This window comes from Eptatretus burgeri, chromosome 2, assembly GCF_056783735.1.
Source record: "Eptatretus burgeri isolate ZD-2024b chromosome 2, Ebu_testis_v1, whole genome shotgun sequence".
Taxonomy (NCBI): domain Eukaryota; kingdom Metazoa; phylum Chordata; class Myxini; order Myxiniformes; family Myxinidae; genus Eptatretus; species Eptatretus burgeri.
This window is the reverse complement of record NC_140962.1, coordinates 63,701,640-63,769,139: the sequence shown is the minus strand read 5'-3', so window position 1 is coordinate 63,769,139 and position 67,500 is coordinate 63,701,640. Positions and strand designations below refer to the sequence as shown.

General features: G+C 43.0%; 1 protein-coding gene, 1 long non-coding RNA gene and 1 pseudogene across 3 annotated transcripts in view; all 3 read right to left on the bottom strand.

Moving 5' to 3' along the window:
• LOC147032177 (uncharacterized) overlaps window positions 1–17,500 on the bottom strand; it is a 151,951-nt gene extending 134,451 nt beyond the window's left edge. The window contains exons 1-2 of one of the 2 annotated variants that reach the window (XM_085869543.1): window positions 17,174–17,500; window positions 16,737–17,045 (exon numbers count right to left, since the gene is read on the bottom strand). In XM_085869543.1, coding sequence (XP_085725669.1) covers window positions 16,737–17,045; window positions 17,174–17,215 — 351 coding nt within the window. In that variant the 5' untranslated portion in view covers window positions 17,216–17,500. The remainder of the gene's footprint in view (window positions 1–16,736; window positions 17,046–17,173) is intronic. The other variant, XM_085869542.1, reaches the window with a different exon arrangement.
• A 20,442-nt stretch (window positions 17,501–37,942) lies between these two features.
• Window positions 37,943–64,990, bottom strand: LOC147032175 (uncharacterized). The gene is made up of 4 exons (XR_015051978.1): window positions 64,553–64,990; window positions 42,877–42,955; window positions 41,372–41,480; window positions 37,943–38,536 (listed from the first exon to the last, which is right to left on the bottom strand). It is a non-coding gene; the product is annotated as an uncharacterized LOC147032175 (long non-coding RNA).
• Window positions 45,829–51,575, bottom strand: LOC147032176 (uncharacterized; annotated as a pseudogene).
• Window positions 64,991–67,500: the final 2,510 nt, after the last annotated feature.

Sequence of the window (67,500 nt, the reverse complement as noted above, 5' to 3'; positions counted from 1 at the left end):
ATTGGAGACAATTCACATCATTTGTTAAAAACCAAAGATTTTCATCAACTCAAAGCTTGACCAACAAAAGGACTTCACTTCAATTGGTCAGAACAAGTGAAACAAGCCAAAAATTCACTTTCAACATAATATTAGTGTTATTATTATTAGAATGCATGCAGTGACAAACACATCCTCACCAAAGAGTCAATTCCCCAGGATTCATGCATTTTATTTTCTTTGCCACTGAAGGTCAATGGAGGTTATGCTTTCACCCCTGTTTGTTTGCCTGCCTGCATCTCAAGACCTTGTTGACGGATGAGTTCCAAGTGCAATTGATAAGAAGGCAATTCGATTTTTGGTTCAAGTTTGAATGAGTGGGATACAAAACAAACTGGTCAGCCTGGTGGAGATGTTCACTCCTCCTAGTGCCATAATACCCCCTGCCACCAGGAGCAGCATTATGCCCTACATATTTATATAGAGAAGTAGTCCTCTCCCACACCCTGAAATAAACTACCTTAAACACCGAACATCCACCAATGTCCCCACACTCCCATCAAAAGTACAACCACTAGTTTTAAACTCATTCCATCCAGCAGTTAAAAAGTGCATAAAAAAAACAGACACAGAGGCAGACTACCAGCATTATCATGTTCATATTACAGCACTGCTATTTAATCAAAGAACCTCTTGTTCATGCAAGAGCTGATACACAAATAGTGGAAGGCAGTCTTTTGAAGTAACTTTTTTAAAAAGGTTACATATCACCGATTACATAGTCTCAAAAGGTACTTCAACACCACGTTTTCAAGGCCACTTCGGACGTCAAGCTTGTGATCACACCCACTTGTCTCAGCCGTATGCTTGCAGGCCTCGGCTGAGTCTTAAAGGGGAACCAAACGCTCAGACCACATCGACACCAATCTATCCCTTGGCGTCAAATGGAAGTAGACCACCAGATCCATTGTGTAAGGGTTACGTATGTTTTAACTCAAAAGGCGAATAATTTTCAATTTTCCACAAATATGCCGAGTCGATGCATCCTTGGTGCTTGTACAGTAAGAGAAACCGAGATGGCATCATGCTATACTAACGGCTGAATATCATCTACTCCTCTGAAAGGATTTTACCGAGGATGAGAAAACTTTCAGGGTTCTATTATTTAGTTATTTAAATTTCAGGGATGCTAAAACTTCTCCATCATCCCCCCCCCAACAATACCCACCATGACCGCACACCCCCTTCCCACTGGGGTGGGAGGGACAACGACATCTCACGGACACAAATGGCATCCTGGGAAAGTATGAAACGGGACAGTTCTGTAATATACAAGATACCTGGTCAGCCTGTGATGGTGGGACAAAGCATTCGTTGTCCATTTTGTCCGCAGTATCAGTGTGCTGGGCGATGACAGGTATGTCTGCTCGAGTAATACAACCGATTTATCAATACAAAATCCTTCCTCTATAAACCATCAACTTAACGAAAAGCAAAACCTACCGAGCTGCAGTGAACATGCGACCAGCATTTTGATTTTATTTATTTATTTATTTTAAACACCTCCATCTTCACTTCCACCTTCTTCCCCTGAATCACTCGCACAAGGCTCCAAATGATACAGCTACACAATTCCCCCAAAAAAGCATTTCCATCATGAATTCTCTCAAACAATTTCTTCAAACTCCCACTGATCAGTTTCAACATGCTGAGAACCTACAGAGTTACTCATGATGGTGGAATCAGTATCTGAATCCGAGCTCGACATGCACGGTTTCTCCATGTAAAGCTGCCCTTTGGATCAAGGAGGATTCAATGTGTGAAGCCACAGGAAAATAGAAAAATACACACCTCAAGGATTTTTGACACCGATTGGCAATATATATATATATATATATATATATATATATATATATATATATATATATATATATATATATATATATATATATATATATATATATATATATATATATATATATATATATATTTTAATTATCTTCCTTTCAAATGAGACTGATTAATGATTCTGAATGGTTTTCAGAAAGAAAGAAAAATATTCGTTTGGGTTCCCCTTAACAAGTTTCCTCCAAGCTCATCTCCCTGCTTATTTCCCCACTGTGGAAGCAATGCTCTGCTCTCCACCTCTTTTTCCTTGCTCTTCCATGAGGCTTGATTACGTCCAAAAATATTGTAAAATACATTTAATTAAATGAACACACTCAGAAGAATGCAGCAGACTACTTTTTCTCATTTAATCAACTTTACAAATCACCATAAAGTCACTCAATTATGACTACTGACCCTCATAATAAACAAATTAGGTCACCCAAATCAAGATTAGATTATTTAGAACCAACAAAAGTACCTGGCTTAGCAACACAGAGTACACCTCCTCCCACCCCTTCCCCTCCCTCCATCCAGGTTCCCAACCCTTCCCCTCCCTCCCTCCCCGAATCCAGGCTCCCACCCCTTCCCCTCCCTCCTTCCGGCTTCCCACCCCTTCCAGTCCCTCCCTCTCGGTTCCCACCCCTCCCTCCAGGTTCCCACCCCTTCCAGTCCCTCCATCCAGGTTCCCACCCCTTCCAGTCCCTCCATCCAGGTTCCCACCCCTTCCAGTCCCTCCATCCAGGTTCCCACCCCTTCCAGTCCCTCCATCCAGGTTCCCCCCCCTTCCAGTCCCTCCATCCAGGTTCCCACCCCTTCCAGTCCCTCCATCCAGGTTCCTACCCCTTCCCATCCCTCCTTCCAGGTTCCCACCCCTTCCCTCCAGGTTCCCACCCATTCCCATCCCAACCTCCCTCTGTCCATCCATCCAGGTTCCCATCCCTTCCCTCCAGGTTCCCACCCCTTCCCATCCATCCAGGTTCCCACCCCTTCCAGTCCCTCCCTCCATTCAGGTTCCCAACCATTCCCCCCCTCCCTCCATCCATGTTTCCACCCCTTCCAGTCCCTCCCTCCATCCAGGTTCCCACCCCTTCCAGTCCCTCCCTCCATTCAGGTTCCCAACACTTCCCCCCCCCTCCCTCCCTCCATTAGTCTGTGTGTACAGCATATCATATTTCCAAGGCAAGGCACTTTTAGCAGGCTGAATCAAAATGGCGGCTATGACCTCTGCGAGGCGATGTTCAGCTGACCAAGGATAAGTCTTTCATGAAGGTAAGCCATTAATTATAATCTTCAAAAGGGGTGTTTAAATGTACCCAAGTACACCGTTTTCATTCATGCGCTCCCTAAGAGTTCCTTAATATGCATGAAAAGATTCAGGCCACTCAGTTTCATGGTTTTGGAGCAATGTAGGACGTGCATATACACACACAGATACAGACTACACAGCGTTGGCCATGAAGTTTTTCCGGTGGTGGTTTTGGGATGTGTTTGACATTGAAAAGCTGTGGCATTATTGCCTCATTGTGGTTACCATTTGCTTGCCTGTGGCAGCACTGCCCGACCCCAAATCCCAATATATACTTTATAGAAGCCTTTGGTGGCCTTAAAATGGAGGTCAAGGCCAACGTGAGGGAGATGATAACTTTGTCCAGATTTTGAAGTGCCCACACCCAAAATTTGGGGCAAGGTGCGACAGTTCAGCCGTGAAAGAATAACTTAAAAGTGCAAGAACAAACACAAACACAAACACAAAACTAGAGGGGGAGCACTCAGGAGAGTGCAAAACCTCCGCTGCCAATACTGCTGGGTCACTCAAGTGAACCTTATATCTTATTCATTAAATATGTCAACAGTGCTGACAGTTATAGTTCTTTTCTCCAACATTTTTTTCGAAACATGTAGAAATGGAAATCACTCAAAACATGTAGAAATGCAAAAAAAAAAAAAATTCTCTACATTTTTTTTGGGGGGTAACAAATTTTTTTTGGGGGGGGGTTGGAAATCACTTAAAACATGTAGAAATGCAAAAAAATTTCTCTAAATTTTTTTTGGGGGAGGTAATTTTTTTTTTGGGGGGGGGGTTGGAAATCACTTAAAACATGTAGAAATGCAAAAAAAAAAAATTATTTCTCTAACAATTTTTGGGGGAGGTTGGAAATCACTCAAAACAAGTAGAAATGCAAAAAAAAAAATTCTCTACATTTTTTTTGGGGTAAATTTTTTTGGGGGGGGGGGTTGGAAATCACTTAAAACATGTAGAAATGCAAAAAAAAATTCTCAATTTTTTTTTGGGGGGGGTTGGAAATCACTTAAAACATGTAGAAATGCAAAAAAAAATTTCTCTAACAATTTTTGGGGGGTTGGAAATCACTCAAAAGATGTAGAAATGCAAAAAAAAAAAAAATTCTCTACATTTTTTTTGGGGGGTAACAATTTTTTTTGGGGGGGGGTTGGAAATCACTTAAAACATGTAGAAATGCAAAAAAAATTTTTTTCTCTAACAATTTTTTGGGGGGTTGGAAATCACTCAAAACATGTAGAAATGCAAAAAAAAAAAAAATTCTATAAATTTTTTTTTGGAGGGGGTTGGAAATCACTTAAAACATGTAGAAATGCAAATATATATATATATATATATATATATATATATATATATATATATATATATATATATATATATATATCAAAATTTTGTTGAAAAAAAGTTGCAAATTTTTTTTCTCTAACAATTATTTTTTGGGTGGGGGAGGGTGTTGGAAATCACTTAAAACATGTAGCAATGCAAAAAAAAAATTCTAAATTTTTTTCTCTAAATTTTTTTTTTGGGGGGGTAACAATTTTTTTGGGGGGGGGGTTGGAAATCACTTAAAACATGTAGAAATGCAAAAAAAAAAATTCTCTAAATTTCTTTTTGGGGGGTTGGAAATCACTTAAAACATGTAGAAATGCAAAAAAAAATTCTCTACATTTTTTTTGGGGGGTAACAATTTTTTTTGGGGGGATAACATTTTTTTTTGGGGGGGGGGGTTGGAAATCACTTAAAACATGTAGAAATGCAAAAAATTCTCTAAATTTTTTTGGGGGGGGTAATTTTTTTGGGGGGGGGGATGGAAATCACTTAAAACATGTAGAAATGCAAAAAAAAAAATTTTCTCTAACAATTTTTGGGGGGGTTGGAAATCACTCAAAACAAGTAGAAATGCAAAAAAAAAAAAAAACTCTACATTTTTTTGGGGGGGGTAACTTTTTTTGGGGGGGGGTTGGAAATCACTTAAAACATGTAGAAATGCAAAAAAAAAAAAAAAATTCTCTAAATTTTTTTGGTGGGTTGGAAATCACTTAAAACATGTAGAAATGCAAAAAAAAATTCTAACAATTTTTGGGGGGGGTTGGAAATCACTCAAAACATGTAGAAATGCAAAAAAAAAAATAATTCTCTACATTTTTTTTGGGGGGGTAACAATTTTTTTGGAGGGGGTTGGAAATCACTTAAAACATGTAGAAATGCAAAAAAAACCTCTAAATTTTTTTTGGGGAGGTAATTTTTTTTTGGGGGGGGGGGCGTTGGAAATCACTTAAAACATGTAGAAATGCAAAAAAAAAAATTCTCTCTAACAATTTTTGGGGGGTTGGAAATCACTCAAAACATGTAGAAATGCAAAAAAAAAAAAAAATTCTCTACATTTTTTTTGGGGGGGGGGTAGCAAAATTTTTTTTGAGGGGGGGTTGGAAATCACTTAAAACATGTAGAAATGCAAAAAATATATATATCAAAATTTTGTTGGAAAAAAAAGTTGCAATTTTTTTTTCTCTAAATTATTTTTTGGGTGGGGAGGGGGTTGGAAATCACTTAAAACATGTATAAATGCAAAAAAAAAATTCTCTAAATTTTTTTTGGGGGGGTTGGAAATCACTCAAAACATGTAGAAATGCAAAAAAATAATTCTCTACATTTTTTTGGGGGGGGTAACAATTTTTTTTTTGGGGGGGGGTTGGAAATCACTTAAAACATGTAGAAATGCAAAAAAAATAAAAAAAATAAAAAAAAAATAAAAATTTTGTTGAAAAAAAAGTTGCAAATTTTTTTTTTCTCTAACAATTATTTTTTGGGTGGGGGAGGGGGTTGGAAATCACTTAAAACATGTAGAAATGCAAAAAAAAAAACTTCTCTAACAATTTTTTTCTCTAAATTTTTTTTTTGGGGGGGGGGTTGGAAATCACTTAAAACATGTAGAAATTCAAAAAAAAAAAATTTCTAAATTGTTTTTGGAAGAGTTGGAAATCACTTAAAACATGTAGAAATGCAAAAAAAAAAAAAAATTTCCTCTAACAATTTTTGGGGGGGTTGGAAATCACTCAAAACATTTAGAAATGCAAAAAAAAAAAAATTCTCTAATTTTTGGGGGGGGGGGGTAACAATTTTTTTTAGGGGGGGTTGGAAATCACTTAAAACATGTAGAAATGCAAAAAAAAAAAATTCTCTAAATTTTTTTTTGGGGGGGGGGCATGATCCTTGGATCCTTGGACCATACCTAACCCCCCCCCACCAAGTTTCGTCGAAGAGTTTTTCCGTAATACTGTTCACAAACAAACAAAGGGGTGAAAACAGTGACCTCCATCCATCTTCGAAGATGGCGGAGGTTAAAAATATTTATATAGATTTCGTAAAACAAAGGAATTCCATTTACAACTGTATAGTAAAAATTAACTTGAGTGAAAGATGGTAATGGGCCAAGTTGGCCTCATTTCGTTGTTTAAGTTCCTCTAGGATTGCAAGACCTTGTTACAAGCAGTGTAGTCCCATGGAGGCTGAAGATCTTTTACCTTTCAATTTCCATTCTAAATACAGAAAATAAATATTTAAATGAAATTTACTGGTTCAATTCCAAACAGAACATCGGTATTCAAATGAGCTGATGAAAGCCAAGCTCCGTCCCTCCTCACATCAAACTCGATCACTCAAAAAAGGGTATCATGTCATCTTTTTCACGTCAATTTGATTAAGAATTGAAAGTTTTTATTGTTATTGCGAAGTTGCTCTTCCATATGAAAACTAGAACAGTACTTGGTAGAGGGCATGCTTCCACCAGGCTGAACAGTTTATGCTTTGTGTCCTACTGATAGGCCGGATCTGGATTTGGACCTGCACTAAAATCGAAATCAGCTTATTTATGTCACGTACCCAACTCATCCAACCAAGTTCCATCATAATCCATCCACAACCCTTTGAGATATCATGCTATACTGTACCAGTCAAAAAAGTTTGGACACACATACTCATTCAATTTTTACGATTTTCTACATTATAGAATAATAGTGAAGACATCAAGACTATGAAAAAAAACACATATGGAATCATGTAGTGACCAAAAAAAAAAAAAAAAAAAAAAAAAAAAATGTAAAACAAATCAAAATATATTATATATTTTAGATTAGCCACCCTTTGCCTCTATGACAGCTTTGCACACTCTTGGCATTCTCTCAACCATATTCAAGAGGTAGTCACCTGGAATGCTTTTCCATTAACAGGTGTGCCTTGTTAAAAGTGAATTTGTGGAATTTCTTTCTTTCCTTAATGCGTTTGAGCGACCAGTTGTGTTGTGCCTAGGTAGGGTTGGTATACAGTAAAGAGCTCTATTTGGTGAAAGACCATTATTGGTTCACGAGAGCCAGCCAGTGACCACTATATTCGTTATGGGTGTGTCTGTCTGTCCCGAGCATAGCTCCGTGGGTTTTGATCCGATCCTGATAAAATTTGGGTGGGAGGTTTGCATCATGATCCAGTTGTACTTTCCTGAGAATGCGCATGCTGCGCCCATTATGGGCGGAGCCACGGCCCAAAAACGCGTTTTTAGCAGGGAGCCGGTTTCCAGTTAAATCTTCTGCGAGGGGGTTTGTCGAATCTGGCAGGGTTTCGGTATTTGGTTAGCCCAATGGCACCTGCATAGCCCCACGGAGCTCAATTTTTCATTTTCGTCCCAAGGTCACGAACTTAGAAAATGTCAAAAAAAAAAAATAAAAATCAATAAATTGGACATCGAGCTCCTTGGATTTTCAACTATTTCGAATGAAGGTTGGGATGCAAATAGTGCTCTTCGAGTACTACAACTTTCATCATTTACGTTTTTACCGATTCCCGCCAGTTTGCCCGTGGCGTCCCCTCGAAGGTCAAAAAAAAAAAAAAAAGGCGAACCGTGTACATTGCTCGTGAACCATCGCCATCTCCAGACTTGTTTGTTTTTAGATCCTTGTGGAGGATCTCCAAGTCTTACTCAAGTTGTTCTTGGACTTTTTTTGTTTCACAGCTACAGTTTTCATTGAAACTTCCTGAAACTTGGCATATATATGTAAAAATACCCTGCGCAGACAGTAACCATCTCCAATTTTGAAAATTCCTCCGAGAAAAAAAAGTTATGACGTCAAAATATCTCCGCTAATGGAAATCGCCTAAAAAATTCTCCGAAACTAGGCAAGCTTTTTGAATTCTGTTTGCGGGAATCGAACAGGGCATGAGCAGAGATGAATTACCGCACATATGATACATCACTATGACGTCATATCAATTTTTACGACGTCATTCCTATTTTTTGTTTCACAACCCAGAGTTTTCATCGGATCTTCGTGAAACTTGCCATGTATATGCAGAAAGACCACGCGCAAGCAGTAACCATCTCCGATTTTGGAAATTCTTCCTTGTAAAAAAGTTGACGTCATAATATCGCCACGAATGGAAATCGCCTATACCATTGTCTTCGAAACTAGGCAAGCTGTTTGAATTTTGTTTGCAGGAATCAAGCCGGGCATTAGCACAGATAATTTATCGCAAACCTGATACATCACAATGACGTCATACTCGTTTTTATGACGTCATCATTAAGAGGACGAGGACCTTGGCTCATTCGAGCTTGTTTTTTAAACCGATTAAACTTCATGATATTTTTGCTGGAATTTTCACAAAAAGCAGAGTGCATTTAAAAGAAAATGGGCAACTTGAAAAGAATAGTCTCTGTTCCTTATAAAGAATGTGTGTGTGTGTGTGTGTGTGTGTGTGTGTGTGTGTGTGTGTGTGTGTGTGTGTGTGTGTGTGTGTGTGTGTGTGTGTGTGTGTGTGTGTGTGTGTGTGTGTGTGTGTGTGTGTGTGTGTGTGCGTGTGCGTGTGCGTGTGCGTGTGCGTGTCATGTGCGAGTTAAACTCGGAAACTCCATGTAATATCTCAACGTAAGCATCTTAGACCTGAGAATGTCAATGTCATGGCAACATTTTCCCAGGGTAAAGGGTGGGGAGGCTTTACTCCTCTCCAAGAGAAAGGGGAAAGAAGGAACCTTTCACAGGTTTCAAGATATTTCCAGGGAGTTTCAAACATGAAATGCCTCCTTTAAAAAAAAAAAAAAAAAGGCATCGACAGGGAGGACATTTTAGAAGGAAACAATTGTGTGTGTGTGTGTGTGTGTGTGTGTGTGTGTGTGTGTGTGTGTGTGTGTGTGTGTGTGTGTGTGTGTGTGTGTGTGTGTGTGTGTGTGTGTGTGTGTGTGTGTGTGTGTGTGTGTGTGTGTGTGTATAGAGGCCAGGGCACTCATTTTGCATTCTCATTACAAGTGGGAATGACAAGACAATACATATTTCTACTTTATGGAGGTGGGAGGCACTTCAATATTGCAGAGTCTATTTGCTAGCATTTCAAATAACACGAGTTATATGGAAAAAAAAAAATTATAATAATAAATAAAAAAAGGCATCATGTTCGCGATTTTTGAAAAAAAAGCACAAGAGTTCAGTTACCATCACATATGACTTCGGAAATAAAGTTTTATGTTTAGTACTTTTCACTTTTATCCATCACTGAAAATTGGGATGAGGGTGTTATTTCGTCTTCTTTACCAATTTCAAGTTTAAAATGCACATCGTTGTGATGTTGCAAAACATGAAAAGATATATGCAGTTCAAATTTCAGTAAAAGGCTCAGCAGTCAGGCAGCAAGGAAGCAGGAGGACAAGAACGCATGGATGCACCACGGTAGGACAATGGTGACATGGGATCAGCAGGTGTAGAAAAGCTCAAAGGTAGAAATGACACACAGAGATCTCAATTCTACCTTTGAGCTTTTCAATACCTCATAACAGGCAGTGGACTTGAAGGTCTGGAGAGAACACAATAAATACAAGGGAAAATTCTCATTACACAAACAAGCTCCTGGATGAACTTTAGACATTGAAAATTAAGCAACCCACAAATCAATGCAGTGCATAAGGATAGACGGGTGACAGGGAACCAACTTTATCAAAACTTATGCATCTACAACAAGCAGCATAAAAACAAACAATTAGGTCCCCATTCAATATGTTCATCACAATACTACTTTAACGATCCCAATTATTTCCACCTTTTTGCAGGGCTGGCTCGGAACATTTTTGACCCATAGTTGGGTCATGCACATTTTTGACCCATGCACATGGTTGGGGGGGGGGGGGAGGGCAAATCATCCTTGAGCAACACCAGCAATAATCTCACTTAAAGCCATTCAATTCCAGCACCGGTTTTGGTTGAATACTGAAATCAACATTACAATTGAAGAACATGTCTTCATGATGAGAACAATCTTCCCTCACAAGGTCAAGAAATCATGAAAATAAAATAAAATAAAATAGACCATGCTTCAAAACAGCAGTCAACAAAAGCATTTTCCCACAAATTTGATCATATACGAGTGACTAGTGAAAACAGAACCTTGATTTAAAGCCACAGAGTACAATTTGACCAATTCAACCACAGATTCTAAAAATGCTTATCTACCCCTCAAAGATGTGCTGCTTTGTTCGTAAGCTTGAACAGCATGGCAATTGATAATCCCCAGCAAGATGAGCCTTGAACACTAATCAGATTAATGAGCCTTTATCTCAGAGAGAAGAAGAGAGAAGAGAGGCATCAATGTTTGCACAACATTCATGTATGCAATGACTTTTGATGCTAGAAAAACAAGCTTTCAAAATAAGTCAACAATAATTATTTGCAAACAGTCTGAAGCCACGACACAAAAGGTGCGATATTAACTTTCATGATCATAGCAGGTACACTGCCTGGCTCGCAAACATGACATACAATGCAAGATTATTTTCAAAGTTTCCCCTGGCACCCACACTTCAGAATTCAACAAGAGTGATAATTGCTTTGCAATACATATTCCCTACCGGCCCCAAAGAAATCCTACACCCCACAGTGTTTGTGTCTATTCGGAAAAATAAAAGGAAAAGCAATTTTCATTCACTGATACCTTTTGTACACCAGAAACCAATAAAGACAACTCGGACAACAAACAGAACATAAAAATTAGTTTGTTTTAACGCACGCTCGAGCCGACACGGGAGGCAAAATGAAGAAGAAGAACCTTTATGACCCACCATGTTTTGTTCGTTCCTTGGCTTTACCGATCTCATATTAAAAATAACAATGCACATCCATGAAGCAAAAACATGCGTACAGCTTATGTGCATACATAATGCATTGTGATTATATACCTGAGATCATTCCAATTGCACTGGGCCATGGACTAACACCCAGGACTAAGGCCTGAGGCTTGCCGATCTGTGCAGTTTCATGCAATGGTGGTGCATGAACCCCCGAGCGATTGTGAGGGCTCCCACCTTGAACTGATGAGTTTAGTTTCAGAACAATCAGCCAGGTGATAAGGGAAGAGTATCAAAAATAGCAAAAAGTAGACAGACAGACACCCATTTTCTAGTTAAGCTCTGAGAAATAAGATGAGATGACCTAAAAAAATACGTTGGAGGCTAAGACAACCTTCAGATGACTCACAAGCTTGGGAAAAGTTGGTGAAATCAAGATTAAAAAATAAATTAACACAATAACTCATACAGCTGTTAAACTCTCACGTGCAGATATTAAAGTTTATTTGCAAGTCAAGGACGTAATCTGTGCCAATTTCTCATCCATTTACTTCTTGTATCTGCAAGTTCTTTTTGAAATTTGTTTCTAAATCTGTGCCAAATCCAACTTGTTTCTAATCCTAACCTTTCTGGTGAAACTACCCACATCTGGAATCACTGGTCACCTCCATTCGTTCCTCTTTTTCCCCCCACCTGTGAAACCAACTTCCACATTCTCTTCCCTCCAGGTTTTCAAGGCAGCTGTTCACCACAATCTCAGATCGTCCACACTCGAAAAACCATGATCTTTTCTACCATTCTTAACCCCTCCCCCACCCCAATCCCTCATCCTTCCAAATTTGCAGTTTTTCCCTCAGAATTTCCTTCTGGATCCATTTTGTCCACCCTGTGCATCCTCTTCTGCCCCCCATTCCTCCCCACACTCATTATTTGTTAAAGTCTGCCTCTATCTTGGCCTTAAACTCTGCTGTTGTCAAGAAGGAAGATTTTAAGAGCTCCAGGGCAAACCATGATCTGAAAACTGGATGTCAAAATAATTTTATATATAAATAAATAAACAAACGTATCCATTTGCTTGACAAGTAAAAACACATCTTGCACTCCCACCCCACACACCCAGAAAACCTGCCACCTTTAGAAGTGCTGAGAAACAGGTTGGCATAACCGTGGGAATTAAAATGGCTCTGAAGCCATTTCTGCCTGCAGTACACCATTCCCTCCCTCCACACATTGAAGTAGTCATGTTGAAGCCACAAGATCATATTTAGTAAGGTTAAAAACCAGTGTACAATACAAGGCTAATAAAGCCAGTAGAGTGAAGAAAGCCACAGAGGTTACAAGTCACCACAACCACCACAAACTTCTTTCCAATCAGCATTTTGGCAGAAAGGTGTTCTCTGGAGAGTCATTAGATTCCATCCACAAGGATGAAGAGTTGATTTTTGTTTGAACAAATTCAACATTTTATAGGAAAGCAATGGGTCGATAAACCACAAAGCAGATTAAGGTTGGACCACAAAATGCACGATGTTGCAAATATTACAAATGTGTTCGAGATCAACAAAACGAGAGCAAAGTCGATGGCACGCCATCGCAAGTTCCCACACATGATCCAATATCAAATTTTGAGTTTATATTAAAAATAAAAATTCTGTTTTGACCCCTGTGACCCTCAGTCCCCATCCCCTGGAGCATGGACCAGGATCAAATCCAAAAAAATCATTGTACATTTCATGCATTCCCCAATGTTGATTGCACATACAAAGTTTCATTAAAAAAAAAAAAGTTTATCCCCATGTTAAAAAACAAACAGGGATGGGGGTTCTGGATATCGTAATGGGCTCCGTCTGTCCATCACGATATCTCCTCCTAAACGGTTGCGCAAAATTCAAACTTGGTTATGATTACCACGTGGAACGAATTTGCAAGAACAGTATCATTTTTGGCTCCACCCCCTGGGGCAGAGTCAAAAGGTCAAATGCCAAAAAAAAAAAAAAAAAAAAATAATAATAATAATAAAATTTATGCAATTGCAGGCACATTTTTAAACATTTTAAAAAATGAAACCTGGGATATGCAATCAACATTGGGGGACACATGCAATATGTATCTCTTTTTTATTGGACCCCCAGTTCACACCCCAAGGGGTGAGGACTTGTGGTCACAGGGGTCAAAACAGGGGGGGACAAAAAATTAATTATTTAAATTCAAAATTTGATATTGGGTCATTCCTGGTGGAACTTTTTGCCATTACACGCCATCGACTTCGCTCTCATGTTTAATATTCAGCATAGTCATGTCATTGTCACATTTGTCAACTCTTGTTATTCTATTCACCAAAATCGTCAGGATGGTAAAACAATCATCTTTATGCCATCAGTGCATTCCGTATGTAGCTATTTCACATTGTATTCAATGCTTGGCCCATTATAATTACTCACATATTACTATCCGTGATCATTATGATCAATATCATTACTATATAGCCTTGGCTTTTCATTTTGTTATACTTCCATTACATAAACGAGATCATGTTGCATTTGCTCATCATTACTAAAACGAACACCTTTTACGCTTAACAGATCAAAATATCTCCATCAATTCACCGTAATACAAATTACAAACACGTAGCAATACTCGAGTGAAAAAAAAAAATACACCTTCAGACAACATGGCCATATTTTCACACAATCCCGATGCTCGATTTATTGGTGTAGGATAAAAGGAGCGCATCAGATAAGTGTGACCCGGGAACCCCACCAAGCTCCCTATTCCACTTCCAGAACCCTAAAGGGGAACATGGCACAAACCATCGTTTGGAGTACGAGCTCTTCAAAGTCAGAATATGGTGAATCAAAATTGATACAACTTTCAATTTGAATAATCATCTTGTGGAGCAAAACAACCTATTCACTGGAAAAGGATCATGAAGAGAATACTGTACGACAGTCAACACGAGAAATTTGAGGGAACACGTTGAGCTTAGAAGGCAGAGGTAGGTAGGTGTGTGTTTATACACACACACACACACACACACACACACACACACACACACACACACACACACACACACACACACACACACACACACACACACACACACACACACACACACACACACACACACACACACACACACACACACACACACACACACACACACACACACACACACACACACACACAGGCCTGAAAGTCACTTTACCCCTTCCCAGTGAAGCATTGTTCTTGAACTCTTAATATACAGATTTCATTTTCCAGTACTTACAATAATTAATTTGTCATTGTATCTGAATGTGATCCATCATTCTTCTGAGTCAGTGTTTCCGCATACCATAGCGGGTGAGGGCGAGGACAGAGGGGAAGGGACGTAGGGAAGTGCGAGAAATTTATCGGGGGTAAAGTAACTTTTGGGCTACCCTGTATAAATATTTTAATTATTTATTTATTCTCAAAGTCAGATGAGCAAGTTATATTTTTGTCACAGAAAGTGAAAACGTATCTTTTGAGAAATGATTGTTCATTTTGATTGCGTAAAGATACAGACTTGGTATTAGGAAATTTAAGGCTTTCATAATAATTTCACAACTTTCAATTTTCCTTGAAGTTACCCCTTCCTGTAGAGCAGGTCGCAGACGTAACTATCACACTAATGTAGCTGCTGCTTGCATTTTCCACAAAGCTCAGCAGTACATCAGACTATATAGGCACACACATTCACCGAATGGGAAATTCACCGTGGGAAACGAATTTGTTTGTACCTTCCACCATGTTCATTGAAAGTGTGAACTTTGTTTTGATAGATCGACAGGATCAGCAAAGAGATAAAACCAGGCTGAGTCATGGTTGATCTCAGGTAAAATTGCAACAGTCATTGTAGTGCACTGAAAGTGCGCTGCAATGGCAGTCATAGCTTTAAGTGGATGACGTAACACTTGCAAAGCTTCACCACCTGTGGGATCATCGGCTTCATCCCCTTTCAAGTGATGCAATTTACGATTTCAGGAATCTGAATTGCATCGTCAACGTCAAAGATTTTCCAACACTGGGAGCTGGGATACCACAGGAAACACGTCCAAGTCAGGTGCAAAGTGTGCAGTTACACGGTGTAACAACTCGTGAGACGAGCCGTTTCCTTCCCAGGAACATTAAAGTCAATCTTCAGTGGGTGTCAGCACTGACAGACTCTTTGATGGTATCCGCTCCTCCAGGCCGAACAGGGCATTACCCAATGCATCATACCAAATGCTGTGACAAATGTCCTCGGGCACCTCTCAGAAATGGGGTTCTCAGATGGAATACAGTCGTGGCACTCGGGCATGCAGACGGCATTTATCACTATGTACAGTACTCACGAGCCGGCCAATGGCGCTCTTTACCTCACTTCCTCGTTAAACATTTTAGATTGGCAGGAATTTCTGACAAACATTGTTTGTTTGAACAATTATAATCATTCCCCCCTTCCTGACCCCTCAGATCACCACCCGGGTTCACGACCGCACACGATTACCTCTTTATTCTGGGGGGGGGGGTTACATCCTATTTGGGCTTCCCAAACATCGTTTTGGTTTTTTTTGGGGGGGGGAAGAGGGCACCCCACCCAGCTCACTATTCCACTTCCAGAACCTTAAACTGGAGACAATTTACATTCTAAAGTAGACAGTTGTGGAAAGGTGGGGGGGGGGGTTGTGATGGCTATTTTATGATCAGACTCCCCCAACCTCTTCTAAAACACACAATAGCTTCGTTTCCACGATACAAAATTCAAGTGAATCTATTTCTAAGGAATGCACTGAGGGTTGAGGGAAGGGGTTGAGGTTGATGGGCTGGTTAATTTGATGGGGAACCCCGTCCTCTCTGCCAAACACAGATGATTGGAGAGAAGGAGTGAGGGGAGTGGGGGGGGGGCTTTAGAAGTGATGCACTGATGGGGGTGTCGGGGGGGGGGGTGGAATAAGAGGAAGAGCATTATGGTGGGGAGGGAGATGAAACAAATACACCTCAAAAAGACAATCAAAACCATTTCTGTGATCAACGAAGCTTGATTGCAGGATATCCAGCTGAATTATACATCTTCAATATCCATATCAAGACGAGCTTTACAGTGTACAAAAACACATACACCGCCTTAAAAAACAAACAAAAAAAAAACAAACTTCACAATTCATAACACCTGCACGGACGGACATAGTTCACGAGCCGCCAAAATCTCAAGAAAACCGACCAATTACAAAAAAAAATTCACCACACGGAAAAAAAAAAACCAAAAAAAGGCGCCAAATTTTCACATTTGAATATTAAAAGCAAAAAACACGTGCAAGCCGAAGAATACGAATTTCTCCAAGTTTTAACACCGCCGTATATCCCCAAAAGTTAGACACCCACTAGTCTTTAACCGATTTTAACGGCACCAAACATTTTAACTCTATAAACACGCATCGAGACTCGAACCACGTACGGACGTACCGGCCATGCGAACTTGAAGCGGACCGAGACGCGGCCCACGTTGTCTCCAGTCAGCCGACTCAAATCAAAGTCGTTCCCACCGACGACGCCCGTCGATCCATTTCCCAGCACGCAGGGAGGAACACGCGTCACCCTCGAGGAGACCCAGGTCCGGGCCAGGCAGACCATGAACATCGTGTCGCACTCGCGAGCACATCGCGCCAGACCTCGCGGCCGCGTTCCGTCGCAGCAACGACCGTCGCGAAGCTCCCCGTACGGATTACTGAAGCGCAAAATCTGCAGTTCGAAGGTTCCGGATCCGAGGGACACCTGCGCGGTCGGGGAGGGACGCACGCACGCACGAGTCGCGAGATTAGACGGCACGAAAAACTGGAACAAAAATTCGTACTTCAAATGGAATTCCAAATTCGTACTTAAATTCCACTCGAAATTCGTACCTGTACCCATGAAGCGAGTATCAAAAGTAAACGTCGATCCATGGCTCGTCCTCGTACCTTCTCTTTCCCACACCGAGCTTATCAATTAAGATTTCTCGACTCAATCAACGCCTCTGTTGCCACTCTCGGTGGGGTAAATTTAAATGATGTCGATGATGTCGATGCGGACCGATTCCACAGCGACGCCACGAACCCATGGAGGGTTAGCAGAGTTGGGATCGCGAGGAGCACACGAGAGCTCGTTTGCTCGCATCACCTCGGCAATGAGAACAACCAAGTACGAACAGCTGAACGTCACGTCACGCCCTCCGGTGGTTCGGTCGGGAAATTGGTGTCTCGGAATTTGTTTTTTTGTTTTTTTTTAAATTTATTTCCTTTTGTTCGCCTGAACCAATGACGTTGGTATTCCCTCAAATATACTGCACGTAATGGATCATCCATCATCCATCATCCATCATCCATCATCCATCATCCATCATCCATCATCCATCATCCGGTATTCTCCTTTGGTGTTCTTCTCCACATTTCACTCCATTTCTTTTCTTATCTCGTACTTCTTATCACAATGTCCTGTTATAATTATATGATGTCTTGCCATAATTCTTTGATGTCCTGGAATAATTATATGATACTATGCACGAATTCTATGATGTCCTGCAGGAATTATATGATGTCCTGTAATAATTATATGATGTCCTGTAATAATTATATGAAGTCCTGCAGGAATTATATCATGTTCTGTAAGAATTATATGATGTCCTCTCGGAATTGTATTATGTGATGCAGGAATTCGATGATGTCCTGAAAGAATTGTATGATGGACCAGTCAAATCTCCTCGTATACTGTATGACTGGATTAGACATCACAACATCTGCCAAAGCATAAACAGATGACCTGACTTTGGTTGCAAAAGGTTCAGAAGGATATCAACAACTCATCAACAAGGTTCAAACTTTCCTTCAGTGGACACAAACCATGAAAGCCAAGCCCACCAGATGCAAGTCCCATGCTATGAAGAAATTTGTTCCAAATGCAGAACAGAAGTGAGGAGGACATGACAATATTTCGCCTATGAAGGCAAATTCGAAATCGATGGGAAGCAGATCACATATATCCACAGTCAACTCATAGGAGTCCTCAAAAAGCTGAAGATTTGAAAGAAGATAATATCAGACAAATGGTCAAGATGAATCTGGTAGCAATGTTACAAATAACTGAGAAAAGTAATCGGATTGGAATCATGAAGATATGAATATACAATATGAATCATGAATATACAACAATGCAATTGTGCCAAATATGACCTGGGCGTTCACCACCTATAACTTCCCAATAACTTGCATTGAGAGAGAGAAGCCTGGTGTTGGCGCAGTGGTTAGGGCAGTGGCTTGGGATCCAAAAGGTCCTGAGTTCAAGCCCCGTTGGGCCACTGAATTAATACACCAGGGGGTTGACTCAGCCTGTCATCCTTCTGAGGGCGGCGAAATGAGTACCAGTGTACTGGGCCGGTGTATACCCTGGTTAAAATAGGTGTACCATATCCCTGTGTTGTAAGAGGTGACCAGGGTTGCGTCAGGAAGGGCATCTGGCGTAAAACATGTGCCAAATCACTATGCGGATCATACGGATGATCCGCTGTGGTGACCCCTAACGGGAGCAGCTGAAAGAAGAAGAAGAAGAAGAAGATGAAGAACTTGCATTGAGAGTCAAGAGTCAATCTGCACCAAGTACCAGAAAAGATAGGCAGGGGTAAGCAGATATACTTCCCACAGTGTCCTCCCTGTACAGAAACAGAAAAAGATACGGTCTACAACTGAAAAGACTTACCACCTTTGTGAAATGTATGCAGGTCACCAAGAACCACCTTTACAAACATTCCAGAGATGGAAAGGCTCAAACACTGTACAGAGAGTGTTTATAAACAAAGAAAAACAAGGTTAGGTGGAATGGTGTGAAAGAGTTAGAATGAAAGGAGCGACACCTTATCCTGAATGAGATGTGCAGAGGTCAAACTGATTGAGCAGGTTCGGGCTACAGGAAAAACCAAATGCTGATACGAGACATGACCAGAAGAGAACACAGGAAATTCCTGAATAATTTGGTAAAGGACATCAATGAGGAAGACATGTTGGTCTACCTGTATGGATGTGCAAAACAAGGATAGCGGTTAAGATGGGATTCTGTCATCCAGACGGAAATGTCATGGAAGAATCTCCTCTATGTATGGACACTGGAACTGCTGTCATTTTACATCAACGTAATCCATGACCAACTTCCTTCTGCAGCTAATCTATGATTGTGGGGAAAAACCAACCTCGGATTGTGTGAACTGTGCCATCATCATCACTGCATACTGCTCCACATCTTAAATGGTTGCAGCAACTGACGTCGCCAGGCATCAATTTACATTTTTCTGCAAAAGTACTCCTATTCCCATGTCTGAGGCATCAAGGAAGAGCAGAGTGTTGCTTCAGCCTTGGGATGAACAAGAAATGTGGCTTCAGCAACCTCACCTTCATCTCTTAGAAGGCAGACAATTCTTTTTCATCAAGGATGATAGGCTGATTTTTAGCTTATCTGGAATTTACATTCCAGATAAGGTATTGTCATCGCACACTGTCCGTCTGTCTCCGTCCGTCCGTCCGTCTCCTTTTTCGACTTCTCTGGCCAAACCGCTGGGGGCCGATCTGGATGAAATTTGTTAGCAACGTTCCTCTTGTGATTGGTAACAGGAATAGCAAAGCTCGTTCTGGTCACATGACTTTAAGTAGGTCAAAATGGCCGACTTAGTAAATTTTGTTAAAATTGCGTAAATTCCTTCAAAAATCTTCTCCTCCATCCCAACCAGTCAGAAGCCTACCAAATTTGGGTGACAACATTAGAACCACGGTCCTAATGTTAAATTGTGGAAGCCATGGTGATCACTTGACCAGAAGTGTGTCAAAATGGCGGTCACGCAAATTCCTTCCAAAATCTTCTTCTCTGGACCCACCAGTCAGAATGCTACCAAATTTGGGTTGCAACATTAGGCTAGGGTAGGGAATTGATTATTTTGCCGAAGTCATGCAGATCACGTGACTGGAAGTGTGTCAAAATGGCCGGCTTGGTCAACTTTTGGGGAAAATCGTATTAATTCCTTAAAATCTTCTCCAGATCCACGAGTCAGAATGCTTCCAAATTTGCGTTTCAACATTAAGCCAGGGCCCAAATAAGCTACAGGTCCAGCGGTCCTTTTTTAGCTTACCTGGAAGTAGTTCCGGGGAGCTTAAGGGATGGTGCCTCGTCCGTCCATCCATCCGTCTATCCACAAATACTTGGAACTTCTTCTCGGAAACTGCATATATGATTTCAATGAAACTTTCCACAATGTTCATCACTGTGTATGTACCAAAGTTTGTTAATGGCATTAAAAAAATCTGGCCTTAAGGAGGTCAATGGGGGTTTCTCCTCAAAATAGGTATTTGCTTTGTTCTCAGAAACTACAAATGCAATTCTGATGAAATTTAACCACAACCTTCATCACCTGGATTGGTACCAAAGTTTGTTCACAGCATTAAATAAATCAGTGAGGGGGTCTACGGAGAGAGTTTATGGGGGTGTTGCCCCCCCCACCCCCCGAAGAGGTATTTGCTTTCTTCTCAGAAACGACACACACAATTCTGATGAAACTTCACTACAACCTTTATCACCCTTGCTCCACCAAAGTTTATTCATGACATTAGAAAAATGGGCATCTAATAGGGTGTAAGGGGGTTGCCCCCCAAAATATGTATTTGCTTTCTTCTACAAAACCACACACACATTTTCAATGAAACTTGACCACAACCTTCACTCCCTGTGATGTACTAACATTTGTTCATGACATTAAAAAAATTGAGGTCAAAAGGGTCTCCAGGGGGGTTGCACCACAAAATATTGTTATGGTTGTGAGGGTAGATGGAGGAATTTAATAGGAAAGTTAGAATTGAATAGAGTTGGTTGGTCCTTGTATGTGTAGGAGACGTCTCAATGTAATTAAGTAGGGAAACTATGAGCTTAAGTGTTAAGTGTCACCACACAGGGGAGGTGGTGCTGTGTTAAATTAGGTACGGTTTCAGGATAAATTCCCCCAGTATGTAATTTCCCCCCTGTGACTTTTCCCTATGTTTTTTTGTATTACAAACCAGCAATGAACCATTACAACCGAGTTGCATGACCAATTCGGAAAAAGCCCTGCCTCCAAGGATGATGGCGGGTGAAGTCACACTCCTGGGGCTGATGATTGATGGGCATGACGTTAGTGGAGGAAGAAGATGAGGGCATAGGAGGCAGGCGATCAGGGAGGATGGGGAAGCAGTTTGTAGTGAGGAGGAATGCACGAGTGAGGAGTGATGGACGCACACAGTCGAGAGAGAACTTAGCTAGGAGATGACCTGGAAGAACAGGGCTTTACGGCTGGCTTTCCTTCGATGCATGAAGAAGATGGAACGATTCTCGTATTCTTGCTGAGGCGATTTGACTCTCATGTCGAAGCGAGACGCTGGCCATAGACTCTTGGCTGGTCATGTGAGATGGGCCTCAAAACCTCGTGTATGTCACTGAAGGGGACGGCGCAATGCTGAGAGCGACGGGTCGGTGAGGACGATCGACACACGAAGAGGCCGCGCGGGGTCTCTGAGCCTTGGTGTTGAATACCGCTCACGAATTCCCGAACGTACATTTGTCCCGCTACGAGAGAGCGACTTGGCACTATTTTGCACACGTCTACATGTGCCGGATGAAGCACCTCGATTCCAAGTTCCACAAAGACCATCTCTGGACCAATATAAGTGCCAGAATAAAGGGAGGATTTGCTTTTATTTTGTATCCCCCATTGCCTGTATTTAAGTCTGTGTGTAGAGATGCCTCGACTTTAGACTGTAGTTTACCTCATGTATTGTCTTCTGAATATTGTCCATTGTAAATATTTGTCTATTTTCATTAAATTCCTGCATTTATTTTGAGGTTGCTGTGTCCGAGTTAATACTTGGACACAGCAATTTTTGTCATGGAGTTCGAGTATAAATCCCTGTGTGCGTCCGTGTATCCGTCTGTGCCTCCGTCGCTCTACTATTACGTTCCACCCATCCCACGTGCATTACAATCTCCAAGGATCAATGTGTCGTCTCCTAAAGAAAACCACTCGGCTATCCGGGCTGGCGTGTTGACCGTCCGTCACCACAATTTGGGTTTTAACCTGGACCACCAGCTCTGCGACTGTGTATTTGCTTTATTCTCCGAAACCACACACACACAATTTCGACCACAACCTGACAAACTTGACCACTACCATCATCACCTGTGATGTACCAAAGATTGTTCACACCATGAAAAAAAATTTGGGGTCAAACGGGGGGGTCGATTGGGGGGTAACCCCCCTCCCCCAAAGTGGGTATTTGCTTTTTTCTCAGAAACTACACACACTATTCTGATGAAATTTGACCACCACCTTCATCACCTAAGATGTCCCAAAGCTTTTCACACCATTAAAATAAAATTGGCGTTTGGGGGAGTCAACGGGGGGGGGGGGAGGGGGATGCCGGTTGCCCCCAAAATATGCATTTACTTTCTTCTCACAAAAGTTTGTTCATGGCATTGACAAAAAATCTATAGCTATTTACTTTCTTCTCCATTACATATTATGTGGGTCATCCATACCCACCAGTGGTTTCCTGGTTATCTTATCCAGCCACTACCAGGTGAACTCCCAGGGATATTATCTCTATGTTTCTCATTCCTTTTATATAGTATGTTCATCAACAGCTGAGATACATCTGCACAGTTAAGGATGAAACACCTGTAAAAATTCACAAGGCCAAGAAACTCCCTCTACTTGTGCAATGATGTGGGTGCAGGAAAGGCTTGTGTGGTCTTGACTTTCTCCTCCAAAGGGCAGATACGGTGTTTGTCTATGACGTGACCAAGGAAGGTGAGTGATGGCACCACAAACTCGCACTTGCTGGGATTGAGGACAATGCCATACTTAACAAGGCGCTCGAAAAATAATTGGAGGTGTGCCTCATCTTCTTCCTCTTTGGGGCTTGCTATTAGCAGATCGTCAAGGTAGGCAAAGACAAAAGGGAGACCATGGATGACATCATCGATTGACCTCTGAAACATCTGTGAAGCATTACGCAAGCTGAATGGCATCCAATCAAACTCGTAGAGCCCCAAAAGTGTTGTGATGTCTGTTTTGTGTATGAGTTGGCTCTATTGGTACGTGGTGATATGCTGTCATGAGGTCTATCTTGGAGAAAACACATGCACCATTGAGGGAGGATGGAAAATCCTGCAAATGGGGTATTGAATAGCAATCAGGAATGGTGCAAATGGTTCGTCAAATGAACGGTAGTCACCACACCCGGTGACTTCTTCGGTACCATATGCAAGGGCAAAGACCAGTTGCTGTCAGATTGTCTTATGATGTCGAGTTCAAGCATGTGCTCGAACTCTGACTTGACGATTTTCAGACGATCTGGGTCAAGGCGCCGTGATCATGCTGCAACTGGAGGTCCATGAGTTACTGTGTGGTGAGTGGTTGAGTGCTTGATCTTATAATCTATGTACATTTGATGAGCAATCTCTGGGTATTCACGAATGAGGGTGTTGTAACATGAAGGAGATGTAGCTTTCATGAACATGGGGCTGATAGAGAGTGTATGATTGATAATTCCCTGCAGAGTAAGGCTGGTTGTGGTGGTTATGAGCTTGTGATGTTTGATTTCCACTAACAGGCCAAACTGGCAAAGAAAATCATCCCTGATGATGGGTGCAGGCAACTCAGGAACCATGAATACCCATTAAAATACTTGTTGTAGTCCAAGATCCACTGTTAAAGATCTCCTCTTCGATGTGGTGATGGGCGAGTGCTTCACTGCCTGCAGCAGAGTTCATGTAGGCTGGCCGTTGCTTTTGTGAAAAGATTGTAAAACACCCACTTCAGCACCAGTATCCACTAAAAATCTGGTACCTGTTGCCTTGTCGGTCATGTAGAATAGGTGACTGCATTTGTCACTGCCAGTCTGACTTGTCGCCGCTCGTCACTAGCGTTGGAATTTCCCTGCTCCGAAGGGTAGTACTGGTATGAGCATAGGCCGTTGCATTTGTGAGCTTTTTCTCTAAGCTTCCAATAGTACCAGCACATCCGTTTGGCGTGTTGGTGGGCGCTTGAGCTGGGATTGTGTCCTCTTGATTGACTTTGAGATAGACCATGCCCTTGGCTTCGACTCCTCTCTTTCCACCTGTAGTTGTGTCGTGAGAGCTTGTATCTGTCTGCTCAAGTTCTCAACCCAACTTAAGTGGGCGCATTCTGTTAATAACCGGCTTGCTTACTGATTACCAAGCACCTTCCTTGATCACTTACTCCACTTGCCAAGCAGTTTGGCAAGCGGCTTGCGAAGCTGTTGATACGAAACGGTTTGCTTGACAAGAGATAGCAAACCACTTGCAAAGGGAACACACCCCATAGGCCTGAAGCCTGAGACCTACATGTACTTTGGCCTTCATAAGACCCGTGATGCCCCTGTCTCTTCACTGGACAGTCGTTGAACAACATCACTTCTATATTGTGACGGTTGTGACCTCGGGAGGACATCGTGCACCCTCCAGGGGAATAAAAGCACACAGACATAGAAGTGAAACAGTTATGTCACAGAATTCTGTTTAAAAATTTAAGTAAATAATATTCACATGATAGATATGCATTGCACGTGTAAGAAGCATAGGTCTTGTTCCTTTTCCCCCTTTCTATCTCTCCCTATATATCTATCTTTATCTCTCTTCCATATAGCACCATTCTCTTTCATTAACTTTCATTACACACCATTGACTTTCATGAGAACACCTACTTTCAAACCCGTTCACTCATTTGCTTGCGGGGGTGGCAAAACAGAAACCCTGGTCACTGGGCGATAGAGGTGGAGACACAAGTTACTGGAAGGGACATGCAAATCTCACCTCCTCCCCCCGCACCTCTCCCATTAGCGTGATGTGACTGAGGCATGGCAAAGCCAATGAGGAGGGACCAGCAATGGGATAAAAGTACATAAAAGTGCAAACGAGCAACATCCATGAGGAAAGAATGAGTGACTGTGAGGAGGGATGAATTGAAGTGCCGAGTACTGAAACGGTAGCCTCAATCGAGATCGCTGAAGGTGCATCAGGATGCGACAAAAAGTCCCATGTCTTTCTCTTTCACACTCTACATTTTCCATCCCTCCAACCAACCTCTCTGTGTTTTTCTTTGTTAGTCTGGGTCCATGAGTTGGATTTGTGTCGTCATCGTTCTGTGTTGTGCCGGGCGGTAATGTTCGTGTAGTGGCAATGGGAAATATGTACGTGCATATGAATGTCCCTGAATTGCTTGCAATGCCCTTTATTTGAATTATTCCGCCATTCCCCCATTTGACTTCAACCCCAACTGCCATTCCTCCCGATATTTCCCGCTCTTTCGCTTCATTGCCTGTGTGTGTAATAAATTAAGAAAATGTTGATATGCATCTTGACTTATCCTGTTCGGGTTTGATCTGGGGTAGCGCTCCTGAGGCGATTGGTCCGAGGTCACAATTGTAGTGGTAGCCCACGTAATGTGACGCGTGGCATTGGTTCGCTCCGCCAATTAAATAGGCGCCGCAAAGTCGCTGGCACGGTTCCCCATTTGCTTCTTTCAACTTGCCGGTACAGTAAACCAACCCAAGGTGCAAAGATGTGACCACAAGGGAGTGTTTCAGACCACGTCTGTGGTCTCTTGAAGACACGCCGTCCTCTTTGGAGTTTTCCAGAGTCCGATACACAATATGTTACATTACAGTAATACAGTTTTTTAATGATCAGTATTTGAAATTACTTTTATTCCAGAAACATTGTGTTTACTGTTGACAACCCAGCGTTAATTATAGTTGTACACAAGTTATTCACAAAAAAATCAATATTATGAATTTGTATTATGTTCCCACGGATGAGCTTTTTTATTATTGTTTAATTTATTTTATTTTATTTTATTCTACTCCCTCCCACCCCCCCCCCCCACTTCAAAATGATGTGCCGGTGATGGCTTAATAGTTTGGGTGGTGGGCTTGGGACCAAGGGTCCTGAGTTCAAATCCTACTTTTCTGTTGAATTAATACCAGTGGGGTTGACTCAGCCTGTCATCCTTCCAAGGTTGGCAAAATGAGTAACAGCTTGTTGGGATGATTGAGCCATTTGAGTATCCTGTATCGGAGTAGCAACCTGTCCAGGATTGTGCCCAATAACCCAGGAGATGCTTTGGCAGCAGTGATGCTCTGCACTGAGTATGGTCCCGATGGATGGATGGAAAATGATGCAAGAACAATCTATACATAATGGAGCAAGTGTTTGTATGTATGTCTGCTCTATACCCATTAGTTGGACAACTGCCTTATACCACCCACAATTGGAACCTGAAAAAGAAATCACATGTCTGCCATTTTGGTGCTATGGTAAGCCTAATACAGAGGTGGTGTCGGGCACATAGCTAGATGTGATGAGAATGATATGGACTGTGTGATCGAGTTGGTTAATGAAACCGTTGGTTCAAGTAAATAGACGGAACATGTTGTTAATGCACAACAAATTTATTTGCATAACAACTGGGAAGAAAATAAATCGGTGGATCGGTTGCCTACCTTACCCCTCCAGTGTTTGGCAGAGTGTTACAGAGTTTTGTGGGTGGGAAGTAGGAGGAGTTAGTGGTTGGCTCACTGTTGTGGAATTTTTTGTGTGGGGAGGGGGAGAAGAGGTGGCAGTTTCGTCGAAGTGGTGGTGGGGGGGCTTTGACCCAGTATTCCAATGATAGGCCATGGTATCAAAATCGCTCAAAATTTGTTATGTAAAACATGGGTTTCCTCTTGACCATATTTGGCTGACTGAAGGTTGGATAACATGGTAACCACTTTGAAGGCATCAATCATGAAGCCGGCTGTCTGCAATTGGTGAAGCAAGTGTGACAAGGGGTTTCACGCAATCTGAAACTCTTTAAGATAGAGTAATGTACCCACATTCTTTAACATCGTCTCGTTGTCAAATGGGTATTTGTTGCATGTTAATGAGAGGGCCTGCACTTAAACGTGACATTATAATATACGCTTCTGAAGCTTGTGCACTTGCCGTTGAACCGTCGAACCTTGGTTCGAATCTCAACCCGACTCTTAAACTGTGACACTTGTGTTTCACATGCAGATTGATGCATCATTATGTGTGCCAACCATCTGAAGGCCGTTAAGCCCGAGGACCTCTCTGCTAACATTACTTGGTGGACTTTAAAAATCCCATGCTATTTTTTGTCGTGAGGAGGCGAGTTATCACCAGCACTCGTACCAAATTGCAAATTTCTGCGAACTAGGAATACCCCCTCCTTCTGGTAGCCAGTGGATTATTGTTTCAGAATTGGCATTGTTTCTCACCTTCATTCAGATGAATTATTGAACAGAGTCGACAGTGATAGGACCAGGGGCCATAACCTGAGAGTAAAGCAGAGGAGAGTTAAGACGGTAGCAAGGCAGGGGACTTTCACTCAGAGAGTAGTTAATGCATGGAATGGCCTCCCTGGAAAGGTAGTGGCAGCAGAAACAGTAGTTAAATTTAAATTAGAATTATATAGATACCTGGAAGTTATGGAGGTAGAGGGAAGTTCACAGGACTTTTCGGTAGTTTGAGCATTGATGGGTGTTTGTGTGCATGTGTATGAAGTGCTGTTGGTGGGGATCTCGTCAAGAGGTGTTATGTGATTGATGTTGTGTGTTTTGAACCTGACCCATGCCCCCTCCCCTGAGGGAAGAAAAAGAAAAAGAGGAATTTTTTTTTACAAAAACTTTATTAAAAATAAAAATATATGATTTAATTAAACAAGCTCAAATGAGCTAAGATCCTCATCCTCTTAATGATGACGTCATAAAAACGAATATGACGTCATTGTGATGTATCAGGTTTGCGATAAATTATCCGGGCTAATGCCCGGCTTGATTCCCGCAAACAAAATTCAAACAGCTTGCCTAGTTTCGGAGATAATGGTATCGGCGATTACCATTAGCGGCGATATTATGACGTCAACTTTTTTTCTCGGAAGAATTTCCAAAATCGGAGATGGTTTCTGCCTGCGCGTGGGCTTTCTGCATATACATGGCAAGTTTCACGAAGATCCGATGAAAACTCTGGGTTGTGAAACAAAAAATGTCAAAAAAATAGGAATGACGTCATTAAGAACAACAACATGAGTCAGACTTAGAGATCCTCCACGAGGATCTAAAAACTTTTTTTGCATCTTCTTCCTTGGATCTTGTGTTGATAAATTAGTATGGTGTTCGTGCAGGCATGATGGGCTGAATGTCGTCCACCTGTGTCTGATTTCCTAGTGTTTCTATACCCCTCCCATCCTGCAGAGATCAGTGGTTTGATCACTTGCAATATTCCATATATATAACCGAAAATCGCAAGTCGTCTCCCCACATTTACGGGGGAGTGGGCGGCGGAGCAGAGGTGTGAAGTGGGATTTGTTTATCATCCATAACCTGACCCTGGGTACCCCGAGCATGCAAGCAAAATTTGACGGAGATTGGCCAAACCCTTTTCAATTCTATTATGAGCAGATGTACATACATACATACATACATACATACATACATACATACATACATACATACATACATACGACTTATTTCAGTTAGATTTCACTCAAATATCCTGCGATGGAGCGGTGAGTTGTCCAGCATTGGTTTTTATCCCAGAAACATTTCTCCATTTGTTGTGAATGCCCTGAAATCAGGGCCGGATTTACCCAAGGACAACTGGGGCACATGCCCCGGGCCTCCACCCCCCAGCACGTGCCCAAGAGCCTCCACCACCAAAGGGCTCATCCAGGATTAAACCAAGCCGTGATGGCCCAAGCCATTTGCAGAAGCATTATCAAGTATTCACAATCGTTCTGCCTTCCATCCCAGTTTCCCTTTCAGTGTAAAACAAGGATTATCAAATATATATATATCAAAAAATTGCAGCTGATCGCGGTCACGGGCCTTGAGAAGGTCATAATATGTATAGGCTTCAAGTCTCGAACAATTTATTTCCCGAAAGCGGTTGTAGTTGTTGTTGTGATGGTAATGTTGAGGGAATGCTTCTTTTTCCGGATGCGATCCTGTTGTTGGAGGTTTAATTGTTGTTGTTGGGGTAATGTTTATTTTATTGGATGCAATCCTGTTGGTGGAAGTGCAGTTGTTATTGAGGGTATATTTATTTTTCCGGATGTGATCCTGTTCTTGGCGGTGCAGTTGTTGATGTGAAGGGAATGTTGAGGTAATATTTCTTTTTCCGGATGCGATCCTGTCCTTTGGTGGTAATAAAAGCCTACAAAAATGCTCCTGAAGTTATATGTTTTATCCAATAATTTAACTCATGGAGCCTGTAATGTTCTTAAGGCAACAATTCAAATAGACAATTGAATAGGGAGGCCACAGAATAAAATATGAAAGTTTAGGGTGCCATCCAAGGCCATCTCCACTCATGGATCGCAGACTTCCTCTCCTGTCACAGTTAATGTGTGGCCCTAAATGGAGTTCTTTCATCTCCTCTTCCTGTCCAGGCTGGAGTTCCTCAATGCAGCGTTCTGGGCCCTGTTCTTTTTCTCGTTTTCATCAATGTTCTCTCTGACTCTCTGGAAAATCGTCTTTATCTCTTTGCTGATGACTTCACCCTCTGCCGTACCATCGGTCATCCCTCAGACCGGCAAGCAGCAGCTTCTTCACTCACTGCAGATCTGGTTAAAATCACAAACTGGTCCAACACGTGGAACATGTCTTTCAATCCAGACAAATCTCACGCTCACAATATGTCTCTCGAAGGACCATTTGGACCCCCCTCCCCCCATCTACTTTCTCAATAATCCTCTGGAAGAAGTCCTTTCTTTCAAGCTTCTGGGTCTCACTATCTTCCATGACCTTTCCTGGGAAAGCCACATTTCAAACCTCGCCTCCAAAGCCAGTCGCCGACTGGGAATCCTCCGTTGTGCAAAGTCCTTCCTCGGCCCTTCTGGGCTCCTGACCACATACAAAGCTTTCATCTTCAGCCTGATGGAGTACTGCTCTCTCCTCTGGGCTGGTGCTCCTGCCTCCCACCTTTCTCGGCTTCACGCTGTGGAAACCAAGGCATTTCAGATCATTGGCATCTCCCGAGATGAGGCTGAGTCTTTGGGCCTCACTCTCTCATCGCAAGCAGGTTGGTGGTCTTTCTGTCTTCTACCATCTCCTCTCCGGTCTCGCCCCCCCCTTGCTGTGTCTGCGATTTGTCCCCACCATATTTCCGCAGGGCTCTCAAGGTCTGCCAACAACCCCCTTCTGGTAAAACTACTAAAATCACGAATCACTGCTCACCTTCACTCTTTCATTCCTTTTTCCCCCCCGCCTTTGGAATAAACTCCCTCACTCTGTTCAATCCCATTCTTCCCTCCAGACCTTCAAAACAGCTCTTCACCACCACCTCTTATCATCCCCCATCCAATTCCTCGATCTTTTCTACCCCCGTTAATCCACCCCAAGCCCACTTCCTTCAAATTCCCTGCTTTCCTTCTTGAAAGCCCCTGTAATGTTCATTTTGTATACTCCGCGTTCCCCACCCCATCCCTCTCCTTTCCACAGATCTCCTAATGTCTCTGTTCCCCACTGTTTTGTCCTTGCCACTCACACCCCTCTTGTCTCATGCCCCCATTGCTCTGCGCTGTGTGTTAGCTCTTATACGAGCCTCAACAAGGTATACAAGGTATACAAGGTATATACGACAAAAAAGGTTGAAAACCACTGCTTTACTTCATCGTTCGTGGCAGACAGGGCCTCCACCAACCATGTGTGCCCCAGGGCATCCACCACCATTAATCCACCACTGCCTGAAATGATGTCAAGATTTCAGGCCTTCATTACGATATCTATTAATTAGTGTGTTCACCTTCATCACGAACTTCCCCCAATGCCCCCAAGTTCGCATTGGGTCAAACCATGCTCCATGCATGTATTTTTGTATTAACCAGACCTGGTGGTGTAATGGTTAGAGCATGTGCTCAGATCAGTCTGGGAAGTTCGTGGTTTAAACCACGGTCGAGTCCTCACGAAGTTTTCAAAAAAGGTCCGTGCTTCTTCGTTGCTTGATGCTCAGAATTTGAAAAGGACAAAGCACAAACAACCATGGATTGGCAACAATGGCCCAGGCTTGATGGGCCGAATGGCCTCCTGCATTGAACTTATTTGTAAGGGAACTCAAAAACAGTATATGTTAGTCGCGGTTCATATCTCCCGATGACCACACTAGTTGAGCAAAGGTAACTGTGCAAGCTCGAAAAATTGGAATATTCTGTTACATTTCAATATATATATATATATATATATATATATATATATATATATATATATATATATATATATATATATATATATATATATATATATATTTAAGATGGTTACACAAACAACCATGCCCCCACTGAACTTGAATCACATGACTTGTAACATCTTCGAGCGCACATCATTGTCTACCTCGATGCAGAAAATTCTGCAGACCACAAACACAAATAAAAATGGAAAATAAGAAAGAACATCTCAGTCCTATAATGTCAATATACTCGAGAAAATACTCTGCGTTTAACACTTTAATTGTAATAAAAAGTAAAATGTTACAAAATATATGGATACCTTACTTCTTTCTTTCTTTTTTTTCTGTTACACAAAACTTTGACAGCATAGGGCGAGGTGAACTTTGTGAACTTCTCCACCCAGGAGATGCTAATAAGCAGTATTACATGTTATTAAAAACCTTATGCAAGAGGCTTATGCAACGTCTGGTCGCATTCAGACCCGATTGTTTCCATGTGACCATTAGTTCAGCCGCGATGTTGAAACGGTTCCTCCAGACTTCGAGAGCCTTGATTACAGCAAGATAAACGTTAAATAATGAGCACAACACAAGTATTGAATTTCAAATCAATCGCTGCTTTCGACTCTCAATTAACAGCTCAGGTTTTCAAGGAATGATGGATTGTGTTGGATGAAAAATTGCTGAGCAATGAAATTGGTGCCACGTGAAGAGATGCTGAAATCTTTAGAGCTGTGCGGTTTCTCCTGTTTGTTATGGATATACAAATTGTGCTGAAGTATCGGCTTTAACGGCAGCAAGATCCAATAACCAAATAGATTTTCTGAGCTATTGATTTCTGCAGTGATACAGAATGTTCATTGATGGGGTGGAAAATATGTGTGTATATATATAATTGTTATGGATCTGGAAACCATAAGCATTCAACATACAGATGTCCCAAGAGTCAGTTATTCCGTTAAGTACATGTGAGACAGGTCTCTTCCTTTTGTCTAGTGGGAGAATAAAAGGTGTGTGTTGCGACGGTTTAAGTAGGTTAGATCTTCAAACCACATATCCTCCAACGCCACGTCCAGCGGACCATCCCGCCTGCTACAGAGCGAACGCTTCATTCGCCCAACCCGAAACCCCCACCCAGGAAGGGCATACCATGGACCCCTGTCCAATCGAGGTGGACGGTGACGTGTGCTTCACCGAAATCCCGCTCAGGAAGGGCATGCCGTGGAACCCTGTCCAATCAAGGTGGACAGTGGCATGTTCTTCACGGAGCTCCGCCCCGTACGAAGGCTCTTTTGTTCCCTTTCGTGGGTATTTAAGAGAGGGGCGTGTCTGAAGAAAGAGGAGGAGAAGTGCGAGAGCTGTGTGGATCCAACGAGAGTGAGAGGAGACTTCGTCACCCGTCCGACATCACCGCCACTGCCAGGAATACAAGTCGGTTGCGTGCCGTCTGCCTGGCTTTCCACGGGGAGAAGTGGGTCCCGTCCGCGACTGTGATCTCTGCCCAGGGACTCCGTCTGCTCCACGCAGGTTCCTTCATGGGCACGAGCCCCCAAGCCGGACCACCATTGAGAGGTGCCGCACCACGGAGCACTCCCTACCTCCAGCGTGCAGGTACCTGGCCAAACTGTGAACCCCAGCTCATCTCTCCTTCTCCGGCTGCGGGGGTCTTCAATAAAGCATCTGTGTGTGTGTTTGAGTGTGTTGGGCCCGTCTTTAAGTAGAACTGTACAAGTGTTTTTATTTGATCATTGAAAATATTTCTTGTATATTCGCGATAAGTCTTTCCTGTAAATAAATCATGTTAGAAATGTTCCCAGTCCGTTTCCGTCCCTTCTTGTATTGGTCCAGCATTGTTGGGATCTGAGTTTAGGCCGGGTTTTTATACCCGATAATCCGTTCATCCCAGCCTGCACGGCTTTGGCAGTTTCCGCTCGGCTGCACCCGGACCGGAGTTGGTAGTCGATAGTTGGAACTCTACTGCAGTCGGTAGAGTGATCCGTTTCGAGAAAGACGTGCTGAGGGCGTGGTTCCCCGGTAGTCGAAATCGCGTAGTTAATTAGGTAAATTGGTTCTAGACAAAACGAGCCTACACTACACTGTTGAGATATTGGCGTCCACAGTTGGTTCAGCGACCCGCCGCGTCACAGAATTATCCGGAGCGACGGCCTACAATTCCGAGGAGTCTGGTGGGAGACGACGAACCTCCCCCCACCGAGTGGTTGTTCTCGCCACCGCCCCCCGGCCCGCAACAATATATATATATATATATATATATATATATATATATATATATATATATATATATATATATATATATATATATATATATATATATATATATATACATATACACATGTATTCGAGAGGGCTTATGCTGCCAGCCCTAATGATATAGAGTGGCCTGCCGATGTATTCACCTCCTTCCAATAATTCCACATTTAGATGGATTACTAATTATGTAGAAACAGTTTTTCCGAATGAACTTTTTTTTATTCATAACTGAAGAGATCAAACGAAACACTGGTATCATTGAAGGAGGTTACATGTCAGGAATACCTGCAAGAAACATGTACAAATCAAAATTCACTGGTTGTAAAACTATTCAGCCCCTTCAGTCAGTACTTGGTGCAAGCACATTTTGCAGCAATGGCTGCTACGAGTGTTTGGGGTAGGTCTCTACCAGCATGAAAATTGCTCTAGTTCTGCCAAGTTTGATGGGGATCGTCGACAGACTGCAATCTTCACGTCTCGCCAAAAATGTTCATTTGGGTTCAAGTCAGGACTTTGACTGGGCCGCTCAAGAACATTTATTTTCTTCTTATTCATCCACTCCAGTGAGGTTTTGGCTTTGTGCTTCGGATCATTGTCTTGCTGAAATATAAATCTCCTACCCAGTTTCAGATTCATGGCTGACTCAAGCAGGTTTTCATCAAGGATTTTCCTGTACATTATACGGTCCATTGTCCCTTTTATCCTGACATGTTTGCCAGTCCCTGCTGATCAACAGCAGCCCCGCAACATGATGCTGCCACCACCATACTTGATAGTGGGGATGGTGTTGACTGGATGATGTGCAGTGTTAGGCTTGCGCCAAACGTACCACTTTGAATTTAGACCAAAAGGTTCATTTTTTATCTCGTCTGACCAAAAAACATTTCTCCACATGCCTGGACTATCATTAAAATGCTTTTTCGCAAACTCCATGAGAGCTTTTAAAATATGTCCTTTTCAGTAATGTCTTCTTTCATGCCACCTGTCTATGGAGGCCAGCTTTGTGAAGGGAATGGGATATTGTTGATTGATGAACACTGACCCCCATCTCAGACATAGAACCTTACAGATCTTTCAAAGTCATTGTTGGATGTACAGTGACATCCCCAACCAGTTTCCTTAGTGCCCTGTTGCTGCGTTTGCATGGGCGACCTGATAAGGGTAGAGTCTGGGTGGTTTGATGTGTCTTCCACTTATTATTGATGGATTTCACTGCACTCAAAGGATGAGTGACTGAAATCTTCTTATACCCCTCTCCTGAATGATGCTTCTCCACTGCTTTATGTCTGAATGCTTCTCCGCCGCTGAATGCTTGGGAAAGCTCCTTGATCATCATGTTTGCCTTGTTTGTTGACCAGGTGAGTTGTACCTTAAAACTCGTTAGATAAATGGGGGAGCTTAAGTTTTAAGTTAAACCACTGATTCCATGTGGGTGAAACATATTACGCTTATTTTGTGACTTTTCAAACAAATAATTACCTCTGCCACCGAAGGTGAAGGAGGTTATGTTTTCATCCCTTTCTGTCTGTTTGTCTCTCTATTTGTTTGTTCGTGTACAGGATATCTCAAAAAATATTATGGACGGATCCAGATGAAATTATGTGGACAGGTTCGGTTTTTTGGACAGGTTGTGAACAGTTGCCAATAAGGTGTGACAAGGATGAACTGATTAGATTTTGGTGAAGATCCAGATCCAGATCCAACTACTAGAATTTTTAAAGTAATTCTTCACCTTGGAGAGATCGGGCTAAAAACTATATGTAGCATGATATCTTAAAAAGTTGCAGACGGATTTGTACGAAACTTGGTGGACACATTGAGTATTTGACAACGACAAATTGGTTCCATTTTGGTGAAGATCCATAACCGGATCTGAGAATTATTTAATTTTTAAAGTGATTCTTCACCATTGAGAGATGGGACTAAAAACAATATCTCATGATTTTTTAAAAATTTATTCGGATCGATCTGTTCTATTGGATTAGGCATTGTGTGATGGAGGTATGTGCTCGACCAAGTGCCCTTCTCGTTTTCTCTATTACTCCAACTTATTCACATTTTAGCTGCATTTTATAAGCTTTATCACTTTAGAGTAGTTTCTAAAGACAATATATTAAGTTTAATTTGAAAGCATCATGGAATATGCTCAGGCGGCATCAAAATGTGAAAACCTTTCAGGGGTGCCCACTGTATATTTGCCTTTGTGTTGGGATGGAATCTTGACCACGGCATAAAATTGTTACACTGGTGTTTCACAAGCAGGGGTGCATCAGAATGTATACATCAGGAAGAACATACATATATATGTATATATATATATATATATATATATATATATATATATATATATATATATATATATATATATATATATATACATACATACAGAGACATATTATACAGAGTGAGGGCATTTGGATCAAGTCTGTGTTGTATTCACATCAGATAAGAGGCCTTCGCCATGTCACAAAGTATTTGAAATAGAGTGTATAGCGCCATCTCGTGTACATGTTGCAAGACCAGAAGCTAATTTTTAGTGTGTGAGGAGGAGAGCCATCCCAGAGGGGAGAGCCATGGCCAGATTTTGGGGCAGGCAACTGCCTGGGGTGCCGGGCTCAGCATGCGCCTGCTACAAAGTTATAACAAGGCCATTCGGCCCATCATGCCTGCCTTACACCAACACTGGATTAACCTAAAAGAGGTAACCTGGGGTTTTGAGAACCCCAAGCAAGGTAAGCCGGGTTTTTTTACCCAAAAAATTAAAAACAAATGGCATATGTTTGCTCAAAATTTAAAGGCATATTTAAAAAAAATTTAAACGCATATCTAAAAAACAACAACAAAAAACACCACGCATATCTAAAATTCATTTCATTGGGAGAATGGAGGTGAAGGGGTGGGGGGGGGAGAAATGGGGATGAGAAAATTGTGGCAGACTTAGCGATATCGCCAGGATAAGGGTGATAAAAATTAAACAAGAAAAAGAGCAATCAAAGATTGCAGACCCTCGCCAGGGTTGTTTTGTGTGGTGTTTCTGTAGTTTTGTGGGGTGTTTGTGTTGTTTTGTGTGGTGTTTGCATAATTAATTAACTGGTGTTACGTAATTAATAAGAGACATAACTAGAACTGCTACTTTTTAAGTGCTGGCAGTGATGACCGGGCACCAAGACGTCCCACTTTGATGCAATCCTGCTTTGATTGGACACCTGATCCTGACCCATGACATTTATTATTATTATTATTATTCAATTGAGTTTAGAATGGGATTAAAATAAATTAAATTCAAATCAAATCAAATGGAAGACCAAATAAGTACAGTCCTGCATTGGAGTAATCAGATGGAACCCAAAAGAGCAAAAAGCAAAGATGAGGTCAGCAGGAGGAGCATAATAGGATTTGTATTTCAGCTGCTACTCCTCTACCCTCCAACTCATCCAGGCACAGCCAAGTGAGCATTATTCAAAAAGAAAAAGGAAAAAAAACAACAAAGAACCAACATCCAAAATATTAATTAATTCTGGCTGCCGGATCATGTACCTGATGAAGTTGTAGTTTTCAACCTTTTTATTCCCCAACTCTACAAGATCATAATTGTGAAGTTTCACTTCAATTAATAAAGTAGTTGCAGAGAAAACATTATTTAATATTTTTCTTCAATCCAACATGGCTGCCACACCACATGACCTCTGACGTCATAATTATGAATATAACATTCTACGTGAGTATTCGCTCCGATGGTGAAAATTGTCTCAATCCGACAAGTGGTTATGGAGAAAAACACTAAAGATCTGTGTGGACAAACAAAGAGACAGCCAAACAAACAAACAAGAAGACGTCGTGCAGAGCACAATACTTGCAAAATCCACCTCCCTCTCCAAAGGTTGCCATGGATACATTAAATTGTCCATTTCATTGAGATTAAAATTCACAATCTTAATCAAAGCTCACGTCAATCAGATGAAAAGTGATTATTTTTCAGTTTGAAAATAATGATGTTAGAAGTTTGACCTTAAGTTGGCCTTTGACCTCAAAATAGTTGCTTTCCCAATTCCCAATGATTTCCCTTTCCTTTACCTAATGGGATGGACTATGCAAACCCTGTTCAACTTTCCATTTAATAGGATCTAAATTGACGATTTTTTCAGTTGAAAATTGATGGTTTTAGAAGGTTGACTTTTGACCTTTTGACCTCAAAAATAGTTGGTTTCCAAATTCATTGATTCACTGTGCAATTGCTGTTTAATTTTCAGGTTAATCAGATTAAAATTGATGATTTTAGAAGTTTGGCCTTGAGTTGATCTTTGACCTTTTGATGTCAAAAATGGTTGGTTTCCAAATAATTTTGTTCAAATTTTAAGTCAATTGGATGAAAAATGCCGATTTTATAAATTTCACTTCAAGATCACCTTTGACCTCAAAATCAATGGGCTTCTCAGTTGAGACTACCACAACAACTTGGTAAAGTTTCATGATGATCGGTTTAGAATTGTGACCTGTAGGCGATTGACAGTCAAACAGACAGACAAAATCAACCAACCAATATACGTGAAAAATCTTCGATTTTGCAAGTACCAATCAAACGGATCCAAATGCATACCCTCTCCTCTGGCGAGGGCGCTCGGATGGCACTCGGTACTCGGTAAAGCGCAGACCTCCTCCAGGCTGAACAGCTTCCATCTTGCATCCCGGTGGATCTGGATCCGGACCTGAACGAAAATCTCATCAATTCGTCTTTGTCACACATCACCCAACCTGCCCACCAAGTCTCGTGTGAATCCGTCCAACTTTTTGAAATATTCTGTTCACAGACAGACAAACACACAAACAGAGTTGAAAACATAACGTCTGTCCACTTTCGGTTGTGGAGGTCATATACTTGAACTTTTTTGTGGTGGACGGAGGAGGTTGCATCCTTATCTCCCTCCCCATTTTTTGTTTTTTTTCGTTCCCACTGCTTCCTAAATGCAAAACCTTCCTCTCTCCACCATTCTTCAAGCCATTGGTTGACATATATTGCTCTGCTCATAAATTCTATTCCATTTCCTAACCTTGGGAGAACACCAGAAACCATTACCTCACAACCGTTTGCTTTCAGCCGCTTACCCAAAATTCTACACATTTTTCAAAAGCTCTGAGTAAACTTTCCCAACATCATTAGCTCCAAGGTGTACCCCAACCAATGTCTTCTTGCCCTGACTCGATACAATGTCATTTAACCTTATTTCAATGCCTCTAAATGTTGCTCTTTTGAAACTGCAGAGAACTCATTGTCTATGATCCTTCCTACAGAATTATAATCCTATAGATTATAATCTATGTATTTAATAATTTAATTGCCAACAAAAACCTTCTCCCAGACCTCATTGCTACTTGTCTGTTGCTGCACCCTCGTCACTGCCTGCACTCGCTACTGCCTCACCGCTGCCTCCCCTCGCTACCCCCATCATAAGATGTTCAATAGTTGAACAAACGGAGAAGGGGCACCGAAGACACCCCTTACCTGGGGCATCATTTGATCGAAGGCCGGCCCTGGGGGGGGAGAAATACTCCATCAAGTTCCGGATGAAGGCCTTGTCGGTGTATAAGAGTTCAGGTGTGCCAAGGAAGGACTTTGTACGAGGGAGGATGTTTAGTCGGTGGCTGGCTTTGGAGCCAATGGAGAAATGTGGCTTGTCCAAGAAAGATCATGGCTGATAGTGAGACCCAAGATATTTTGTTGCACCAACTGATCAGGTTCATTTTTGATCTCCAGAAGGCTCAATTTAGACTCATCTTGTTTTATTACCGGTGCGGTAATAGACCTCTCTGGATTACAGGCTGGCAACAATTGCTTGGTGCTCGTTTGTGAAAAAACAGTGATAGTTTGGCCATTTGTCAAATCTTAACTTCAATGTGCGATGGTAACCCCCTCAGTTGTGGTTATCTCCTGTTGGGAGGTTGCCATCCACGTGACAATAAGCAATAGTATTACCCAACACTTGGATTTAACTTGATAGTTGTCATACCTCCATGGGTATTTGTGCCATCATGTTATACACAGTAGACAAATTAAAATTTATCTCAACTTCTTTGAAGAAACATCAATCGACCAAAAAAGTCAATAAATGATGGAAAGTATCAGTTTTATATAATTCTACGCTTGTGGTTGTGAAGAGCAATCGGCATTTCTGTGGCCTCATAAAATCACTTTCAAAATTTCCAATGATTTTAACTGAACAATTATCCTTGTTTTTGTTTTTTTTTAATACTTTTATGTTTGGCTACAGATTTACTGATCAACCCTCATACAAATTTCCTTTTTTATAATTATAATTGGGAGGTGCTTTTTATCATGATGCTGTTGATAGCACGTGCGTCTCATCTGGGTTCAAACCCCAACTGTACCGGACATAATTCAATTGCTAAGTGCAGCAGGAGGACAACGCCAATCTTAGAGCATGGTGTCATTCAAAAGGAGACAAAACCAGGTGTTCCAACTGGATTTAGGTTGTTGCCATTAAAGCTCTTTATTCACTATTTTTTTTTTCAAAAATAAAAATTGGCACAATGACTGCTTTTGTGACCTGGGGTAGTTGTCAGGTGTGACAAAGCACAGGCACAGTGGACCAAATGACCTCTTACTGTGCCTGCTTGTACTTTTGACATTATCTATTTCTCAGCATGAATGTTCGCAGGATTACATCTAATAACTTTAAACTACAGTTGCTAAGAGACCAGCACACAGACATCCACAGTGACTCTCCAAGCAAACAGACTCATCTGGGTGAGAGGTGTTTTGTTATTCCAAGGACGAGTGTAGAGTCGGATACATATTGAAACTGCATGCGGTGCTTCAGATTTTGGGTTCCCTTGCAACTGCAATTGTAAATCTATTTTGCCTTTCTTCAAACTAATAAGTAAATTGTCTTTTTATATCCCGAGCTACAACCAGCGGTGGTCAATAAGTTAAGAGTTATTGTTCACAGTGCCATCATGGGTGAGAAACATGATTGGCAGTTTGTTTTAATAATCAAGGTGATCTTATAAAATGGAACTGCGGAATATAATATCGAAATATTAGTCCCTACAATCCGATTCATCATATAGCAATGCTAAAAATATGAGATAAAAATGAAGTTATTGCGAGGTGAAAAATGAAAAGCGATTGAAAAACAAATAAAAACCCAATGTGAGAGCATTTCCTTCCAGTAGAGGGCGAACAATGCACATGGAATAAAGAACAACAAGAACTGGACCATTGAGATTTTGAACTGTGTAATGTAACCAAATAGACATTTCCTACAATATTAGGCATTTTATTTGTAATTATCGTTCGGTGTATAATGTTTCTTGGAGCCAGAGCTCAAGTGGAAAAATTGATGGAAAGAAAAACCCAAGCAGAACTGCCATGATCTTAAACAACCACCACCAACGAGTTGAGATTCCCCCCTAGAGTGAGAGTGGTCTTGGATCACAAAAAATGTTCTCAATGGCACAATGATCAACAGTGGAAGCCAAGTTGTGCTTTTGGCTCCATAAAAGTGTGAGGATATAATTTTTACCTTTTGAGAATTTGGAACTGAAGCAGAAGAAAGCAAGTCAACTGCGGAACGGGAATCAAAACACAAGAAGCAATCACTGAAGTTCTTGTGGTCTTTCTGATGTAGCTTTCTGCTGGAATGGATTCACAAATATTGAGACGTTCAGCAACAATAAAGAAACAGTTTAAGCAATCATGAAATTCAATATGTGACAAGTACTGTCCCTCCTCATTTGTCCATATGCAGCAAAAGGCTGCAGGGAAGCACCACTGGCTGAGGGTGCGGCTGTACCGCTGATGCAATGCCCTCTGTAGGTTAGGACAGGAATTTGGAATTTGGCCATGGTGTGGCCGATAGCTTGCTGACTCTTCATGAAGTAAACCGTGGGATCTTTATTGTCCACCAACAAATGCTGGCACACTTGATGCCTGTTTATCGTCCATCCGAGGAGCGACACACACATTGATGAATCGCCCTGCCTGTGAATGAAACACTGGTATGACAGTTTGTAGCTGCGTCGGAATTCAAACCCAGGCTCGACAGCTTAGAGGAGAGTGTGCGTACCTCTAGGCCATCCTGTCAGTCCAAGTACCGTCCGTAGAGTTTATTTGGATAGTCTTGAGAACAGTGTTAAGAATTCTTGAATCGGTCACAGTACAGGGTTTGCATTTACTGGTGGTCCTTTAGAGGATTGTGTTCACACAATCACTGGCTTTGCAACAACTTAGGCCAAGAGAGGCTGGCTTAAACCTCTCACCGCCAACTCAAATTGACTAAAGAAGCTGGCAGCTGTCAAAGTTTGCTTCTTTGCCGCTGCAGAGGAAAAATTGGAAAGTGTCTTGGCTAAGCAGTATCAGTACTGAGGAAGAGGCTGGGATTTGGGAGAAGAATCAGCCTGATATGATAGAAACATTGCTGTCCATGCTGATAATCAACCTCTTACCATCGACATCTGATGTGATTGATCATGAACAGTTCATTTAAAACACCTTCTTGGAGTTGTCATCACTATCATTTTCGGAAGAAGAAAATTCTGAAAAGGACATGTTAAAAACTCATCGGGAAAGTTTAAAGGAAAAGCACTTTTCAACAGCTTCTGAAGGAAATGTTCACAGCCCCAGATGTGATTATCCTGAACATAAAAGTGATGAGAGCAAAAAAAATGGCTGAAAGATGCAGGTAATGAAAAATAACAAGCTGAATTACTTGGAGAAGATGCAGCCACAAAGCACTCCCCTTCCATCCATCCATTGGGACCACACTGTATGGAGAGCATTGGTGCTGCCGAAGCAGTCTCCTTGGTTATTGGGCACAATCCTGGACGGGTCGCCACTTCAACACAGGATACCAGCAAGCTGGCACTCATTTTGCCGACCTCGGAAAGATGACAGGCAGATTCAACCCCACCTGGTATTAATTCAACAGCTGAGGGGGATTTGAACTCAGGTTCCCAGGATCCCAAGCCCACCAACCTAACCATTAAGATTCCCCTTCAAGCCCATGCAATCTTCAAAGTTTGCACCCACCACCACATGAGAAGATGCAGCGAAGAAGAATCCATTCCCCAAGGGCCGGTAATGCTTGCAAATGCAGAAGTAGTTGCACCTGTAGAACAAATAGAGAAGGAAAAATAAAATGATGGGAAAGTTGAAATTGTTGGCAATGAAAATAATAAAAAGACCATTTCCATCAACTTTGCCCACTTCAAAACAATCTGTAAATGAAAAGGTATGGCACGATGTCGCAACGAAAACATCTTCGTTTTTCTGTTGAATTTTAATGTTTGCCTTCTTATGCTTTTTCAAGCTCATAAACAAAGTAGAATCACATTTTCTTTCTTCCAGGATTCTTTTGTGATGCAATACGTGTCTTATATTTTAACGAACAAAACCTTTGTCTTTGACGTGTCACTACATGGTGGTGTCTCAATGCTGTAAACAATCGACTAATGGCAGGAAACATTTAATAAGCGTAGTTTATGTATCATTGGTATTTAAAATGAGCACAACTTCTTAAAAGTAATGGCATTTGAGTCGGTTAATTATGCTGAAACGGTGGCATATTGACAAATCATGTAATGTGATATGTGGATTTAGTTAGTTAGGCAATTCAGAAAGACAATGGCAAGTTAAGAGATTTGTATTTATAGTTAATGGCAGCTTCAACAACAGCAATGTGTTAAAAGATCCAAATTGATGGGAGAACTTTTGAATATTATTTTAATTCCAAGTCTCGGTTCATGGAAGTGTGAGGTGACAGAGGGCAAGAAAGCAATTTAGAGTCAGGCAGTGAAGCTACAGGTGGACACAACAAGCAAGGTAGTTAACGAATTGGAATAAAGGATAAAGGAGAGAGAAAGGGAGAGAGGGAGAGTTTATGTACATTCATCTAACTAAATCGAATTGATGTGCACGACATCAGCGTTTTGTCATGATGTCAGAGTGCTTCTTTGGTTGAATTTGATATTCCTGGGTGCAAACCTTCCGACTGGTGATCAGCGGGACAGAGACAATGTGCTCACACGACAAGTGACACTTTTTGTTGGTAGGTCATGCAGCAAGTGCAATGATGGGACTCGATTTCCTGCTGCCCTGCTGCCTCGTCAAGTTAGCGGGTTCGATTCATTTATATTTGTGAGCCTAATATGGACATGAATAAATGATCAGCAGTATGTTTTCCTGATGAACCCACAACAAGGGCAATATCTATATCGACCTCTCTGCTTTTGTCTACTCATGACCAGAGGCTTTAATCTCAGTATACAAAGGCTTGGGTACAATATGGATGCCACCAAGTTTGGAGGTGATGTGTTAGTATAATTTACGGACATGACACATGACGTCAGTGACGTGTCATAGGGTCAGTGTGCTTCTTTGGTTGAATATATATATATATATATATATATATATATATATATATATATATATATATATATATATATATATATATATATATATATATATATACATATTTGGTTGAATATCAGTGGGGCATCAAGTGCCAGCATAGAAGCCAAATGGCTTCAAAAGTCACCAGCTGGATGGAACAACGATATGTTGCCCTGATGAGCCCTAAGAAGGGTGAAACCAGGTCGGTAACTTCGCCTTTCATCTGCTTGGTGACTGCTTTTGACTTTGCCTCACATGAACTGCTGGATTCCATTTGGGGTTGGCAGGCATAACGCCGTCGTGATGAGGTCATCATCAGGACGTTGGTCCAAGTAAGGAGAATTTCAGAATTGCATACATATATATGTATATATGTATGTATGTATGTGTATATATATATATATATATATATATATATATATATATATATATATATATATATATTTATATATATATATATATATATATATATATATATATATATATATGTATATATTTTTGTATATATAAATATATATATATATATATATATATATATATATATATATAGTTATATATATATATATATACACACATATATGTATGTGTATGTATATATGTATGCATATTTATGTATATATAATTGTGTATATATATATATATATATATATATATATATATATATATATATATATATATATATATATATATATATATATATGTATGTGTATATATATGTATATATATATTTTATATATATATATATATATATATATATATATATATATATATATATATATATATATATATATATATATATATATATATATATATATTGCTACAGATACGGGGGTGGGGGGGGGGAATTTGGACGAGTGCATCAATCACTGTCCTTAATCAGTTTGGGTTTTCGCACCCTACGCTCGACAGCCAAATGTCACAGCTTCGGCGCCACCCTAACCACTGCCATCTCCGGGGTTATAACGCCGGCTGGTTCGGCACAAAAAATTCCCGGGTTATGCGTCTCGAATCACGATACCAAAATACACCTGCACCTTGCCAGCTGGGGGAATAGACCCCGGTTACAGACTGGTTTTGTCAGAGACCGAGCGGAGTCTACCAGTCTGTAACCATTTTGGTTTTTATATCCAAATCGAGCCGATCGTTCCTCAGCGGGGCACGAATTAATTCAAAGTGGCAACTTCATACGAATCACCCAGATTCATTGGGGACACGGAGGAACACAACACAAGCAAAGCATTCACAACAATATTATAATTAATCTAGAACCCTTTCTTAACTTGGGAGCTACGGGTTTTGAAGGGAACTCAAACGAGATAAACCTGAAACGACATGCAAACAAGACATGGACAGCATGCAGACAAGACACAGAGTACTTGGTGATGTTTCATGGACATGCGGAAAGTGTCAAAAGCACGAATGTGGCTCAGACAAGCTGAAGTCCACGGATTCGAGTGCCCAAGCTCGAACACGCCGCGTGGCAAGATGGCGCTCGTCCTCCTTTTGTCGCACTGCCCACTCACGCGGCCTCCGCGCGTTCTGACCCCACGTAAGGTCGATGGCATAAGACTGTCAGATCGATGGTGGGTTTCAGCTGGTTTCGCACAAGGTCCAGTACACAAGTCCAGGCCTAGCCTGCCCACAAGACAATGCCAAATCGAGGTGTTGGGCTCCGCAGGCTGGGTCCATGGGACCCCAAGACTTCGCCGAGCTGCGAGGTTAGTAGGGACAGTCAGAGGCTCCATCAATGGACTCTGGATGAACCTGTCGGTCTCCTCATGAAAGCCGATCGCGCCCCACCTTAGCGCTCAGTTTCACCACTGCCGATTCCAGACTCGGCGCACTCAGGTTCAGCTTCTCTCCCGGCAGGTTCACCCCTGCCTTTTCTTTGCTCGCTCGCCTGGAAGCCCACTGCAGTTTTACTTCTTAAGTTTCATTTCTCCTTTTCGGCCCTCGCTCGCCTCAAAGCCAACTGCCGACTCACACACAGCCTGCCCTATTCAGCCAATCACGCCACACCAGCGCTCAGTTTCACCACCGTCTTCCCCGTACTCCTGCAGTCTTTTCCTTCACTCGCTCGCCTCAAAATCGACTGCACCAGCTTGGTGCACTCAGTTTTACCACTGCCGATCGTAGATTTGGCGCGCTCCTGCAGTCTTTTCCTTCACTCACTTGCCTCAAAACCGACTGGCCAACTCCGTGCTCTCAGTTTTTACCACCTTTTCTTTTTGGGGCGCACCCCTTTACGAAGGTGACCAACTCATCTCTTCAGTTTCACTTCCTTCTCTCGGCCACTCCCCCTCTCAGCTCACTGGGCGGTGTCTATTGTCTGGAGAGTGGAAGGAAGAAGAAGAACCTCTCGGTCCACCACCAATGTACCAATGATGAACAGCCTCTTACACCTCCGGACACACATGCAGCATCCATTTACCGAACAACCTAGCTAAACATGCATTTACTGGGGGATCTGGGCTAATCCTATATTTAATAACACACTAAGGGCCATTTCCGCAACACTACCCCTACCTTTCTCCCGAGGCTCTCCCGAGCCTCCATCTGGGGCAGCCCACGGCAATGGCCCTGTCTAACGTACAGCACAGATCTCCCATTCACTCTAACCCACAACGTGGGAAGCACATAACTCCAAAAACCAAAGTGTCACAGTAAGATTGGCATGTCCCTATCCTAGTGTGTCAGGTCACCAATCTAACAAACAAACTCACACTCGATGCACACTACTTAACATTCTAATTATGGATTTGAACGGGAGGGCATTCAATTTTACTTTAAACACCAATATTTGCAAAGAAGCGTGACATTCAAAGGTTCAAAGTTTTTTAAGGTGTTCACGCCTTCATGCCCCCTCCCGGCAGAGTTGTCCATTCACCCCTGAGGGTTTCCTCACTTTGTGGCCTTATTGGCCTCTCACGAGGTGAGTTCAGTGGGCCCAGTGGCCTAATCTCACAAAGAGTTCTTCAGCCCACTGAGCCCACAAAATGGCATGAATCTTTGGCCGCAACGGCCCACAAAAGCACTTTGGCCTCAATGGCCCACAAAATGCTTCTGCCCATATGGCCCACTCACAAGCAGCAGCAGGCAACAAGACCTGCATTGGACAGCAGGTGACACAGCAATGGTGGCACGGTGATATCGATGGAAAACAAATGCAGTTTGGAGGTGTTCTTGAAGACGTAGGTGGGTCTAATGACCCCAGACCAGGTGAGATGGAGTGTACCCTTAACCTTCCTTGCCTGACTTGTTTTGGTTTAGTTCTCTCTTCTTCTTTTTTTTTCCTTCCTTTCTCTTTTTTTTTTCGATTATTAGCAGACAGGATGGTGTGTTTCTTACTCAACTGTTATCTTCGTGGATGTGTGCTTATGACATACTGGTGGCCTCTCTGGCAATTGGAGAGGGTGACCAAGCCTGGCCCTTACGAACAAATTTTCCCATCAACACTACTCGTACTGGGTGTCACACATGAATGGTGCGGAGGAGAGTTCATTGCACCTAACGTTTTACTTTTAGCTCTAAACAATGCAACAAACGCGATGGTTAGAATGATCCTAATGACCGATTTTTCCCGAGCTGGCACACTGTTCCATTCTTTAAAACCTGGGCAAGGGCCTTATTTGTCTTTTTTCATTTGGTGGTGCTCGGCATAACTCGCTGGCTGGGGAGTATGACTATAACTCGGCCTCTTTGCCTGCTTCCAATCGGGGATGGAGGACACCCAGCAACCTCGGGGTTCACCTGAGCGTGCTTCTGGTGCTTGTAACTAAGGGGTGGCTCTCTAGCCCCCATTCTGTACTCTCCCAGCACCCATACTGTGCTCTCCAAGCACCCATACTGTGCCCTCCTAGCACCCATACCGTGCTCCCCAAGCACCCGTACTGTGCTCTCCAAGCACTCGTACTGTGCTCTCCAAGCACTCGTACTGTGCTGTCAAAGCACCTAGAATGTTCTCTCCTGGTACTAGAACCTACCATGCTCTCTTGGCACTAAACCCTACTGTGCTCTCCTGGCACTTCTGACAGCCTTCACCTGCCAGGAACCCCCAAAGCCCTGGTGCCCTATTTCCCAACTCTCCAACTTCCAATACCATGTCACACTCCCAGCCAGTACCCCCATACCTTGGCATGCACCTACCCCTCGCAGTCCACCTGCACAATGGAACAGCAGCCAGAATCCATGTCAAATCCTCTAATTCCCCCAAACCTACACCAACTTGGTTAGGAGACTCCTACCAACAGGGTACATTGTTCACACTCACTCTCCTCATTCGCACAATCACGCCATACACCCAAACACTTCAGTCATTCATTCCACAGTGCCACACACCCAGTCCATAACACCATCCAAAACCTTTCACTTTTATGTGAAAACAAAAACACACCAGTCCCTCGGATCCCACTTGGTCATCAAATTTAACCAGTACACTTTTTCATCAAACCCCAATCAATTTGTCACTATGTCTGTCGTCCGCTGGCCTCCTCCATACTGCCCTAATCGTTTATTTCCAACAATTTAAACGAAACATCAAAATCTCTTCACCAGCCCCATGGAACCTCTGCATGGTTCCAACCAGGCATTTCAGTCCTTCCTCAAACAACCAACTCTTTGTCATCCACTTGTTTCAGGCATTAAACGCTCTGCCTGTAATGTCTCCACCACTTTTTTTAATAATAACCCAAATCCACTCGTGCCACTCTTGTCCCTTCTGTCAGTCTCAATTTGCAATCACTCTCGATATAATTTTCAATCAAAATTTCTGACATCCCATATGGCCTGCTTCTTTGGCTCATTGGAAGGGGAGTGATGGAAGGAATCCCTCATTTCCCATTACATGACCCCGCCGCCTTTCCGCCACGGCTCAAAGGGGTCACATCTCAATTGGAGTTGTGGTCCACCCCCTCCTTTTCTCCAGGGTTCATGGAAGTCAGGTAAACCCCAATCTGGGGAGCGCCCCCCCTCTTCTCCAGGGTTCACGGAAAGCAGGTAAACCCCAATCGGAGAAGCGGCCTCCCCCTCTTCTCCATAACTCCCTCAAGACAGATAAACCCCACTCAGCTAGTCAAACCCCTCGTGTGCTCAGAAAGGTTTGAAGACCAAGTGACACACACCAGTGCCACTTGCTGCTCATCTGCGCTGTACCCCAAGTTCCTGTGAGGCTGATAGAGAAATTAAAATCCAATTTCTAACGCCTGCTGCTGGATGCAGCACCTCTAACTCTGTAAGAACCCATGCGGAGCTGTCCATTATGGTTTCCGTCCCCTGGCTCAAGTTCTGTCCTGGTGGCATTTCTATTTCCCCTTGCACCTCTAACCTATTTCCTACGTCACCACTCATTCCACGCTCAGGACTCCAACACATAGCAGGCTGCACACATTCCAAGGTTAGATGTTCACATTCCACACCTTCAACCTTGCCAGCGCACTGACCAACCGCCTCGCACTCCAGAGCTACATTCCCGAATGCCACGTGAGTACCCACACACGTTTCGGCCTCGGCAGCACACACTGGTGCGCTAGTCTGGAGTGTGTGCTCACAGCATTCATTCACAGGCATTCCACACACACATTCAGGGGTCACGCATACGTGCACCCCATCGGACAGAGTCTCTTCATTATCATAAAATTCAATTTCCACCTTAAGCTCATCGTCCGCACCATGTATGCATGTGCCCACGTACCTGCTTCATTCCAGAATCACCTCGGTCCGGTCGCTTCTCTCCAGCAGGTTGCTCATCATCGGTTCGCCATACTCCTCTGGGGCTGTCAGCTCCACATGCTGGACCTGCTCAAAATGTGTTTCATTCGTCAACAACCTCGTATGCTCCCTCAATGTCTCCTTCACCAGGGTTTGCTCTAATTGTGGTGTTATCCGATTGGTGATGTCAATCACGTCCCGCACCACTAACATTATTCCCTGTGGTGATATCACACATCCCATATTATTGTGCTGTCCTACTTCCTGGCTCCATTTTCTTTTCCATTCAAGTCGTTCTTCCTCTCTGAACCTTTTTAGTTGTTCGTTATCTTTCCGGAGTTTTTCCATCTCCGTGGACTCCAACTTTGCTCTCTCCTTAGTTGGTCAAATTCAAATTCGTTTTCTTTTTGTTTTCTGTCCCACCATCTCTCATGTTCTTCATTCTCCAATCTCATCGTTTCTTTCAATTATTTGACTTCCTTTTCCTGTTTCATTCATCGTTCTTTCACTATCTCCGCGTACTTCAACCTTGCTTTCTCCTTTAGTTGTTGTTGTCCTTCTTTTTGTTTCCTCTCCCTCTGTCTCTCATGCTCTTTCTTCTCCAATCTCATTGTTTTTCAATTGGTGGATTTCCCTTTCCTGTTTCATTCGTTCTTCTTTCCCTACACTTTATTCCATTTCATTCTTTAATCTTGCCTTGGCTTCCAACTGTTCGATCTGCACAGTGTGGTTCCTTAACGTTTCATTCTCCGTTCTCTTTCTTTCCTCTCTTGACATCCTCAGCTCGTTTTGTAATTCCCTCTCTTTGCTTTGGTGTTTCTGTAACTCAGAAGCTTTTCCCCGTAATTCCTCTCTCATCTCCGCACCTCTTTCTCATACTTCCTCCCTACTTTCATCCATTCTCTTCCCGTATCCTTCGCTGTGTTCTAGTTGACGTGCTAGTTAATTTCCCCTGCACTCCGATTTCCTCAACTGTCCTCACTTTTCCAACAATTCTTCCCTCTCTTGCTCCAGATATTTCTCTCCTCTTTTTATCTCCTGTTTCAGGCTCTCCCTTATCTGATTGCCTGATCTTACCTCTTCCTTCAGTAGTTCCAACTCCCGTTTTTCCTTTTCCAGTTTTGTTTTCCATTCTTCTTCCAAGCTCTTCCTATCCTGGGAGTTGTTAATTTGCTCCTCCTCTATTCTTTTGTTCAGTTTGCTCTTCTCTAGTTCCAACCTTTGGGTAAACCCTTCCTTCAGTTGTTTCAGTTCCAAATCATGTTCACATTTTTCTTTTTCGAGCTTTTTTTCCATTCTTTTTCCAAGTTCTCCCTATCCTGGGAGTTACTAATTTGCTCCTCCTCTATTCCTTTGTTCAGTTCGCTCTTCTCATGTTCAAACCTACGGGTAAACCACTCTACTTTCCTCATTTCTACCTGTAGTTCTTCGAACTGTCTTGACTTTCCCAACAATTGATGGGTAAAACACTCTACTTTAATCATTTCTCCACGTAGTTCCACGCCTGTGTTGGTTAAGTCCTCTTCCAGCCCCCAAATTCGTTCCTGTGCTTCGGCCAACCGTTGTGATTCCCTGTGCACACAATACTCCTGAACCTCGTCTGCGTGCCGTTGTGCCTCGTCCAATTCCATTTGCAACTCCTCTATATAATTATCACCACACCTCCACTGCTCCAAGGCATCCGACAATCGTGTATGAATCTCGCCAATGTATGCGTTGGCGGCCTGATTTGTCTGCCATGGCGTATACCGTGTCCACCTGGCCTGACCCGGTGGGCGGGAGCGTTTCCTTCGTGCCGTGCGGCTCCTTGTGCTATCATTAGCCCACTCCCGCTTCGTGCCGCGTCGCCATTTTGCGACTCCATTTTTCTTTATAATTTTGAAGCTTTACACCCGATCCGGTCAAAATAAAATCAAAGCAAATTTGGACCGTTTTTTTTCCCTCTCGCGCCTCTTGTAAGCAACGATTAATTAATTGCTTTGATACCAGGTCTCTTCGGACAATCCATGACTATCGCTCGTCAGACTTTGTGTCCAATGAGCGGTTGCTGAGAGAAACTCAAATTAGATTTGTTACCTGCATAGTCCATGAGCATCAGCTTTGGCTGCATGGACATGTGGTTCATTTTTCGGATCCAGATTCACCCCATCAGTGGGATACAAAACGTAAACTGTTCAGCCTGGCAGAGATATGTGCTCCACTAAGTGCTGTTCACATCTGACCTTGTGATAGGATAAATGACCCAAAACAATGTCAACTGAACACTGCATCTAGAATAATTGGCATGATGCAACTGGTTTTCAATAATTCATGAAGTTCTGCTTCTCCCAGAATTTTTCCATCTGCTCGAAAATTTGGAAATGGGATTTTTCAGCTAAAGCCCGCGGCACACTCACCAACGTTCACCGATTCGAGGCAACAAAACTGTTAGCGAAGAATCTTCTACAATCTCATTTTGTCGTACATGACTGCACACTATGCAACTGTCCATGACATTATTGTCAGAAAACAAAATGGCGATGAAGAAATGCAGGGATCGGATGTGAAGTGTAAAAGGTCTTAGCGCTGCTGCTTTGGCACTCATGCTGGTGTCCGTCTCCCACGTTATGCCATGACAAAAAAAGCATCTGCGGGTAAAGCCTTGCGTGGAGAGACGGCCGGCTCGGGGAGTGTTCAACAACTTTTAAGAACTTTCTGCAGAAGGTGAGTGCTCTTATGCTCACCGGGATGTTGAAATGTTCACAGATGTGCCAGTGGATTACTCTATAGTCTCTGTCATATCTTTCTGTGTACAGCTGTTCTGACATGAGTGTTTTTACATCCCGAAAGAAGGTGATTGGTACGTTTTCTGTTTCCTCCCCTCAAAACCTGCATTTGTCCGATTCGCTCAATCCTGCCATTTTCTTAAAGGCATTAGTGTAGTGTCTTTGGTCTTGGGCATTGATGATGACTCGTTCTCCATCCCAACTAATTTGACCTCTTCTTATCCATTCCAATGAGTCTTCCTTGTCCATCCTTGTCCTATCAAGCTATTTTTTAAAAAAATCTTCCTGCTCTTTCATCATTCTCCCATTTGTCAGAGTATATCTGCTGATATTTAGTTTTTGAAATTTTCATTTTTTTTTCTTTGCAATCATTGGGAATGTGTGTTTCAGTTTTGTTTTCCTGTGTCATATCCATCATTTGCACCGGTTTTTCGAAGTTTGTTGCTAAATGGATTAAGGATCCCTTTTCTGGTTTGTCGTTTTCTTGCTCATATGCAAATCTCATTCGATAGTCTGTTGAGCTTTTCACGACTCCACTAGTCCGACACACCATGTTCTGTGCACTTGGTTAAGCTCCATCAAACCGGCTCCTCCTTCTCATCACGGTTAGTTAACCTCGGTATACATTGGTTTTTGTAGAATATCTTGTGAACAGTTAGACGTTTCCTTGTTTTGGTGTCTAGATTGTTGATCGCCAATTGTGGCCAGGTTATTATTACACAGCTATATTGGAATACTGGCACTGCAAGTTGGTTTATAGCTTTGGTTTTATTTCTTGAAGAGAGCGATGGCTTCGTAATTAGTGTTATTCTGTGTAGGTACTCTTTGCTGATTATTTTACACAATTTCTTGCGTTCTACCTGGGGGCCTTCTTCAATTCCGAGGTATTTTTAGGATGCTTCATTTTCAAGTTCCTGTATTGTACTTTGATCGATTGAGATGTCTGTTCTTTTTCTTTTTCCTTGTACAAACATGCATTTGGTACATTTCTCAAGCCCAAACTTCATTAGGATGTCCTCTGAGTATTGCTTTATTGGTTTTCCTTGATCTGACAATTTCTTATAATTTTGGGCAAAGAGTTTGAGAGCATTCATGTACAGTAGATGTGTTACATTTCTTGTTTCTTTGGTCATTTTTCTGTTGCATGTCAGATTGCATCCATGTCCTTGTTCATTGATGAGGTTACTCAGTGAGTCAAAAGCTAGACAAAACTTGCTCCATTGTGTTGGCTAGTGTGTGTTGGGATTAACATAGTATTCTTTTACATCAGTGTCGGGAGCCTAATTTTTCTTCCAAAATTTTTTTATTTTTGCAAAAGGCAACATAACTTCCAAATCTGCTGGTTTGCAATGTCAAGCCAATTGTTCTTGTGGATATGCTTTGATCTTGCTCAATGTGAAACATTACTATAATTTGAGCAAGTGTTAAAGGTCTACTTCTTCTGTTGTGCGTCCAATATGAGGATGATTTATTTCACTGAAGCTTGATTTACGCCCATAATTCTTTTTTTCCAATGAATGTCCTCCACCCCGTCCCCTGCACCCCCCTCCCCCTGACAAATTCCACCATTTATTCACTGCAAGTAAATCAGAGACTGCTTTGATGGACACTTTTGGCAGCTTAACCACATTTTTGAGCAATATATGAGCCATACTGAATTCTACTCTCCTGCTCCTTGTGAGATCTTAGAGTTTGCCAACAGTGTGAAGTGAATGACATCCACATCACCGGATCATCTTAATACCAGTACACACCGACAGTGATGTGGAACACCCCATAATTTGTAAACATTTTTATTGGCAATACAGGAAGCAGAATTTGTAATTAATTTGTAACCAGTGATTGGAGAACAGACGGAAGAAAACAAAGAGCCCACCAACCTGCTTTCGATGTGAGAGCAACAGACCTTGTGCTGTGGCTTCTAATAATTGTGAGAGGTTTAGATTCCACAGAATCCAGGAGAGAGATGTGATGCTTGAGCACCAGCCCATAGCATAAAGCAGTTCATTGAGCTACGGATAAAGACTTCATAAACTCTGAGTAGTTCTGACTTACTAAGGAAAGACTTGAATCGCAGGAGGATACCCAATATGCGGCTGGCTTTGGAGACCAGCTTTGCTTTGTGGTCCACCCAGGAAAGGTCACTAGAAGTTCAAGAGACTGAACTTCTTCCAGTGGATGACCAAGTAAATAGGTTGGCTCATTTGATGGTTATTCCAAAGTGATAGGGTGACTGTGGTATTTTCCAGGATTGAAGGACATGTTCCATTTATCAACCCAGTCTTATCATTCCTGGATCAGAGAAAGAGAAAGAGAAAAAGAAAAAGAAATATATAGAGAGAGATATAGATATACGGAGACGGAGACACAGCAGAGGGATGGGGGTACTGTATGACACCATGTGAAGTTGTCTGCACAAAGGAAGAGAGGGTTTTCCACACCATTGGAGAGGTCATTTATATAAAAATTAATAAGGAACAAGACTGGGCCCCAAACTCAGCCTCGGACAGTCCAGGCTCCACTAGAAAAAGGGAGGAGAAGATTCCATCGAGAGCAACACTGACTGTGTGAGTGGAGGCAGTCAGAAATCCAGGAATGAAGGTGGCTTTCACAGGGAGAGAGCTTGGCAAGCAAAGCAGGATGCCAGACTGTGTTGAATGCCTAATATAGGTCCAGGAAGATGGTTCTAACCTCTTGTTTGAGATCGAGGACCTCTAACCATTGCTGAGAGAGGAGCAGAAGCATACATGACCAGAGTGGAGTGACTGGGACAGAATCCAAACTAATGGTGGAATAACAGGTTGTTTGAAAACAGGAAAGACTTGACATTGGAAGCAATTATTTTTTTGACTGTACGATAACATTAATTGTTTTTGTTTGCAGAAGGAAAAAAAATAACAGAACCAGTCTGATTTTTCTTCTTGGAATAAGTGATACATCTCCAGCTGCAGACTCATCGATAAATGACAGTGATGTATGTTGGCAAAGAAGGACCATTGCATATAAGGTTGATGAAATATCTTCAATCAAAATTAATTTTCTTTACTCCACAGTCTTTTGACAGTTTAAAAGGATTATCGTTGATATATTTGGAGAAGTCACATATATGCTGGGAAAATTTCCTTATTTGAATATTTCAGTCATGGAATGCACAATGATGTAACGTCTAGATGTACTTGGAAAGCATCTTAAGTTTTATAATGTCAGATCTGAATTTAACCCGATTCTAATTTCCTGTCAAATGGAAAACCGCAGCAGTATATTAAAAGGGTATATTTAAAATATTAAAGTATGCCATTAATGTGCTAGGTTTTATCCACTTGAATAATCAGGTTTTGTATTAGTGATCAAAATGAATTATGATTGGGGAAGAGCTTTTATTTCCATCAACACGAAGAGAACAAATAAAACTAGAAGGGCATTCGGTAGAGCGCATACTTCCTCCACGCAATGCCTGATCCACGAGAACATACCGGGCCCAATCCATTTTTGAAATATCATGCTACATATCATTTTTGGCCCTATCTCTCAATGGTGAAGAATCACGTTAATAATTAAATAATTCTCGTTTTCAGATCCAGATTCGGGTCTTCATCAAAATTGAACCACTTCTTCCTTGTCACACACCTAAAATGTCCACCAAGTTTCGTCCGAATCTGTCTCCAACTTTTTGAGATATCGTGCTCTATATCATTTTTGGCCCCATCTCTCAATGGTGAAGAATCACTTTAAAAATTTGAGTGGTCGGATCCAGATCCGGATGCTCACCAAAATATAATCAGTTCCTCCTTGTCACACACCCAACGTTCCCACCAAATTACATCCGAATCCGTCCAGAACTTTTTGAGATATCTTGCACACAAACAAACAAAAAACCAGTCAAACAAATATACAAACAAACAGACAAACAAACAAGCAGTCATAGACTGGTACTTACGAAATCGTCAACTTGACCTCTGACCTTGGGTAATAAAAGCTGTCTCTAGAGAAGGCAGCGACGCAAACCAGAAGTTTCTACGATGATTCTGTACCAAACCATCAAAAATAGAATATTTGACCTTGCTGTGACCTTGACCTTTGACCGATTTTGACCAAAATCTAATCAGCGTTAGCCATCACCCTCCTGAATCACGTGGTGTAATTTGACATTGGTAGCTTCTTCCGTTCTCGAGTTATCGTGCCTACTGAGATGAATTGAAGGACATGACGCGTGATCACATGTCGCGCGGCTCACGCACGGGATAGATAAAGCCAAGATTCCGCGCGGTCTGGGGGATTGTCCCTGGGGCATTGACATTTATGGCGGCGGTCCACTTGGTGCTCGTTGAATGGTAAGAATTGAGAGTATACTGGAATCCGTGCTAATTGCTGATTTATTTTGCGGTGATCTACTGCACATGTAAACATTGCTACATTTGTACTCCTTGCTGCACCTGTATCCCCTGATGTGCCCGTAGAAGCGGCTTCAATCAAGTGGAATAAAGCCTACACTCTGAAGGTTTTTCCCTCGTTTTCATTTCATTTTATTCCACTTGATCCCTTCGGCTCTCTCAACCAACGATGGACAAGATCTACAAACCGGAGAGGTTTGACGCAGACCCAAACGCGACTGACTCGGAAATGAAATGGTCCCATTGGTTCCGTTCCTTCTCACACTATCTGACCATCATTGAAGAGGGAGCCGACAAATTGGCCGCCCTTGTGAATCATGTCTCGCCCAGTGTATACAGGCTCTTCTCGGAGTGTGACACCTACGATGCAGCGATCGACATGCTGCAGGCGTTCCACGTGAAGCGCAAGAACGAGGTGTATATACGACATCTTCTCAACACACGCAAGCAAGCAGCCGGGGAGACAATCGATCAGTTCCTGCAAGCTCTGAGGCAGTTGGGAAAAGACTGCAGTTTCCGGGCCGTAACCGCCGAGGAACACCGAGATGAAGCGACCAGAGAAGCGTTCATCCAAGGGCTCAGGTCAGCCCCCATACGGCAACGCTTACTGGAGAAAGCGCAACCCACTCTTGAAAAGGTAGCTGACCAGGCTCGAGCAATGGATACGGCTCAGCAGCAATCTGAGTCATATGGGACACCGATGCTGCTAATGAACGCTGCTACGGCGGAAACTCAAGGAACCCCCCAGGGCACCTCCGACACTGAGGATGGAGAAAAACCCGAGGAATCGGATACCCAGACCTCGTCAAACTCCTCAGCCACTACTTCGGTTGGTAAATGCTTCTTTTGTGGGTACAAAAGACACTCCCGCAACAAATGCCCCGCCAGGGATGCCACATGCATGAACTGTGACAAGAAAGGGCATTATGCCAGGGTATGCAAATCTACTCTTAGGAGAAATAAACCCACTTCTGCGGCCCTCTACTCACAAAGAAACTAACTGCGGCTTCACCGGGGAATCTATCCAAGGTTATCATCAACGTGCGAATTAACGGGCATATGGCTGAGGCTCTGATTGATACCGGTAGCTCTGAAAGTTTCGTCAACAGCTCGCTAGTGAAGGGCAGGAAATGGAAGATCCACCCGACAGACAATACAGTATGCATGGCCTCCACATCACTACAGTCCCGCGTACGAGGGTACTGCAATGTTGAATTGGACGTAAAAGGGTACACGCATCGGGATGTAAGGGTACTGGTGCTTCGTGATTTATGCGCAGATGTAATTCTGGGTCATAATGTCCTCAAGCAGCACACGAGCGTCGAAATACCCTTTGGAGGAAGCAAACCTCGTCTAATTCTAAATGCTCTGACCACCGCAGAGGTATCGTCCCCCCAGCTGTTTGCTAACTTGTCGCTGGACTGTAAACCGATAGCGATCAAATCGCAACGATATACCACTGCCGATATGAACTTCATCACTTCTGAGACCAAGCGATTACTGGAAGAAGGTATTATAGAACCGAATGATTCGCCATGGCGCGCACAGGTGTTGGTCACCGCCAATCAGAACCATAAGAAACGAATGGTTGTCGATTACTCTCAAACGGTCAATCGCTTCACCCAACTTGATGCCTACCCTTTGCCGCGCATAGACGAGATGGTCGAACGCGTGGCCAATTATAAAATATTCAGCACCATCGATTTGCGAAGCGCCTATCATCAAATTCCCATCCGAGGGGAAGACAAACCTTACACCGCGTTCCAGGCAGGTAGACGCCTCTACCAATTCAGGAGGATTCCGTTCGGTGTCACGAATGGAGTAGCTTGCTTCCAACGAGTTATGGACGACATCATCTCAGATGAAAACCTCAAAGACACTTTTGTTTACGTGGACAATGTCACGGTGTGTGGTAAAGATTGGGGGGAACATGATATGAATCTGGATAGATTCTTGAGCATTGCTACAAAATACAATCTGGCCCTCAACTACGAGAAATGCGTATTCTCGGAAAGGTCAATTAATCTTCTCGGCTACACAATAGCCGACGGCACGATAAAGCCCGATCCTGAACGATTGCGCCCACTTCGTGAGCTACCCCCACCTCAGGACCTGCAGACAACGCGGCGGGTGATCGGAATGTTCGCTTACTACGCGAGATGGATCCCCCAATACTCTGAGAAAATACATCCCCTAGTGCAGGGGTCGGGAACGTGTGGCTTGCGAGCCAGGTATGGCTCTTTTGATGATTGCATCTGGCTCGCAGATAAAATTGGAGTTTGAAACTTGGAAAGCCCAATATTTCTCGCAGAAGCTTTACCTATAGTTTGAATGGTGTCGTGCTTCATTCACGTGCAGGGCTGAACTTGGCAGAAGGAGAGAAGAAAAAACACCTCCGAATTGTCTGAAGCGGTTTTTGTTTCGTCCAGTCATGCGGCCGACGCGAGTAGTGATTTCGGTTCCTCCAATGACGTGCCGCCGCCGAGACGCGTCACGGAATTCATCTCGACCAATCACGCGCCACCGCTGAGGCGACTCGTGATTTCGGTTCCTCCAATGACGTGCCGCCGCCGAGACGCGTCACGGAATTCATCTCGACCAATCACGCGCCACCGCTGAGGCGACTCGTGATTTCGGTTCCTCCAATGACGTGCCGCCGCCGAGACGCGTCACGGAATTCATCTCGACCAATCACTCGCCACCGCTGAGGCGACAGCATCCCAGAGTCGGCCGGCCGCACCGCACCTCTCGAGTATGTCAGCCCGTGTGCAGGCCAGCCAGACTCACTTGGGTCAACATCTCCCTCTCTCTCATTTGCTCAAAGCTAACCCTTCGACGAAGAAGATGGCGAAAAGAAAAAAAGATGAGGAGTATCGTACATTTCAGGACGAATGGGCCGAAGAATTCGCCTTTGTGGAGAGAGCAGGTTCTGTGGTGTGTCTAATTTGCAATGACAAAATTGCATCGATGAAACGGTCGAATATAAAGCGGCACTTCGACACGCGCCATGCTACCTTTGCATCAAAATACCCTGTGGGAGACAGCAGAAAGAAAGCGTGTCAAGAGCTACTGAGCAGGGTGCAAGCCAGCCAGCAGCAACTCCGCGTATGGACCCGGCAAGGTGACTGTAATTCCGCTCGCTTTGCTGGATCTTTAGCAATAGTGAGGAACGGAAAACCATTCACAGATGGCGAGTATGCAAAAACGTTCATGCTGGATGTCGCCAATGAACTTTTTGATGATCTTCCGAACAAAGACAAGATAATCAAACGGATACAAGACATGCCTCTGTCGGCAAGAACTGTTCATGATCGTACCATCATGATGGCAAACCAAGTGGAGGAAACGCAAGTGAAGGACAGAAATACAGCGCCGTTCTTTTCCCTGGCTTTGGATGAGTCAACAGACGTAAGCCATTTGTCGCAGTTCAGTGTGATTGCAAGATATGCTGCTGGTGATACACTGTGCGAAGAAAGTCTTGCTGTTCTGCCAATAAAAGGGTCCACAAGAGGTGAGTATTTATTCAAGTCTTTCATGGAGTTCGCTCAAGAAAAAAATCTACGAATGGATAAACTTATCTCAGTGTGTACTGATGGTGCTCCGTGTATGGTGGGGAAAAACAAAGGATTTGTGGCGCTTCTCCGTGAACATGAAAATAGACCCATCCTAAGTTTCCATTGCATTCTACACCAGGAGGCACTTTGTGCTCAGATGTGTGATGGGCAGCTTGGCGAAGTGATGTCGCTGGTCATTCGTGTGATCAACTTTATTGTTGCCCGAGCCTTAAATGCTCGCCAGTTTAAAACACTGCTGGATGAAGTTGGAAATAACTATCACGGTCTGCTTTTGCACAGCAATGTGCGTTGGTTGTCAAGAGGGAAGGTGCTTAGCCGTTTTGTGGCTTGCTTGAACGAAATCCGGACTTTCCTTGAAATGAAAGGGATTGAGCATCCTGAGCAAGCCGAAACTGAGTGGCTCCTCAAGTTTTACTATCTCGTGGATATGACTGAACATCTGAACGAGCTCAACGTGAAAATGCAAGGCATTGGAAATACAGTGTTATCCCTTCAACAAGCCGTGTTTGCTTTTGCAAACAAGCTGGAGCTCTTTATCATGGATCTTGAAACAGGTCGTTTACTACATTTTGAAAAACTGAGACAATTTAAAGATGCATGCACAGCAAGTGAGCCCACTCAAAACTTTGATCTCCACCAGTTAGCTGGCTTCACATCCAGTCTCCTACAGTCATTCAAAGCACGCTTTGGAGAATTTCGTGAGCACACTCGTCTTTTTAAGTTCATCACCCATCCAAACGAGTGTTCACTGAACACAGCCGACCTGAGTTACATTCCTGGTATCTCCGTCAGAGATTTTGAAGCAGAAGTGGCTGACCTGAAGGCCTCAGACATGTGGGTGAATAAGTTCAAGTCACTGAATGAAGATTTGGAAAGAATCGCACGACAGAAAGCGGAGTTGGCGAACAAGCACATGTGGACAGAAATGAAAAAACTTCAACCCGAAGACGAGCTGATTATCAAAACTTGGAACGCGCTTCCTATCACATACCTCACACTGCAGCGTGTGAGTATTGCTGTATTGACCTTGTATGGATCTACGTATGCATGTGAGCAGTCATTCTCACATCTTAAAAACATCAAGTCCAACCTACAATCACATCTAACGGATGAAAGCCTCAACGCTTGCATGAAGCTTAACCTCACCAAGTACCAACCAGACTACAAAGCCATCAGCAAATCCATGCAGCACCAGAAGTCCCATTAATGGTGAGTATTATAACAACATTATTTAAAAGAATAAATTCAGAGGCTTATTATACTCACATTTAGTTGAATTCAGTCTCAAAATATATTATATGGCTCTCACTGAAATAGATTTCCAAATATTTTGCTTTAATGGCTCTCTGAGTCAAAAACGTTCCCGACCCCTGCCCCAGTGCATTGCAAAAACTTCCCACCAGATGCCGCTGTTGTAAAAGCTTTCCACAGCATCAAAGACGATATCAGTAATTCCGTGGTATTATCGATCGATAGCTCGGTGCCGTTCGTGGTGGAAACGGACGCTTCCAATCACGCGATAGCTGCGATGCTCAATCAGTCCGGACGACCCGTCGCGTTCTTCTCGAGAACTCTCTCTGGAAGCGAGCAAAGACACTCGGCAATAGAGAAGGAAGTGTACGCTATTGTCGAAGCCCTACGTAAATGGAGACACTATTTACTGGGAAACCACTTCACGATCGTCACGGACCAGCGATCCGTGGCATTCATGTTTGATGGGAAAAATAATGGAAAATTAAGAATGAAAAAATTATGAGATGGCGGATAGACCTAGCTTGCTATAGTTACGACATTGTTTACTGGCCCGGGAGGGAAAACCCTGCTGCAGATGCCTTCTCTCGGGTCTACTGTTCGGCGACAATCAGTCGGGCTTTGCAAGACCTCCATGTGTCTCTGTGCCACCCGGGGGTAACCAGAATGGCACATTTCGTGCGCAGACAAAACCTTCCCTATTCTATCGAAGATATTAAACAAATGAATGCTTCATGCCCTGTTTGTGCTGAACTAAAACCCAGATTCTATGGCGCAGCATCTGGCAGGTTGATCAAGGCCACTTCACCCTTCGAGAGACTAAATATCGACTTCAAAGGGCCACTGCCGACCGAGACAGACAACAGATACATACTCACTGTAGTTGATTAATACTCAAGGTTCCCTTTCGCATTTCCGTGCTCGGATATGACCTCGGGCACTGTCGTGAAATGTCTGTCTGACCTCTTCGCTATGTTTGGGAAACCTTCGTACATACATTCAGACAGAGGGCCGTGTTTCATGTCGGCCGGGCTAAAACAGTTCCTATTTGAGCATGGCATAGCAACTAGTCGAACGATGGGTTACAACCCACAGGGTAATGGGCAGGTGGAACGACATAATGGAGTTATTTGGAAAGCCGTAACTCTGGCGCTGAAATCGAGAGGGCTGGGGCCTGAGCGGTGGGAGGTTACCCTTCTCGACGCTCTGAATTCCATCCGCTCTTTGCTCTGTACGTCCACCAATGCTACTCCTCACGAACGAATGTTTACTCACCAGTGACGTTATGTTGACGGCCAAACGGCGCCCAACTGGCTAACCTATCCCGGAACAGTGTTCATGAAACGCCTGGTACGACAAAGCAAGTATGAACCCATGGTGGAGGAGGTCGAACTCATCGATGCTAATCCAGAGTATGCTCATGCCAGACTTCCTGATGGCATGGAGACCACTGTGTCGGTTCGCCATTTGGCTCCCTCAGGTACTCCTCCCGCAGGTACACCACCATCTGGCACTCCTCCCTCTGACATTCCCTCCCCAGGTGTTTCCCCCCCAGGAACTCCACCCGGGAATGGTGGCGACGGAGCTGCCGCGTTCCACCCGAGAGCGATCGAGGAGTCATCCCCGGCACGAGTCGAGACTCCCCAAGAGGATCGGAAGCCTCCCTCACGTGAAACCGCCATTTACTCCCGGAGAGGTCGACGGATAAAACCCCCTCGCCGACTCGATCTGTAAAGGTGATTATCGGCATCCTCGACGCTCATGCTCCTATATGCTCATTATATCATATATCGATGCTCATTACCATGCTCCTACAACTCAAAATAATCCTCACTGCTTGGAATGTATGCTTCTGTAGTTTAAATAGTTCGCGCTGCTTGAAATGTATACTCCTATAGTGCTGAAGTAATCATGGTGGGTTAGTTGGGCTTCCAGTTACATTTTAAAGACGGCGAGAATGTGATGGATTGAAGGACGTGACGCGTGATCACATGTCGCGCGGCTCACGCACGGGACAGATAAAACCAAGATTCCGCGCGGTCGGGGGGATTGTCCCTGGGGCATTGTCATTTACGGCGCCGGTCCACTTGGTGCTCGTTGAATGGTAAGAATTGAGAGTATACCGGACTCCGTGCTAATTGCTGATTTATTTCGCGGTAATCTACTGCACATGTATGCATTGCTGCATTTGTACTCCTTGCTGCACCTGTATCCCCTGATGTGCCCGTAGAAGCGGCTTCAATCAAGTGGAATAAAGCCTACACTCTGAAGGTTTTTCCCTCGCTTTCATTTCACCTACAAACAAACCGTTTTAACTGTTTAATTTTCTCTCCTACATGTTACTGTATGTTCCTAGTTCGGTTTTGTTTCAAAAATCGTGCTATTTTGTGTGTATTTTTGTCGACGTTCCTACCTGGTGTTTGAGGCCTAGGCTTGAGGCCTACCGGTTCCACTCGGTGCTCGATCGTTTTTTTTTTTTTTTTTGTTTTTTTTTCTTCTCCCCATTACCTTCAATTTCTATCCTCCCCACTTTCCAAACATCCCCCATTCTCCCAACTAATCTCTTTATCTCAAAAAAAAATAAAAGAAAAAAATATATACCCAACAACAACAACAACACGCTCACCTTTTCACGATTCTGGTTCTTCTTCTTCCTCTTAACTTCCTCCTCGTCTTGTTCCTCGATTTTTTTTTTACACTTCCATGACCGAATCTGTTGAAAACTCTCTCATACATTAATATTAACAACAAAAACGATCTTATAATGCTTCATCTTCCTCTCTCACACATGTGGTACTCTTTACTGTTTCACAATGCACGACTCTTCTGCTATTTTAACAGACTGCTCTCATTTCGACCTCTCCTTCATTCCTTGCCTAAAAAATCCAACTATTACAGCGCTTCTTCTCTCCATTCTCTGAATTCGCCTTCATTGCATCCATCAAGAATTGTGTTAAATCGCATCTCTGACCTAAAACTTTTAAAAACCACAGTTTGCCATGGATGCTCGCTTTCCATCAACCATTCTTTTTTTCCAACTTCAGTGCCAACTCACCCCCCTCACCCCTCACTCTCACTCTCAAAGCAACCATCCCACTCTTCTCCCTCTCACCTCTCTCAAAAATTCCCCCCTCACCTTTCTCCCACCTTTCATCCCCCTCACTCTTCCTTCTCTCAGTTGCCCCCCTCTCATCCACCAACCTGCCTCCCTCCACTGCCCTCTCACCTCCATATCTTCACTCTACCTCCTCAAATGCCTTCTTCCTTGTCTCTTGTCCCCCCTCTCCCCCAGCACCACAGAGCCTCTTCTCCTCCTCATTCAGCCCCCTCCCCTCGCTATTCTGCAATACCCCACACTCTTTCAGCAACCCTCCTTACCTCCCCTCCTCGTCCCTTGTCCTACCCTCCCCCTCCCCCTCCACCTCTTGCACCCAAAGCCTCCTCCCCTACCTCTTCATTAAAAGTGTGGACCTCAAATATCCGGGGCCTTCGCTCAAACCTTTCAGATCTTTCCATACAGGTTGCCACTGACAAACCAGACATTATCTGCCTAACAGAAACTTTCCTCTCCCAAGACGTGTCTGACTCCCAAGTATCTCTCCCTGGTTACTCCCTCTTACGGTTTGACAGACCTGAGCCTCGTCCTGGTGGAGGTGTTGCTCTCTTCATCAAAGACTCTAATCCTCACTCTTCATGCACTGCTCTCACTCCCCCACACCCCCAGGAATACCTCTGGCTTCGGCTTCCCCTCCACTCCCACCTCATGTTTATATGTGTACTGTACCGTCCACCAAACAGTGATGACTCCATCTACACCTCACTATCCGAAAACATGGACCATCTTCTATCTTCTCATCCAAACTCTCTCTTCCTCTTATGTGGTGACTTCAATTGTCATCACGCCAGTTGGCTAGGTGTGGGTACCTCTCTCACCTGCCATGGCACCTCTGCAAAAGCTTTCTGCGACTCATTGGGACTGACTCAATCGGTCAACTTCCCGACCCGGATCTCAACCAATGGTACTCCATCTCTTCTGGATCTGATTTTGACAAATTTCCCTGACAATATCTGCTGCTCTTCCTTCGCTCCAATTGGTTCTTCTGACCACGTCCTTGTTAAAGTGGACATCTCTCTGGCTGTTATCAGAGAACCACCTCACCGCCGTCGAGTCTGGCATTTCACTCAAGCCGACTGGCAGGGTCTCCGAGCAGCCATCAAACTTACAGACTGGTCTCCTATCACTACTTTCTCAAACATCAACTCATCCTGGGAATTCTTTCAAAGAAACTTGCTCCCCCTCATGCACAGATTTATCCCCTCTCGTGTTCAGTTGTCTTACCCTTCCTCCCGCCATTGGTTTACTGAAGCTTGTGGTGAGGCAGTTGTCCTGAAAGAACTTGCCTTTGCCTCATGGAAAGCAAACCCAACTGAGGGCAATCTCAGTTCTTTCCACAAAGCTCGGAACAAGTGTGTATCTACCCTCAGGAGAGCCAGAAAACAACATCTTTCTCATCTCAAGTCTGAACTCTCAAACCTCTCTCCCTCCTCAAAATCCTGGTGGCGTTTAATCAAATCTGTTTCTGGTGTATGTTCCCCCTCCATCCCCTCCCTTATCTCAAATGGCCGCACTGCTGATTCCACACGTGATAAAGCTGAATGTCTAAACTCGGTGTTTGCAGCTAAATCTTGTGTCCTAAACCCATCACTATCTCTACCCACTTTACCCAGTCGCACCCAACTGTCCCTGGACTCTGTATCCTTTTCTCGTGACAAGGTGGAGAGCTTGCTTTCAAACCTCGAGTCAGATTCTGCAACCGGTCCAGACGGCATCAGCCCACGTGTCCTCAAAGCCTGCTCTTCTGCTCTTGCTCACCCTCTCTCTGTTCTATTCACCCTCTCATTTGCCCAAGGTCATCTGCCATCTGCTTGGAAATCTGCTAACATCACTGCCCTGCATAAAAAAGGTGCAAAAACAGATCCCTGTAACTACAGACCAATCAGCCTTCTCCCAATCATCAGCAAGGTGATGGAATCCATCATCGCTTCAGACATGATATCCTTCCTCTTCTCCAATGGCTTGATTTCCAATCATCAATTTGGTTTCAGACCAGGTCACTCTACCCTGGATATGCTGCTTCTGCTCCCCCATCAATGGATGGAGGTCCTCAATGCCAGACAGGAAATCCGAGCCGTATCCCTGGACATATCACGTGCTTTTGACACAGTCTGGCACCCTGCCATACTCACCAAACTCTCTTCCCATGGTATTCAAGGCCATCTCCACTCATGGCTCGCAGACTTCCTCTCCTGTCGCAATCAACGTGTGGCCCTAAATGGAGTTCTTTCATCCCCTCTTCCTGTGCAGGCTGGAGTTCCTCAAGGTAGCGTTCTGGGCCCTGTTCTTTTTCTGGTTTTCATCAATGATCTCTCGGACTCTCTGGAAAATCCTCTATTTCTCTTTGCCGACGACTCCACCCTCTGCCGTACCATCTGTCATTCCTCAGACCGGCAAGCAGCAGCTTCTTCGCTCACTGCAGATCTGGACAAAATCACAAACTGATCCAAAACGTGGAA